General features: G+C 43.7%; 1 protein-coding gene and 1 pseudogene across 1 annotated transcript; one reads left to right on the top strand and one right to left on the bottom strand.

The window, feature by feature from the left end:
• Window positions 1-7,434: 7,434 nt before the first annotated feature.
• Window positions 7,435-17,833, top strand: LOC133959137 (cilia- and flagella-associated protein 251-like; annotated as a pseudogene).
• A 10,481-nt stretch (window positions 17,834-28,314) lies between these two features.
• On the bottom strand, window positions 28,315-63,138 carry htr4 (5-hydroxytryptamine receptor 4). Its single transcript, XM_062394543.1, has 5 exons — window positions 63,065-63,138; window positions 43,337-43,450; window positions 38,707-38,907; window positions 31,243-31,396; window positions 28,315-28,881 (listed from the first exon to the last, which is right to left on the bottom strand). The coding sequence occupies exons 1-5, from the start codon at window positions 63,118-63,120 to the stop codon at window positions 28,315-28,317; spliced, it is 1,092 nt and encodes a 363-aa protein (XP_062250527.1). The 5' UTR covers window positions 63,121-63,138.
• Between the last annotated feature and the right edge of the window lie 8,951 nt (window positions 63,139-72,089).

The raw sequence follows: 72,089 nt of genomic DNA, 5'->3' as shown, positions 1-72,089 counted from the left end.
TCCAGCCCCCTGCTGCAATGCATTCTGGTCTTTTTGACACTCCGCTAGGTGTGGGAATTGGCTCGAACATTAAAAATAAGATTCTCTCTGTAACAGCATCTAAGAGCAGAAGCGAATAAAAGCCACAAACTTCTAACAAGCTCTTCATCTGTCAGGTGAGCGGGAGTAGAGAGAGAGAGACCTCAGCTCACAAACATCAGGCTCAAACACCTCCAAAGACTTCAACCACTGGAATTAGATTTCATGAAACTAAGCGAGCTCGAGGTTGGGGAGCTTCCCAAGCAACACACACACACACACACACACACACACACACACACACACACATACTCACACAAACAGATGTCATAGAAACTGCAGCTGTGAAAGGGGGCGGCTCTGGAGCAGCGATGGGCAGGATATAGAAAAACAAATCCATACACTGAGTCCGTCTCCGTCTTTGGAAAAACAAACTGAAAAGAAAATTGTGTATTTAAAGAGGCTGAACACACGAGTGTCTCAGAGGAACTGTGCCAGTTTAGTTTCTGCTCTTTTGTTAAAATGAAAAGTTGCTGTTTTGAGATTTAAACATTTATTGACGAGGCAAATATCAAACGTAAGTAAAGCTGCAGCGATGTGTTTGTAGACTCGTTAATTAATGATTCTACTTTTCATTAACTTTGAATTAAATCAAACACCTACTGAAAAATATAATTAACGCCGGAAATAGAAAATTTGAGATTAAGACTAATTTACTTTGATAGAAGCAAATTGAAAAGACTTTCAACACCTTTTTCTTGTTTGTCTCTATTTTGCGTCGACATCATATAAACAAGTCACAGTCATCGTATATAAAATAATCATCAATTCATCAATTTTTCATCCCTTCTAAATAAATACCATGACAAGAGTTTTCTTTACGACTTTCTCTCCGAAACTGTAAAACTTGAAAGATAAAAATTCACACATCAGGATTCACGAGAGGGAAACGACTCAATTGGCAATGACATTGAAATGTAATGTTTAAAAAGGAAAATCTGTCATTTACATCTTAATAATCTTAAGAGCACTGAGCTGATCTGTGTCCTTCACTGAATACTGTGAATCAGAGTGACTCTGCTGAATTGATCCTTAACTCACAAAGTGCATGTGCTTCAATTAGAGAACAGGTTAACAGGAACAGGCAGAGAAATGGAGACTTGAGAAAACTAGAGAAGATTTGAAGCGATTCCAAAAACATCAGAAAATACTTCCTTCAATTTGCTCGAGTTGGTGGATTTAGAAGAAGAACCTAATGTTTCCTAATTGAGGAAATTCAAACTGATTCTTCAGGTTGTCTAAGATAATGTTTAAGTAGCTTTTAAATGAAAAACCAAACTTTATTTATCTCTCGTTGGGCATTAAGGTGAAGATCATCTGAACCAACAAATCAATCTATACAGAATGAAAGAGATTAGAAGGAGAAAGAAGTTGACGTCTAATAGTCAACAGTTCTTCAGTCCTATTCTTCCCTCTATGGACTCTAACCCGTCAGGATGTTGGAATAATCTCCATCCTCTCTGTCCTCCACCGAACGACTGAATCTCCATCAGCGTTAAAGAGAGACTCCGTCCCTCCATCTGTCTTCAGAGCATCAGATCCCGTAGAGGTCGGGGAAGTGACTGGAAAACGCTGCTTCACTTGTCTGGGTTTGAACCTCCATCACAGGAAAATCTGACCAATCCTCCAAACATTCATGAAACACTGACGATGGGAAACTAAAGAAACTTCTCTCAGCAGGTGAGAGATGATCAAAAGAGAAACTTTGGTTTGGAGCAACACTTAAATATTAATGCAGATATTTAGCTTCGTCTCTGTCTTTAAAGTAAAAGCCTGGTTGTGATGGTGGAGAAGTAAAGTGCTCTGGTGTGAGCTGAGCGCCTGACATGCGAGGCTCATCTTCATGGATCTGGAGTAACATGAGAGCTGCTGTCGTGTTCCCTGAAGTTTCATCGGAGGATCGGATGTTTTCTGTTTGAACTTTCCCAAACTGGGTCAATGGGCTCGTCTCAGAGAAGAACTTGTAATTACATCGTCCTCCCAGTGTTTCCAGTCAAGAGCTTTTTGACTCTGCAGCGAATCAGCTCAGCAGTGTTTCTATCTAATTAACTTTTTCAGAGTGGGCTGCGCCCCCCCCCCGTGTGAACCACTTCACTTCGGGGTCTGATACCATGTTCACTGTCGGACGACAAAATGTCCACGACAACAGTTTTGTTTCAAGCTCGTTAATAATAATAAAGGTTGAGATGATTGAACTGGTTTATTAATCGTTTTGACACCGTGAGAGGAGAAGGAGAAGTTTGTCCAATCTAACAGACACGGAGCAACTTTACTTTAGGTCCACTATTGACTCTTTTGTGCTCTAACACTGAAACACACTAAGAGTTGTTGATGATAATCCACGGTTCATAGAAAAATACTGTTTACAGATGCAGCATTCAGGGTTTGTCAGCTTCCTTCTTCTGGTTCTGTGAGTTTAGTGTTGACCACAGTCAAAGCGGGTTTATCTATTATCTAACAGCAGGGCATGATGGGAAAATGGTTCATACACGACAACATTCGCACACACACAAACACACACACAGACACACACTCCCTCGCAGCGCCTGTAGAACGTTCATGAGCCACGTCTCTGCCTCGTGGTCGTCTCACTTCTCGCCGTGTGGAGCGTGAAGAGGAAGCGATGACTGGACGGAGCCGTGATGAACCAGCAGCCTCTGTGATAAAGCACTTTGACACTTTCCCTTTCCTTTCAGCTTAGTGAGGAGCTAAGACACACAATGTTGAACATGTGATGTTTAGCAAAATGAAAAGTATTGTTCTGAACTCATGGAGGACACTTGTTTCAAACGCTCATTTGTACCAAAATCGTTTCGCTCGCTCTTCAAGGAACAAGCTCCTGAAGTCTGTTGTTCTTCGCTCGGAGTTTGACACAGAAAACCACAAAGAAGGGAACTTGTCAGAAATAGGTCCACTGTGTGATATCAGATAGCTTTGGCAACATGTTTCACTTCCCAGACGCCCCAACAGAGTCATTAACCACGTCTCCTGCTGTGAAGTTCTCCTACACGGGCCACAGCAGCCGCCGGTTCTCCACAGGACGCGCTGGACTTTACAGGGAGCAAGCGGCGGGCCGGCTGATCCCCGACCAGTCCTGGCAGTCGCTGCAGTTTGACTGGGCCACCTGAGGAACCAGCAAACAAAGAGAGAACTGGTTCTGTTCCAGTTCTTGTCCCCCGTTTTCCAGACGAGTTTCAGCTGAGCTTCAAAACCACATGCACCCCTGGCAAAGTCCTGTTCTGCTCCTGGATCCCTGAAACCCCCTGGAGGCTCGGGTCGGGAGCTCTGCCGGGGTTGTGTGTCTGTGTTGCGTCTCAGCTCCGGATGCTTGAAGGCCGGGGGTGGGGGGGGTGGTGGAGGGGGTGGTCCGTCAGAGCCGAGGTCGAGAGAGGAGATGTGACTGAGGAGGAGTCGTCGCTGGTCACAAGCAGGACTCGCTGTGCAGACACTTCTTCTTCTGCGCCGTCTGGCTCCCGTTGTGAAGCACAGAATACCTGAAGGGGGGGGGGGAGGAAGAGTTCAGACTTTACAACGTGACAAGTACGTTTGAACTTTCACTGACTGACAAGCAAACACGGTGGAAAGAAAACATTTGAATGTTCTAAACATGGTGACATTGAGGTGAAAAGTGAGATTTCAAGACCAGAAGCCTTAAACATTTAGAATTCATGCCTTTACTTTGAAATCATCAAACAGTGGGAAACAGTGATTTCTTCTTTAAATCCAGGAAATGAAAAGTGCAGCGTCTGAACTGGACGCTGATCTCAGGAGGCAGCTGGATTTCTACACAAGAGAGAATCCATCTTGACCTTTGCTTGAGAACGAACCACAGAGGGTCGCCCAGTTTCCTGTGAGGATGGAACCACGAGCAGCTGTGTGACATCACGTTCATCAGCACTGGAACCTCTCTATCCAAAGAAGATCCAAGAATCAGTGGAGTCTTAACTCGGTGACAGACGGTTCATCCAATCACCTGCCAAGTATTGTTTTTGAAAAGCCCGCCCCCCCCCCCTTCTCCAAACAGTTCCCAGATGGTTTCTTGAAACATCTGGAGCGTCACGTCACATCTGTCCTGGTCTCAGCAGAAACACACGGTGACACGTGGTCAAACTGCTGCAGCAGAAGAATGTGAAGATCTGAGCTTCATGCAAACAGTCTGACAAACCACCTGAGCTCAATCAGGCTCCCACCACGTAGAGAACCGAGGGAAAACTGCGTCAGGCTGTTCTCTACCAAACACTTTAGACTTTACAGGCTTTTGTCAAAGGGAGAAAGCACTGAATTAAAGCCCCCTGATGGAAAATGAGTCATTTCTCAACACATCCTGAACTCCGGTCTGAGTCACAACGTCTGAGGAGCAGGAGGGCGATCGAGAGAAGTCGTCAAAGCCGTCGACTCCCTGAAGAGACGTTAGTGGATGGAGTGATGGTAAAACTCCAGGGAGGAGGACGAGAGGGTTTAAAACACTCAGCTCACACCACGTTCACAACAAACCCATCGTGACTTCTCATCTGTTCATTTGTCTTTAGCTTTCTGCCTCGGAGACTCACTTTAACTTTAACTAGTTCATACACTCGCCATCTACAACGTTTTTTTATTAGGGCGACTTCCCCTCAGTGCTCGAAGAACATCATGATTTTAATGTTTTCTACATTACGGGAACATTGCTGCTGTCAAATAACACAAGCACCACGAGCAAAAGTAACTCAGACAAGGCTTGGACAGTTTCATTCTTCATCATTACACCTGGAAGTCTACTGGTTGACAAAAGCCAAGAGCAGAGGTTTGACGAAGGCACAGGAGCAGCGTGAGGAGAACAAGAAATCTGTGCAAGTGCAAGTGCAGGGTTCTGAGTGTCTGAACAGGACACCAGTAAATCCTCAAACTGAAGTGAAGACAGAAACCTCCATCAACTCTCGTCCTCTGAAAGTCCCAGATCGATAATCAGATCATTTCACAGGATGTCTAATCAGGGAAAAAGAAGCATGAAGCTGCGGAAAACATGATCATGACACACTCACTCACAAAAACAATAACACAAGCATGAACTAATCTAAATATATGAGGTGTAACTACACAGCAGCAGCAGCAAAGCTCCATCAAGACCATGAAGCACTTCTCCTTGAGTGTAAAAGAAACTCATTTGTCCCCATTGGTTCTCACTTGTGTCGTCTATGAGCTTCACTGCATCTCAATGAGGACACTTATTGCCTCTGGTGCACATGCGGGTGCTGTATACGCGGCTGCACGTGTGCACGGGGACGTGCACAGTGAACGATGGGCCACATTCCGTCCTGTGTGTACACACGTGTTTGCACCGCGGGCTGGAACCATTACGAGCCGTTTACACAAACACCCTGACCGGAGACACTTCCTGCCGCCAAACTGGCCGTGAAATTCAGCGTCCAGATCGCCCCGGACGTTCAGAGCCTTTCAAAAGGAAGCCGGCTGCAGCTTGTCGATGGAGCGGAGCTGGAAATCACTGCCACATTGAGACGTTTACAGCCTGAGCCCCGGCCTCGGTGTTGAGCCGCCGGTGGGACGGGGCAGCTGCTGCGGTGGAAACAAAGACGATGGAGGATCACGTTTGTTTTGTCAGAGGTTGATGTGTCGTGTTTTCAATCACGTACGTCTCAGTCAGATAGAAGTTCATGAAACTCACTCGTCCACTGAGATGAACTGGTTCATGTGAGCAGTGATCTGTGGTCTGTGGAGCTCACTTAATGGTTTCTATCTACATTTATTCATGCTTGAGAGATTTATGCTTCACAACATGGAACAGTGACAGCTCTCCACCGGTGTTTCACAGATAAGAGGACCTGGCAGTTATATGAGGGAACAGACCTGAAGTGAGCATCAGCAACTTGTCTGCTGTAATCAGGTTCTATAATAAACTGGAGGAGTTCATGCTTGTTTGTAGCTTCACACAGTTTCTGAAGGTGAACGCAGCTCTAAAGTCATCCATAACACACGGCTCCATGTCGACTCTCCTTCACAAGCTCTCATTCCCATCCATCATGTATGACAGAAGGAAAAGATGAACGTGTGTCATGTTACAGAAAAACGCACAAAAAGCCCAAATCCAGGATATTAAATCAAAATCACCAGCACCAGGAAACAAAGGAGTCAAATCTGCATGTTGTTCTAATAACGTGCCGCGTGTTCATTTTGAGCCTCTCTAATATTTGGATGAAGTGCGAATGCGGGACATGTGGCTGGATGCATCCTGTGTTTATTTGTGGGTTTGTTTGTACACAGCTGAGCCAACGGGACGACTGGCAGAGCAGGGGACAGGATGGGGATTTGTTTAATGAGGCCGGGGCAGAGAGACACACAGAAGGCCCGGATTACGAGCAGACTAAACAATCCACATATTTCTGGGCTTCAAAGTGGTGAACACATCATCTCCATGAGGTTCACTGCAGCACCAGGTCTGAGCAGGAGACCCTGACCTCTGATGACCCCGTGAGGGAACTTCACAGTGACGGGCGAAATGATGTTTGTCAAAAATAACAATTTCAAAGCTGGAAATGGGAAAAAGGAAGATTGAATATTACGTCTGGATATATCTGGAGAATGGCCACGGACGTGAAACTGGATCAATACAAATATCTCAGGATGAAGAAGAGGAGCCGAACACGAAGAAGAGCTGAATGTCACCGTCACTTTCCTGTTGTCATAAACGCCCTAGATCACAATGTTCCTAGAAAATGTCCAAACCAAACTTTTTATGAGTTCTCTTTTGGACTTGTCCTTCCTACAAGTTTGTAGGAAGGACAAGTCCATTGTGTCAATGTGTGCGTTAGTGTTTTGTGTAATCCTGTTTGAGGACCACGGAGGAATCAGGTATTTTTTAAGGACAAGTAATGTTTTGCATCCTCTTGAGTTTGAAGGTGTAATAAAGTGAAACGAGATAAAAGCGTCTCGTGTTCCAAACTGTATCATCACCGGCTCTCACTCAGCTGCATTAACCTGAGGATTAACCTTCTGTAATCGAGCACCGGTCTGATGCGGTGCAGCGCTCGGCTTGTTTACCGACAGTAGAAAGAGGATTCTAATAGAGCGGAAGCTTCGTGCCGATGAAGGATTTACAAAGGTCAGTTTGCAGGTTAATACAGTGGAGGCAGAATAATTCTAAATATATTTTCACCAGGCAAATATGCACCGAATATCCTCCAGTGAATATTTGACTGTGTCTTCTCTCGCTCCCGATGCTTCTTCCTGATGACCACTTCAGGTCTGTAATCACACTGTCTCCTCGTCTTCTGATGATCCCACTCAAACCCCCCCCCCCCCGTCCGTCTGAAGAGCACGGATTGATCATCACAATCAGGAAGCTGTTTCCTCTCTGTGCTCATGAGTCGGGTTCTGTCCTGGTCACCACCTGCTAAGACAACAAGTGGCCGGATTGATCCTCACACCACTCGAGGTAAAAGGCTGAGAAGGGACAAGGCCCACTGGGATGAACAGAGGAGGAGGAGGAGGAGGAGGAAGAGGAGGAGGAGGAAGAGGAGGAGGAGGAGGAGGAAGAGGAGGGGGAGGAGGAGGAGGAGGAAGAGGAGGAAGAGGAAGAGGAGGAGGAGGAGGAGGAAGAGGAGGAGAAAGAGGAGGAGGAGGAGGAGGAGGAGGAAGAGTAGGAGGAAGAGATGGAGGAGGAGGAAGAGTAGGAGGAAGAGGAGGAGGAGGAGGAGAAAGAGGAGGAGGAGGAGAAAGAGGAGGAGGAAGAGGAGGAAGAGTAGGAGGAAGAGGTGGAGGAGGAGGAAGAGTAGGAGGAAGAGGGAGAGGGAGAGGAGGAGGAGGAAGAGGAGGAGGAGGAGGAGGAGAAAGAGGAGGTGGAGGAGAAAGAGTAGGTGGAGGAGGAAGAGTAGGAGGAAGAGGAGGAGGAAGAGGAGGAGGAGGAAGAGCAAGAGGAGGTGGAGGAGAAAGAGTAGGTGGAGGAGGAAGAGGAAGAGGAGGAGGAAGAGTAGGAGGAAGAGTAGGAGGAGGAATAGGAGGAGGAGGAGGACGAGGAGGAAGAGTAGGAGGAAGAGGATGAGGAGGAAGAGTAGGAGGAAGAGGAGGAGGAGGAGGAGGAGGGTGAGGTCAGAAGAGGAGCGATGAGCAGAAAAAACTGGTGATAAATATGGCATGAACACAGCAGACTGATATTTGAATACAAAAGAGATTACGCAGCGTTGGGCCAACTAGAGGGAAATCGAGAGGAACAATTTATGCAAAACATATTCAGGTTTACTTCCACAGGGAAAGTTTGCTTGTAGCTCAACAACAAAAGGAAGAACATGCAGTTTGGTTGGAGCAGCGTGACTTTCCAGAAAAATAAGCAAGTACACCCTCAGTGCTGTCACTTCTTTAACCTTCACAGATGCTTTGTGTGCAAACCTGAAGCTCCAGGAATGTGCACAGGTAAGCACGAGCCTCCACTGTAAAACGAATTACAGCAGATAAGTGTCATCACCTCAATTACAGCAGCATCCAGGAATATTTCCTGTTCAGCAGAGGTTGGAAAGACGAAATGGAAAAAGGGCAAAAGAGGCGAAAAGGACAATAATTTATCATTACGTCCTCCATGTGCAGCGAGGAGACGCCGAGGAGAAGATGCAGTAACAGCTAACTTGAAGTTTACTGCATTGAGGTGACTGACTCCAGGTCAGATCCCTGCCGGTTAGTTTCCCTCCTCTCCGGCTGCGTGAGGCCGTTGTGACGACACGTCAGAACGTATTAGTGGAGAAGAGGAAACTCGATCGGCAGCAGCAGGCAAACAGGAGGCGTGAGAAGTGAAACGCTGGAGGAGGGATGCAGCCGCACGGATCTGTGCTGTGTCCACAGACAACTTCTCATCAGAGCATCTGAGACGAGAGGTCAATGACAATCTGGGGTGAAGGTCACAGACATGAGTTTTGGAAACTTTTTCAAAACTGCACAAGAGAGAAATCTGGCTGAGAACAGAGCCGGATCGAAAACTCACTGGTTTCTCATTTAAAAACATTTTGCACAACGTTTAAAGCTGCACAAATAAACGTTTCTTATCCTGGAACATACTTTAACGAACGACTCCTTCAGATCATAAGGATGAAAAGAGCAGAGATGAAAAACACTTCAGGGTTTAGTCGACTTCTCCCTGAACAGATATTTAAAAAGCACCTCGGCAACTGAATGTGACGTGTTTCCTGCAGGGCACTGAACATGATTTAAGAAAAACTAAAAAAAGGCCGCTGGGAATTTACAATCTCCCTTCAGAGAGGACGACTCCTCTGAGCCTGACTTGAATATCTCAGCTCCGGCTGCTCAGCGTATGAACCAGGCGTCCTTATCAACTTCCCTCGTTTGGATCTAATGACAGCTCGCTCAGCCGCCAACACGCGGTCCGATTAGATGGCTCAGCTCGCTTTGCAAAGCTTCCATCACTGCAAACAAAAACTCCCTTCTCTTCTCTGTCACTGAGATAACATCTGCAATTTCCAGCTTAGTTTCAGACATGGGGGAGGGAGGGAGGGAGGGAGGGAGTCCATCATATCGCTGGTGAGGGCTCATTCCACTGAGAGGCATCGGGGCGCAGAGGAATCAGGACGGACTCTTAGTTTCAGCTTCTTATTTCATGTTCGATTCCTCTTCTTCCCTCTCGTAGGAGTTTAAAGCCGCGGGGCTTGATCTGACTCGAGGCCTCGACTGACAGTTTAATCGGAAATGGAGCCTTTAGCTGATAACAGATAAAACACACAACCAACACGATCGACACACAGGGAACAGATGAAGACTTGGGGGGCGACTACACCCTCCTCTTCTTCAGCTCTACACTGTTGATACAATACTGCCGTCCTCCATGTTGGATCTACAGTGTCTCTGAGCGCTGAGATGTTTGTAACACAACATTAAATCAGGATTTAGATGTGAAACAACCACTGAGGCATGAGGGTGAAGTATGCAGAGAGCCCTGTGTGTGTTTGTGTGTGTGTGTGTGTGCGTACTGTAAAGTGTGTGGGCACTCAAGCCAACACAAGAAGAGAAGCTGAATCTTGACGCAAACAAGAAGATGTTGCTCTAACAATGTTTTTGTGTGTTTGTATCTTTGTGAGGAGCATTTTGTGTGTGTGTGTGATGAACACTTATTTAAATACACTAAATGGTTAAGGTCCACTGGTGTTTTGGATCTGCTTTAGAAATCGGGTTTAAAAAAAACACATAAGTTCCATAAAACAACCAAACAAACCTAATTTATTGTTTTGTGTAACTATCTGTTGCATTAGAACTCGAGCCGGACATGCAGGAGGAAATGTGCTGCAGGGGCTTTGCAGTGGTTGTTATTATTGTGTTTGTTTATAGGATGGTTCACGACAAAATACACAAAGAAACGTCAATTATTTAAACCTACAATCACAGAGTAACAAGTGAGTAGCACAACTAAATACATTAATCCTAAACCTCGACCAGAACCCACGATGGAAACAAACTGACCCGAAGTTTACTGATTAAAACCCACAACTCTAATTTCTCTTGACTCTTGTGTTTACGCAACATCATGAAACTGCTTTATGAGGTCGTATGAAATATGAACGGTCAGAGCAGATGACTGTAAATGTTATTAGAAAAATACCAAAAGTTATGATTTCAAGGATCCTTGTGTCCATAACACCACCACAGCTCGGTAACGTCTTTCCAAACTCAAATCATATGTTCCCCAAAAAACAGAGATGGAACGAAAGCGTCTTATTTTCACGTGGTTGAGCTCGAGGCTCATTTCTTTCCTGTTGGACAAACACTCCGGTCTGGTTGTCTGAACGAATGAGATTCTCCTCCGAGGACAGAAGAGTCTTTATCTGGTGGAGATCATTCCCACTGACGCTCTGGGACCAGTGGATTGCACAGAGGCTTCCACTGCAGGCGGCGAGCAGCAGCACGACTCGGTGCACAAACATCATCTCCACTGCTCGCTGGGTCGTTAATCAGCAGGAAGATGTGATGCAAACAGAAATATCACTTTGTGCAACTTACTTACACAACTTATAAAAACATATCTCACAGGTTTGTATCGTACTTTTACCTCCCCGCGTGAAAAAGTGTCTTGATCCTGATTATATGTTGAATTAACGACAAAAACCAACGTGATTTCAAATGTAAATATTTTGAAATGTTCCTTTAACGGTCCCAAGATTTAAAAACCAATGTTAGTTTGGAAAAAAAATCATCTTCTGCTTCTTCTGGTGTCAGAACAGACGCATGAAGTGACAGTTTAAATAGACAAATGCTGGTTGGACGTGATGTCCTCTGATGACATGAGAGCATCACTAATGAGACACACACACACACACATAGACACACACACTCTCAGAGGCAGCTGGTGTTTTCATGTCACCAGCCGGCGGCAGACTTACTGGACATTTCTGCCTCCACAGAGTTGCCGGAGCTGTCGCCCTCGACCAGCTGACACCGGGTGAGACCTCTCGCTCTTCAACTCTCCACTCAGGCTCCTGACACCGTTTTCCATTAACTTTAATCAAAGCGGTATTATACATTTGTTTTTATGGCGACTTAAGGGCATTGAACAAATGATACACTGAAAACTGACATATTGTCAATAGGTGAAGTTTTACTGGAGAAGATGTCAAATCTGTCCAAACATCACTTCTCCTTCAGAGGGTCGAGGGAGGAGCTGGAGCCAATCCCAGTTGACATGGAGCTGGAGGCCAGGGACAGACTGGTCGGGTTTAGACCTCATGTCCAGTCTAATATTCTCTTTATTATTGTGTTGTCTGCGTTCCTGAGGGAAATATCTGTCCACTCGCTAGTGGCTATTTTATATACGCGTAGTTTGCCTCAACAAACCATCACAGTTTCAAACTACACATATATTTACTTTTGACCACTGAAATCAAATAATTTCATCTTTAAGTCCTAATGACAACTTGTAAGGCAAGCATGACCTTGCGCTTTGACCTTTGACCACCTAATTATTTTCAGCTAATCTGTGTGACTAATTGAACAGTGGGGCCATATCTGAACAGATTCCCTCCAGGTGTTCATCAGGTAAAGCATTCACAAGGGAACAAGCGGTTTTCTGAGGTCACAATAACTTTGACCTTTCACCACCAACTTCTACACGTTCACCTTTAAGTCCACTTCAAGTCATTCTGGAGCTACGTGTTCAGAAGTGGACGGATGGACAAACTGAAAACATTCAGCCTCCCCAGCTTTAACCCTGGATTCTGCCACATTCATCAGGTCAAGGGCCGACTCAGAAAAAGACAAACCTGCCGCACGGACACAGGAAGCTGAGTGACTGTGGTTTTGTTATCAGAGCAGAGGAGTGTGATGGTGATCTCTGTGGTGAGACGAGACCTGAGTGAAGGACACTGCAGCAGCTGTTAGTTTGTGATGAACAAGCTGTTGAAGGTGTGACCTTCAGGGACATGAGCTGTGACTCTGTGACTCTGTGTCTCGGAGCTCCTGCTGTGAGACTGGATCATGTTGCAGCTCTCTTGGGGACGTCCAGAGATGTTGACCGGTCGGTGGAGACGCCTGAGGCCGGTGATGTCGGTCAGTGTCTCCGTCTGTTCAGAGACACGCTGCCGGACTCAGACTGCTGATCTACAGCTGTGAGGCCGATCGGAGGATTAATCATCACTCAGATATATTATCTATAAGATGGCACATGAAAAATTGATTTGTTAGGTTTAATTATTTTAGTTGGGGTTTATCATGTGTCTTTCTATAATAGTTTGACTAAATAAGCTCAACTGGAACATTCCCTACCAAGCAGTTTTCTACCTGGGGGAGGGAATGTGACACGTGTGCTGAGTTGAGTCTCGAGGGGCGACGCAGAATTATCTCCATATTGAGACGATGCTCAAAAAGGAATAAAACAAACAGCAGATCATGAAGTTAACCTCAGAGACACTGCACACGTCTGTGAGCTGGAGTTTTGTTCTAGAGAATAAAAGAGGGAATCCAACCTCTTCTTCATTTCTGCTTCTCCCTCGAGTCACGAAACTGCAGTGTTACCTGGCAACACGCGGCGCTCCGCTCTGCCACCGAGACGCTCGATGGAAAGTTTGAATCCTTTCTAACTTTCACCACGTTGCTGTTGACCTTTCGGAGCCGCCACCTGCTGCTCACTGGCTGGTAGGTGTCGTCGGGAGAAACTCTTGTTTGCGTTGCTGAGTCCTAAAAATAACCCCTGGACAATGTGAGAGGAAAGAGCTGCAGAGCTTCGCCCACACCACGTTGACCTGCTACAGGATCGACCTCACGAGTCTCTAATCAGCCGACCTGAGATCAGCTGCTTCCTCCAACGCCTCGACTGAACGCAAGAGAGACGAGAAGATGAGATGTAAACAATAAGCTCAACTTCTTCTGTGATCAGTGTCAGGAAGTGATTGACAGCTCCCATCGCTGTCAGTTGCTCATCTGAGTCCATTTGATCGAGCACTTTATTATTACACTTTTATTCTCCTCTCTTCTCCCCTCAGAACTGACCGTGCTCTCGTGAGGACTGTCTTCCACTTGGACGTCAGAGACACACATGTTGTGTTATTTGTCTCCGGATACATGTCGGCTGCACGGAACAGGGTAAATAACAATAAACTGTTTTTCTGTGATCTTGTTTGTGAAAACAGTTGCACGTCTGAAACAAAGTGATGTTGCGAACTTGACTTATTAATAAACTGACTGATTTACGGACACATGTAGCAGCTGGAGCAGGATCAAATTGTGTGTTTGTGTGTCTGTGTGTGAGTGTGTGTGAGTGTCTGTCTGCAGATGTGAGCCAGATGAACTACTGTGTATTGTTTATGGGTCTTTCATCTGCACAGAGCCGAGTTGTGTTGTGTGAGACGGAGAGAGGAACAAACAGGACAGAGTCACTGAGGCAGCCGCCCACACGTCCAGTCTATTCAATTAGGATGTGAAAATCCTTCCTGAGCAGTTTAACGTGGTTCCTGAGGGAGGACGACTCTACCACAGCCTGCTATCATAGACTATATTATATTTAATAGGTGCTTATTTAATTAAGTGATCTTAAATACAACTTAGTGTTATTTGTATTGTCGTCATTCCATGCTTCTGATACGTCCTATTTCTACCTAATTAAAAAGATATGCTCGGTGTTCAACGACAGTTTCAGGATTCCATAGCCACACCCCCCCCACACACACACACAAACACACACATACACACACTGGCCATTCCAACTAAATACATAAAGAAGTTTGAATATGTGTGATTCTTCTCCTTCAACCTCCGTAATGAAAAGTTATTCATCCAGGACGACAGAGACCAAGAGGTCAGATGAAGTAATGATGCTGGTTGATGCCTCCGTCCACCTCGGATCCAGAAAGAATCCTCTTCCCCCCCGCTGGAGGAGTCGCTGGACGCCAGGCGGCTGCTCAGTTGACCGCAGACAGCAGTACCATTTAAAGAGCTATGACACCTTTCACACTTATAGCTCTGAAAATGGCGCTGAGATCTGCGCCAGGCTGACGAGTCCAAGTCTCAAGTTACCAGGGTTTGTAAAGATGGCGTCCACGTGGTTCACGTCCTCAAAGTGATTATCGTGAATTTCTCTGACACACGTCTGTCGGAGAATTTAAAGTGCCTGTGAACAGTGTTCCTCAGATGAGTGGCCTGCTCTGTGTGCAGAGGTCTGGAGAGGATGAGGATGAGGATGAGGATGAGGATCAAGATGAGGATGAGGATGAGGATGAGGATGAGGATGAGGATGAGGATGAGGATGAGGATGAGGATGAGGATGAGGATGAGACCAAATGAAAATCACAATGGAAAACAACAGCAGCAGCGGAGGAGAGAGTCAGGTTTGCAAACATTAGGAAACACTGAGTTCTGCATGTCAGCTGAAAATCGGTGGAAAACAAAAGCTGCGTTTGTGCAAACATGGTAAATACTTTATATTCTACCATCTACACACACACACACACACACACACACACACACACACACACACACACACAAATTACTAGTACATACTTGTCATACCACTATGCACGGTATAAATATCCAGCATTCTTTCCTGAATCGTGTGTATGCTTTTTAATGTGCATATTTAAACCGTGTCCACAAAATATACAGAATGTGTGTGTTCACGCACGTGTGTGTGTGTGTGTGTGTGTGTACCCGGGGATCTGGAGGATTTAAAATGCCTGTGGGAGGTAAACAGTGTGGAGGAGCCATGCAATTAGACCTGAGCAGCAGAAACAAGTGAACGAGGGAGGAGTGGAGAGACTCCAGTGAACGACAGAGGACAAACACCCCACCACTCTCTTTCACACCCTTCCTATCCTCCCTCCATCCTTCCTTCCTTCCCTTTCCCGTCCTCCCTTCTTTCTACGCCTTGCAGAATGACCCCTGTAATCCAAAGCGTCCATCAGCAGGAGGTCTTTCTTCCAGTGGTTTAAGCTCCTAAGAGGTTATGGTTATAAATAAAAACAGATATGTCTGTTTGAAGAAGCTGTTTCTGTCTTCAACTGGCACTGGGAGGAGCTCGTTCCTCCACCAAGGCACTAAAGTCCCCTTATGTTCAATCCACCACCGAATGTCACATGTACATCATAGATAATCAGGATTAATGAATGACTCCAGGGAAAAGTGTGAAAATGTTAAATCAAATCTGCTCCTACAACATCTTTCTACCAAGTTCATGGAAAATCAATGAATCGCTTAACTGTTGGTTTTAGTGATATTTCAATTTGAATCAAAGCATCAAATCTGCATGTTGCTAAAGTATTCACGTATTGACTGACCACACTTCATCCCCTCTGACCTGAGAACTGACTGCACCATCCGATCCATTAGTACTGACGTGCATCTTTTGGTTGACGCATTCAAAGCTGTAATTAACAAAAGGAAACAGCAGGTGACACATCTTTGTTTCCCTTTTGATGGAATTCTCAAAATGAAACAAACAAAATCAATTCTCTAAATTGAAGAGCTTTGCCATCGTTCCCTTGTGTCTGCGAGGAAGCACTTCACTTGTAACCTTGTGCCTTGTTGGACCGGAGCTGCGTCAGTAACATTACACAGTGAGATGATCAATCCATGTTTCCATGTGTTCAGTCCATCTTGAAAACACAAGATGTTTCACTGTGTCTCAGTAAACCGACAAAACTCAAGAGCTGAAGACACACACTCAGATAACACAACAGTTAAATGTGAGAAAAAAAACCAATACAACATTTTGTGTGCACGTGAAAACACAAACACACACTTCAGTGTTTTTCCTCTGAAGACAGAAACTGTCATCATCCTCACATCACCCCCCCCCCCCCCCCCCACTGTGCTCTCTGTCCTTCTCACTGTGGAAACTGAGGTGTTCACAAGCTTCTCAGAGAAAACTCTGATCCAACAGGATTCATGAGAAGAGACCGCTGAGGATTCACAGACTCTGAGCGTCAGACTGAACGATGACAGTTGAAGACAGATGTAAAAGAACATGTTTGATCTGTGGTTTAAACATCTGGAACAAGAAACACGTTGGTCTATCATGCATCTTCAAATATTTTCATATTCGTGCAGATGCTTCGAGCAAACATCTGGATGGACGCCTCTGCTAACAGCTGTAACATCCAGACCTCAGTGTGTGTGTGTGTGTGTTTGTGTGTGTGTGTTTACCTGTGTGTGCAGAAGTGGGAATGTGAGTGTGTGAATGTGTGTGTGTGTGTGAATGTGAGTGTGTGAATGGCAGCAGACTCACTTGATAGAGCCTTGAGACGCCCTAGACATACAGCAGCTAGACAGGCACTGGCCTGGTGTTGCAGAACCAGAGCAGGAGCTTGGAGGCAGAGGAGCAGCCACTGGAGAGACCGGAGGAGGAAGAGGAGGGAGGAAGAGGAGGGAGGAACGAAGGATTACACAATAGTGAGGGGGGAAATCAGTGAGAGGAGAAAAGAACAGACGAGTGGTGGTAGGTGGCCGTGAAAGAGACGAAAGAAACGACAGACGGATGGTGAAGGTAAAGAGAATGAAATGTGGAGAGAGGAAGGAAATGAAAGAATAAACGATAGAAGACGTGAGAAGAGGAATAACGTAAAGAAAAAGTGAAAAAGGAAAACAAGGCATCAGGCAAAAAAAAAATGAAGCCAATGAAATGCACATTAAGAGAAAGGGAGAGAAGAAGAGGAAGCACAGAACGGATGAACGAGAGAACGAAGATCAAACAGAGAAAATAAAGACAAAGGAACAATAAACATAAAGAGCAATTGAGCAAATAAAAGGTGAGAAAAAGAAAAGAGGAACAAAAAAAGAAGAAAGGAGGTGTTCAAAGTGGAGGACAGGATGGCGGGATAAGATTCAAAGTGATAAATAATAAGTAGAGGAATGGATCAAGCAAAGGGGAGGAAGAGGAGGAGGGATAGAAAGGAAGGAAGGAAAGAAAGAAAGGGAGAGGGAGAGCAGGAGGGACGGAGGGAGAGAAACAGGGAAAAACAAGGTTAGTTTACACCCAGAAGGACCATCAGTGTGTGTGTGTGTGTGTGTGTGTGTGTGTGTGCGTGTGTGTGTGTGTGTGAATGTGTGTGTCTGTGTGTGTGTGATTGTGTGTCCTGTGAATTATAATTAGGGAACAAACGTGGAGCATCACCACTAATGAAAATTTGATTAAACTTCTATCATCATCAGCTGATCAAACAATGTGGGGCACACACACACACAAACAGACACACACACACACACACACACACACACACAAACACACATCTGTAATTCCTCATTGTTTGGACGTTCACACTGGTTTAAATGACACTTTATTTTCCCGGGTGTGAAGCTGGAGGACGTGCTGATCACAGGATGTGGATCCATGACTTGGTTCTTTTTGAACAAACAAAGGTCACATCAGATCCATCTGTGTAGCTGATTAAAAGATTAAATATTAAAGTGTAAAGTTTATAGTGTGAATGGTTTAAACACTCTTGTTCAGTCTCACACATCAAAATATTCAGTGAGTGTCCAAGGAAATTTCGGTCAAATCTGCCATTTAGGCTAATGAGCTCGACCCAAATCTGTCGGCTGCTGACGGGGATGATGAGCAGCCATGTGGACATAACAAGCAGTGAGACCCCCCCCCCCCCCCAGTCCCAGCTCACTTTATCAGGAACCAAGGAACTGAGGAAACTGCTGGTGGACAGACAGGAGGACAGATTACAGACGGAGAGAAGAGGAGCTGAGAAGAGCTGCTGCAGAGAAGGAAACTAAAAACCTGCATCCCTGGGAAATCCACGAATGTTACAAGAACAAAGTAAGTTCCTGCTGATCAGATAATTATCAAAGTGTCTGTAGATGACACAACTAACAAGAAGAGACGAAGCAGCTTGAAAGAGAAGTGAGGACCAGCAGGTTGTGGAGAAACAACAGGGACAAGATGAGTTCAAATCCCCCTGATCTTCTATAGGTTAGAAAGACACACATCCTCTTTGGGTCAATTCAAATATTTTAGACTCGTGTTTGACCTTGACCTTTCAGTCTGTGACAATCTGCTGTGTAAAGTTTAGAAGTCAGATAGTAAGTCCTGTTTGTCTTTGTCTATTTCATTAAGAGGATGCAGTACACACACACACATACACATGCATGTACACACACACACACACACACAGACACACACAAGCACACACTTTTGAGCACTTGTGTGTGTTGACTCTATACGGTTATCCAGCTGGCCAGTATGTTTAACATTGGAAGTGATGCATGAAGGTGTGTGTGTGTGTGTGTGTGTGTGTGTGTGTGTGTGTGTACTGGACGTATGTATCCTGGTATGTCTGCGTGTTGAAATGTGTGTGACCCTTCCAGTCTCTCCACTCAGCAGCAGGGGTCTGAGCAGCAGCTGGAGACTTTCAGCCTAAGTTGATATTCCCAGCTGGAGAGAGCTCGGTGAAAAACAAAGAGACGATCACTTCTGCCCCTACGAGAAAGAGCTGCTGACTATGTATTTGTATATATGTATTTTTTACCTCTGTGCTTTCTGTGATTTTATTATTATTATTATTATAGTAGTAGTACTAGTAGTTTTTCCTTTGATTCAACTTAAACTACAATCAGATTTAAAAGTAAAGATAGATCTAAAGATACAGAACAGAGCTGAGTTTTCATCAGGCTGTAATGTGGTGAATAATAATCATAACAACAGGACAAAATAGATCTCAGCAAACTTAAAGTCATTAGGATTTCTAATTGTTTACTTTATCATACTTACATGGATCTTTGAGCCTGTTCAATCTAAATAATGACCAGAGGGGTGGAGCCTAATTAGCTCCACTTTTCATTAACAAGGTCAAAGAGAAATAAACTGAATTATTGTAATTGGCACAAAACTGTGTTGTTGTTATAATCGGACTGGGAAATAAACTGAAAACTGTGAGAGTTGATAAAGTTTGAACATCGATACAGGAGGTTTATGTTCAGGCAGAGAGAGAGAACAGGAAACTTTCTGTGTTTCACTGCAGATGTTTAACTTTTCATTTTCATGTTGTAATGGTTCATTCCGTCATATTAATATCCTGTCGCTCTTCTCTGCGTCTCTCTCTGACTCTCGCCTCCAGCTCCACGTGTGTCTCCTCAGTTACTCAGTTTCCTGTTGGCGAGGGTTCATCAGGAAACGAGTTCCATAGAAGAAGCTCCGACAAGGAGCTGAAACACCCTCAGCTGCACCAATCAGAGCCGTTTGTCACATGGAAATAATATTGTCCTTAACGAGATGCAGAGATATAATTAAACCGACTAATGTTCCATGTCAGAAGTTTCAATCGCTGAACTGATTCCATCGGAAAGAACAATTATCTTTTAATTGAAGTACAGAGTGTTTCAGTGTTTTTACTTCTGTTCTGTTTGTGTGTCTATGTTTGTGTGTGTCTAACCCTGTGTTTGTGTGTGTGTGTGGTTCAAAAACACCACAACAGTAATTTACAGTATTTAAAAAGGAGCAGGAGCAATACATTTACATAATGATGCACCATCATTCTGCATCAGTTGAAATCACATTCATTTATGATCATGTTCAATATTCACCCGATCACAGGAGACTCTGATTCAACATGGCAGCGTTCATATCGGGGATATCTCAGCTTGATTTCTGGATAGTTTGAGGAAGTTGAGACAAGTCGTCCATTTTAATTTAAAGTCTCTATAGACTATAACCCTTCAGCTAGTATAATAGAAATGTTCCATCATGTTGCATTGACCAGGACAAGCCACACGAGGCTCTGAAGAGCCCGAGAACGTTTTCCTGATGAAGTCGTCCACCACACGAGTCAACGGGTTGCCAGGCAACGCCGCCTCTCAGCTGTCACTCATCAGTTGCCATGGGAAACACCCACTGAGACAGCGTTTCCATAGAGATCGCCAAATAGCTGTTTCATGTCTTATTAAAAAATATGATTCATGGAATATTTCAGTTCATGTTGAAAGTGATGTTTTCAAGTGAACTTTAGATTTCATCACAGCTTCTGCTTCATTTCCTTTCTCCTCTTTCCTGGTTTCATTTCCTCCTCCTCTGTCTTCCCCTCGTCATCCTTCTTCACCTCCTTCCCTCTCACCTTTCTACCTTTACTCTCTCCTCTTCTTCTTCTCTTTGTCGGCTCAGATTTAATTTCCCTTGTTTCCAGGCCAGTAACTTGTTTCTTCTTCTTGTTCATCTTCCGTACACATTCCTTTCTTCATCTTATTTCCTTTGTCTTTCCCTCTGGTCTCTTCTTTCCTTCTCTATTTCCTCCAGTCATGATTTATTTGTATTACTTCTCCTCTTCTGACTTTTCTTTCCTCATCATCACCGCTCCAGCCCGGTCTCTCCTATTCCCATTTTCTTTCCTCTTCTTCCTTTACCCCCCTCTCCTCTCCTCTCATCTCCTTCTTCCTATCCTCTCCTTCTTACTCTCGTCATTCTTACTGTCTTCTCCTTTCCTCTCCTCTCCTCTCCTTCCCTTCTTCCTCACCTTCATCTCCGCTCCTCTTCTTCTTACTCTCTACTTCTTCTCCCTTCTCCCATCACTCCACTCGTCTCCTTCTTTCTCAACTTCATCCTCCTCTCCTCTCCTTCTTACTCTCGTCATTCTTACTGTCTTCTCCTTTCCTTTCCTCTCCTCTCCTTCCCTTCTTCCTCTCCTTCATCTCCACTCCTCTTCTTCTTACTCTCTACTTCTTGTTCCTTCTCCCATCACTCCACTCGTCTCCTTCTTTCTCTCCTTCATCCTCCTTTCCTTCTTTCATTCGTCTCCTCCTCTCTTGAATAGTCTGTTCTCTCAGCAGCGACAGGCCTCGGATATACGACAGTGATGAGACTATAGACAATCAGCAGAGTGTGTGTGTGTGTGTTACTGTAATAGTCTCTGGAGGATTGAAGTATTGTGTGTGTTACTGTAATAGTCTCTGGAGGATTGAAGTATGGTGTGTGTTACTCTAATAGTCTCTGGAGGAATGAAGTATTGTGTGTGTTACTGTAATAGTCTCTGGAGGATATTGTGTGTCATGCTGTGCTCGGCCTGATGCATCATATTTAAACTGTGTATGAACCAAACATCTGCTCTTCACACTCTCCTCTGATTTACAGCTGTTTTCCTGCTTCTCACTTCAGCCAAGATGAACATTAAATACCCATAATCCTTTGTCACTGTCTCCATCTTTGTTTCACATATGTTGTTGCACTGTTCTTTACACTATACATCCCAGAAATAACTTTTGTATCTTTCATAATATACTGCTTTTATTTTCAATAGAGCATATCTGTGCATATTTTCTTTGTGTGGGTCCATGAATGTCCATGTGTGTCCTCGGGTATGAATCAAATTTGTGGTTTCTATGCTCACATTTGTGTTTGTTTGCATCAGTGTATATCATGTACCCACTCATTTTAAAGGTCAGCTGTTTCTATTGAGATTTAAACCTTCTGACGTGCAGGTCAAGGTGTGTAGAGGTGTGTTGAATATGTAGCGATGGCGTGACTGTGTTTTTATTGCCGATCCATCCTTGACCTTCTCTTACATGAAACACTTGAGAGGGTCAATGACAACAAAAGGTCGGAAGAATAAAACACAAGTGGCAGAAAACGCTGTGGAGCTGAGAACGTGAGAGTCAAACCTGACATCAAGGTTTAGTGACGTCCAACTGAAAAGATAAAGTGATTTCCTCACTCAACCTTAAATCAGAACACAGAGAAGCGTATTGCAGATTATATTTCAAAACCTTACATGTGGTTTGTTCTTAAGTGGAGTTGACGGTCACTGCTTGAGCAAAGCAAGATGCTGAATCCTTCAAAAATCAAGAAATGGACTAATTTCATGTGCAAATGTACAGAAAAGTATTTAATTACATACAGACCCAATATATTACTTGTTATTGTATAAATCTCAGTATCTGTGTATCTCTATTTGGCAGGAATCTCAGTTAAGCCACATTTAACTAAACTGCTTTTCATGCTGCGATTGAAATTCAAAAGTCACGGATGGAAACCTACAGCGGTTTGTTTTTTTAAATGAGTTTATCTGTTATCTGAGCTCAGATTCAATCAGATCCATTCACTCGTCTGACACTTTTAAAAACTCAGTCAACAAACTGTGGAAGCCGTTCTCTCTCTGAGTCGATGATCCTATCTGCCGGTTTGACTGCGGCTCCGGTTTCAAACAGGAAGCTGAGGCTCATCGTGGTAACTGCTGATGTTCACTGATAACTGACTCTGAGCATGAGGCTGTTTGACAGTGTTGTTTATTCAGGGTTCTGTTATTGGATCACTTAATTGCTAACGTTTTATGAACTCAGTGATGGACTCAGCAGCGACAGATTAGATGTAAATTTGATTCACAGCACCCTGAGAGAGGCGGTGGTCTAGTGGCAGAAACTTGGACTATGGGCAGAGAAGGTCTCTGGTTCGACTCCACGGAGAGACAACAAAAGACGAACCTGGATTGATCTGTCCAAAAATCCAACAGTCTCCCTACCCTGTCTAGTGCCCCTGAGCAAGGCACCTTACTCAAAAGCAGAGGTTACATTTCCCTACCTGCATGAGTGTGCCTTTGCATGTCTGTGCATGGGTTTGGGACTAATAAATTAATCTTAATCTTCTGGATTATAAATCTGTTATTCAATCTTCCTGTGACATGAAGGGTGGCACATCTTGATTCTTGCTTTTTTTTTAGTTGCTGCACGTTCAGCGTCACCACATCGTCTTTTAGACAAAGAAACAAACAAATCATGTGCTTCCATCTGAACGGCTTCATATTTAATTTCATGTTCTTGTTTTTCAGATAGCAGGCATCTCATGTTGCCTCCAGCCACACAGTGTTAGACACAGTCACAGCTGAACAACAACGATAGGCCTCATCAGCATCTGTGTGTGAACGCGTGGCCGAGTCATGACCTTTACCCCAGAGGACGGACAAACCAACGCGTCCTCAGCCACCGAGGACAGTGCAGGTCAAACAGGACCGTGAACCTTGGTTCTGGATTTTCCTGCTCAGCCGTTGTGTTCGTTAAATTAAGAGACGTACATGTATCTATGTGCTTGTGTTTTGATCATGTTCCTGAGGACCCTGGAGGAACGAGCTTGTACCTGGAAGAAGTTCTTCTGTTCATCTCAGCGAGAAGCTGGATTCAACACGTGTGTGTGTTTGTGTGTGTGTGTGTGTGTGTGTGTGTGTCAGGCATGAACTAGTCCCACTTCAAATCTCCCTCCTGAGCGTCTCCTGCACGAAGCAGCCTCCTGACAAGCTGACATTTTAAAAGCCATTAGAGGAGCTGTGTGTTTTCCACCAGTGCTGAAACCTTCCACTCTCTCTGTCAGAACCTTGTAATGGAGGGTAAAACTCTCCAAAGGGACAAAGAGCTGTAAGAGGAGGTGGATGGAACAGAAACAGCCCCCGACCCAGGCAGCTCAGGCTCTTACAGCCCGTTTGAACGTCTCTTAGGTCGTTTTCAGAAATGAAAAGTCACACGTGTGCTCATCGTGACATTCTCCTGAAGTCTAACCAGGGGCCTGGGGGGAGAACCCCAGACGATAGAGGAGATACAGCCCCTCCGGAGAATATCATGAGATTATACAGAGTTCCTTCAATGTCTGAAAGCGAGGGATCTATCTTCAGGGTAAATTTAACGAAGGGTAAACCCAGCTTACCCTTCGTTAAGTCAGGGAGATGCTGTTTTGGCACCTTTCCTCATTCTTATACAGATAACACACAAGATGTCATTTTTTTAGGGGACAGAAAACACACCTTCTGTGCTATGACGGGTCAATTTAACAACTGTAGCACACACACCAGATGTGTCACATAAAAGTAAGTGTCGGTCACGGCACAGTAGACAGGATGTGCCGATCTGTAGAGCAAATATAATAAAGCTATAGAAGGTCAACACCTCCAAGGTGCTACTGCATCGGCTTCTCTCGACATAGGTGTTGATCACCCTGCTGTGCTTTTCACTTTCATACCTCCAGGTTTCCAATAAAGAAGAAACTGTTTGAGATCCTGTTCTATTGATTCTTCCCCAGGAGAAGAACATGTGGGTCGGCTGAAAGCTCTGCACTGGGAGATGTCCTGGACTTACACTACTCAAACAGATATACATCTGTACATCTATATATATATATACACTTCAAAGCAAAACTGTGAGTGAAGAAAGGTGTTTGTGCAGTCAACCTTTCTCCTGGCGCACACTGACATACGCGTCAGTGAATCTCAGAAATACAAATAAATGGTGATAAAGCAGACGATAGGTGGAGGCATCTTTCTTTGTGGACATGTGTGTGAATGCAGAGAACAAACACACATACAGGCTGAGCTGCACAATGCCTCAATGGAGCTGCACCACAGTGTCTAAGAGTTGTGGTCAGGTGAGAATGACTCTTGTCCCAAAAGAGACAATTTAAAGTGAAGTAGTTGGAAGAAATGATGATGGCAACACATTGACAACAGCAACACAATAAATATGACTGAAAGAAGTGTGTCTTAGTGCTATATGAGTTTTTATATAAAGTTAAAAAGCCTTAACTAGATAAAATAATTATCTACTGCTTTCGAGGGTCGAGAGCTGAACTGGAGACAAATCTCGAAGAGGTGAGGTTCACTCCGGACACCAGAGAATCACGAGGCCGACACACAGAGATAAACAACCATTCATTCCAACTGTCACCAGTCAACCCGCCAACCCAGTTTGGTATGTCTTTGGTCACTGGGAGAACACGCCAACAGAAAGACCCAGGAACCATCTGGCTTCGAGGAAACCCTACTGTCGACCAATCAAACTGAAAGACTGGAAAGCAGCGTCTGGGGTTGTCACATGGAACGACTCTCGCTGGACAAATAAGAGTCTGACGGGCTGGAGACTGATTAGGACCTCGGGGGGGAACGCCGGGGGCTTTGTACCTTACGTGGATCAATTCAGTCATCATCAATGTCAGGATCAATTTATCCTTCTGACACGCTAATCCAGGTGCTCCGTGTCGGCATCGACCGCCGCACTGTCTTAGTGTTAATCTGAGATCACAGACGTCTGTTGAGTTCAGTCCAGAATCCAGAATCCTGGTTTATTCGGCCACTTTTGTTATTTCTGGTGTTGTAACAAAAAATTCCATATTTTCTTAACAATCTCTGGACAACATCTTTAATAATCTCCTATCCAACAGGCCCATAACTCACCAGCTGACGCAGCTCCTTCTCTTTCCATCTGCTCCAAGTCCAGCAATGATAAAATCTTATCTTTTAATTCCTGGCTTTGTTCCTCTGACTTCTTGTTCTAACACTGGACATCAGTGGAAGCCAACATGTTGATAATGACTTTTTAATCCTGCTTAAATACAGTTTTATTTCTTATTTTTGTTTTTCTACTCATGTTATCGTTTATCAATCTGTAACCAACGGCAAAAACAAAAACATAACCCCCCCCCCCCCCCCCACCACACACACACGTGAGATTTGTTCGTCTTCACACACCAACAAGCGGCGATTCGCCCGAGTCCAGGCTGGAGATGGATAACCTGTCCAGCTGATCATTAGACCAACTGGTATCGATTAAAAATCCCATCAGCCTCCCGGTGATGATCCTTTCGTTCAGTGAGAAGCTTTTACTTTGAAACAGAAGAATGCTTTATGGTCACAGAGTCTCGGGGGGGGGGCGAAGGGAAACAGAGAAGAATCATAGATCACACGTGGACACAGTAATACATCAACTTCAGTGTTGGAGTGTCAGTGCGGCTGCTGTCACGTCCATGAAATTTCTAAATATTACTTGTAGTTGAATGTGGACATTTTGAACTGAGCCCTGAACCTGTAACCTCCGTGGTGTCGAACACTGTCCCTGTGTGAGTGTGAGTCCACGGCTCGACTCTAACAATCCACCTCTGAGACGCTTCTATCAATGAAACCACCAGGAGGTGTAACGAGAGGAGAGAGACGTGGTGTGTAGTAGTTTCAAATGTTTCAACTACGTATTTCACAAACATTAATAAAAGCCAGCACGTTCAAATAAACTCTTAACGGCTTCCATTATGCAAAGGATGGATTAGTGTTGTTGGAATGCACGATAGGCACTGAGGCTGAGGTTAAATCTGTCTACAGGGATATTGATCCTCGTTGGTTCCAGATATTTTCCTTCATTGACTCTGCAGCTCCTCAGGCTGAATTCTGATTCGCTCATTTTCATTTTATTGAGCTCAAAACGCCCACAAGTAATTTTATCTTTAAAAGCTCAACTCTTGCTTCACACTGATAGAAGAGAGTAAATAATAAGTCTGATACAAATATGACTATGAAGCTGCCACATCTGTTCCTGTGCTCCGCTTGTTTCTAGCAGTTATGATTTTATAAATATAAAAATGTGTATCGAATATAATATGTACATTTTTACACAACTTAAAATGTTCCTTCCCAACTGTTACCATGATATTGTTCATTCTGTCACTCAACTTTATGTTAATATACTTAACATCTGCACCGACCACCTCTGATAATCACTGGTTTCATTTTTCTTCTGCAAATAACCATAATTTAAATAATGAGAGTATTTGACTTCCATATGTGAAAGATCACATTTAAAGGATCACATTTATATCTCAGGCTCGATCCTCGGGTAAAGACTCTCCGCAGGTGGTCCAGCATTTTCAGAGAGGGGATTAAAGTTTAGTGACTTTAATTGATCAGGTTGTTGTAAACTCATTGATCGAATAATATATCCAGACCAGTGAAAATGGAATATGACATAACGACAGATATCGACCCATATGATTTTTCTGCACCGAGTCAAATCCCTCAATAGTTTCTGTAGCTCTGAGTGAAGGAGGGTAATGTTTCATGAGGGGCAAACTAATGTAAGTTAAACTGGGCACACTGACAAAGTCCCTTTTCAAGACGTATATATGTGTAATTATTTCAGATCATTTGTTTTCTAGCCTGAAGCAGAAATATAAATATGTGTTTCAAATCCCTGATGAACCCAAATAATCCTGCATGTTGATGAGGAGTGGAAATGTACGACTGGATTAGCCAACGCCAGATGCACCGATGATTTTCAACTCTTAACCAAATATAAAAAAGGTGAGACACCACAGATATGCTGACAGAGGTCACTGATTTGTAATATTATAATCATCAGAACGTCAGCGGAGATTCCAGTAACTTTCCCAGAATCTTCATTAGAAAAACAAACATGGAGGAGGATCTACGTCACCAGCGTGAAGGCAGAACAAGGTTTTCAGTGCGTTAAGAGATATCAGGGAAATCAGAGGCATCAGGATTATTTAGTGAACCCCTCACACTTCACACTTTGCCCCTGAGACAGTTGGAAGGGGAGCATGTGGAGAAATATGCAGATTAAATATGCAACAGGCCCCTGAGGAGAACATGTTAAACGTCACGCTCTTATCGCGGTGAAACATGCGTCCTATGTTTAGAAACGCTAATAGGCAGAGAGAGTAATGAGTCAAGTCCATGCTTTGGTAAGAGCGACGCCACTGGGAGGAGATAAAGTCGTCTCTGAAGCGCCTGGAAACAAATCATGTTTTTATCATCCTGGACGGTGTGGCCACTTGCCATCCGAGCCTGAAGAACAATATTCAGGCGCTAACACACGGAGGATGAATGTTTCCTGCTGTGCTCAGTGATGTTACTGCTGCAGAGGTGATAACAAAGTGAGGACACAAACACCAACAGCAGAGGTGACTGTGAAGACGCTAGTTAGGGCGGATCAGTGTTCTTCATCGTGTGATCTCTTCTGTGTTTTTGTGTGTGTTTCATGATGAACGACTTCACGTGGGACTCGGGGAACCTACTTGAGGACGTGTGTGGAGCCGTTGATCTGCGTCGCTGTGCAGGGAGCGGCCGAGCCCATGATGGACGGCCGGCGGTACCTCTTCCTCCCGCAGCACAGGATGATGAGGAAGGCACGGCGGAAGGACTTGTTGAGGAAGGCGTAAAGGATGGGGTTCAGCATGGAGTTGATGTAGCCCAGCCAGAGGCAGGCGGTCCACAGCTTGTCGGGCACCGTGTAGTCTATAAAGGGGTCCACCACGTTGGTGATGAAGAACGGCGCCCAGCACAGGCAGAAGCAGCCCATGATGATGCACAGGGTCTTTGCCGCCTTTGTTTCTACTCGCATGCGGTGGTTCCTCTGATGGTCGGCAGAGTCCGAAGCACCCGCCCCCCCCGCCCGCTGCAGCATGCTGATCTGCAGGGCGTGTGCACGGGCCGTGATGTAGATCCTCTGGTAGGCCAGCACCATGAGGACCAGGGGGATGTAGAAGGCCACCACCGAGCAGGTGAGGGCGTACGGCTTGTTGACCATGAAGACGCAGGACGTGGAGTTGCTGGCATCGCTGTGGCGCCGCTCCTCAATCTGGCAACAGAGAATAGTGAGGTGAGGTTTAATACACACATTTCAATTGTAGTGAAAGACTTTGAGGATTCTCAGAGAGTTAAAAAGTCCTTGTGTTGAACCGCTGAACACTCAGCTGCGCTCCGCCTTCAAAACGCCTCCAGACTCCACAACAACCCACTTAGAATCCCACACTCTCCTTATCTGGGTGTGTGTAGTAGAAGGGGAGCACATCCCCCGAGGGGGGGGGGGGGGAGGCTCCGCACGTCACCATTAATCACAGTCGAGTCCCGTCCACGACTTTCCTCCACTACCATCTCCTCTCAGTGGGAAACTACAGCTCAGGGCTGCAGCATGAATAACACAGAGATCAATTCAGATCTGTGCGAGGAGGCCGCGCTGCCCTTTTGTGAAAAGACAGAGTTGTTTTCATGAATGGGCCGAAAGAGCTGGAGAGGAAAACGTTCAGTATTTACATTTTCTATCTTCCACGCTGCACACGATGATAAGAAACCAGAGAAGATACACAAGAGAGACACATATTTACCACAAAACGACCACAAAAAAAGATCTGCACAGAAAGGACAGTGTCATCACCTTCAAATAGAATATATACATCTATATATATATATTATGTTGATTATTGACTGTGATATGAGCCAAGGACAAACCTATTGCATTTTGAGGCGGCTTCTAACAAGGGGCAGATCCAGGAGAGTTGTTCGACATTTTCGTGAATTCCTCAAGAAATAGTCTGATACTAAATAATAATTTGCATGAAGTTTCATATTGATGTCCGTTGTTTATTTTTAATGGCATCAGGCATATTGAGGGGGAACTGGTACCTGAACTGAACTGATCCCATGTTATAAGTCCTGACTGGGGTCTATGGACACATTGCATTCACTGGTCCTGGGATAAAAGTCCACAGTCTGAAGTCAGAACTCTAGAAAGTAAAGTTACGCTGAACACAAACACACTTCTACACATGATTCTGGTGTAAAGCTCCAGCCTGAGCTGCCTGACGGAGCAGAGCTGTGGTCAGGAACCAGTACAAACACAGATCTGTACGTGTGGCTCCTGAATTCCTCTTCTTCAGTTTTGAATCCTCAGTTTCGTGCCAGAGTCGAGTCGCTACTCAGAATATTCAACAGCTCTAATGAGACCCACAGAGAGACGCTGCCACCAGCGCTAACTTTAGACTGCTGGTCTGCTGTGTGTGTGTGTCTGTGTGTGTGTGTCTGTGTTAGACAGAGAGGGATGATGATGATGATGATGATGATGATAATGATGATGATGATGATTTAGGTGTTTCTGCCAAAAATGAGCCGGCCTGTCGCCCCACTGACAGTCGGCCCAAAATAAACTCTTTCTCTGGCCTTCAGATAAATGCAGACGGGGGCGAGCGAGGTCAGTATTGGCAGAGGAATCTCTCTCTCTCTCTCTCTCTCTCTCTCTCTCTCTCCATCTTTGTCCGAACACCTGTTTCTCTTTCTACTTGTTCGTCTCATTCAGGAAACATCGTCTTTCTTTAGCAACTGATGTCCACAAACTTATCACAGGCTTTATTTACGAGTTCAAACCATTATTTATATATTTATGATAATTTAATTTAGCTGAAGTTATAAGTTACAATAAGAAAAGGAAATCAACAAAAGATCAAAAACCCAACAGGTTAGAAAAGTTGAATTATTAGATTTCTGCAAGATCTTTAATCTCATGTTCAATAATAAGAGAAACCTCTGATAATCTAATATGAACTCAATGTGCCCAACTTGATCTGTCGGGTTTGTTTTCAGATTCAATGATTTCCTGACTTTCCTTCTGACAGATAATCGATATCTCTCGACCCGTCGGTCTGAGTTCTGTCTTCACTGTGGATACGAGTCTCAACCAAAGAGTCTGTGCTCCTCAGAGGATCAGAAGTGAAAACTGACTCGAGCTCAGACGACGACAGGAGGAGGAAACAGTTTTCATGTTGGCTCTGTTCGTGTTCTCTGTCTCTGAGGCCTTCTCTCTTTTCTCTCTGACACTAAACACAACTTGTTGCACAACAAAGCCTCTGACTCACCTACTTTACATTTTCAGAGTGAAGAGCCGAGACAGCTTGACCCCGTGTCTGTCTGACATGTTGATATAGTTTCCACAGAAACCCCATGAAGCATTTGTTCCTTCTTGTAAACGCTGCTCCTCGGCTCCACAGCTTGTTTGTCAGTCATGTGGACACTAATTGTTGAAGATGTTTACACACAACTCGTTCTGTTCGACTTCTGTGATCCGTCTCTTTTCTTCCCTGCAGGAAACTCTATTTTTTTAAAGTCCTGTGGAGACGCAGAAATGTTTTTGGCTTTGTCTCCATTTGACTTCCCCCCCCCGACTCACCAGGTGGTCGATGCCGATGCTGTTCCAGCCCTGCATGATGGGCAGGAAAGAGATGACGCCGGGAATCACCCAGCAGCCGCCGATCATCAGAGCCACTCGCATCGGGGTCATCTTGTTCCTGTAGACCAGCGGCTGGCAGCAGATAGCGTAGTACCTGAGGAAGGAGGAGGACACAGGGTGAACACAGCAAAGGGAATGACCGTGGACCTGCTGAGTCGAGAAGTTGAAAAACATGCTTGAAAATAAAGAGTCAAGTTGAGCGGCAAAATTATTTTGGATAATGAAGGTACACAAGTCGACAAAGTACGAAAGAATAACACATCGAACACTTTTTCGATGTGTTGAAAATATTCCCAAACATTGTGGATTCTTATTTTTTCTCCTTCCCTATAATCCTGTGTTGTTTTAAAACATTAGTTCCAGTCATACGATGACTAAATATTTTATTTAAATACTTAAATCACAGATTAAAGCAGCGAGGACAGAATGACAGCCTTCTGTCACTCTTCCCTCTTCCCTCTTCTCTCTTCCCCCTTCCCTCGTCCCTCTTCCCTCTTCCCTCTGCTTCTGATTTCCATCTTTAATCAGCTCAACAGGCAGTTTCCTGAAGGAGCGTCTGCACCAAACCACCAATAATTCAGCACAGGAATGTTTTCAGGAATGTGACGGCTTCACCTCTGCTTTCTTCTCTCTCATCGTTATTATCATTCCCCCATCTCTCCATCCTTTCAGATCTCTCTCTCTCATCTATCTCCCACAGTTTCCCATTTGACCTCAACCTTTCAAACCCCACATCTTTTCTTCCCAAAACCTCCTCTGGAGTCAGAGTGGAGGATCAATTTCATCAAGACTAAACAATCGGTCGGTTGTTAATCTAGCTTCTCACGGTCATAACTGTGTCTGCATTACATCTGCATGTGCAAACATACATATATTGTATAATAAACAATGCTGCACTTACATTGTTCAACAAGTTATTTTCCTGATTCAAATTCTCAATACTTTTTATTTTATTGTTTTATTTGTGTTTTATTGGTTAAACTGTAAAATATAAAACAAACAGATATGTTTGTGATATGGATATAACCCTAACCCTGCTCCTGTTGGGCCTGATTGCTGTTTACCTCCTTTAACAGTTTTATAAAGACCCTTCACTGTTTGGACAATCATTGTCCCTGCACCCGACGGGTCTGCACAGAGCGTCGACCTTTGGCATTAACTGAAATGTCAGATCCTGTCACCTGACGTCGCTGTCGACCTCATCGATGCTTGTCTGGTTAAATGGGAACAAATCTCTTCAGCCAGGGAACAGGAAACTGTTTTTGGGACGAGAACCATGTGTGAGTGTCCACATACTTGTGGCCATGTGTCTTCCTCTGGCCTGGAACCAGATCTGTCTACTTCATCCTATCTTTCCTTCACTTTACACTCCTCCATTATAGATTCTGATATTATATTATATTCCTCCCTTTTATACAGAAACAGTTTGTCTGCCTTCTCAATCAAGTGAGTTAAACTAATGTTTGCTTGTTATGATCCTGAACCAGAGAATTATCTGACAACCTTCATCTCTGTCTGTGAAACTACACACACACATACACACACAATCACACTCTGACTCTGCCACCAGTGTGTGTGTGTGTGTTTGTGTGTGTGCGTGCACAATATCAGCCACTACAGCAGGAATCCCCAGCATGCTGCCACACAGTGATATCGCTAAGACGGCGCTGGCACTAAACTGAATGAATGGAATTGCACGGATGACAGAGGAAAACTGTGAATGAGCAGGAAGAGAGGGAAGAGGTGAAAGAGGGGGAGAGAGAGAGAGAGAGAGAGAGAGAGCGAGAGAGCGAGAGAGAGAGAAGGGACAGATGGAGAGAATGGACTATTAAAAGGAAGCGATGAAAATAGAGGAAGGACAAAATGAGGAAACGCAGGAGGAGGATATAGAGAAGAGGGGGGAGAGGGGGGGGGGGTGAGGGGGGCAACTAATCCCTTTATGGAAAAATTCTAATAAATCACCTACTGCAGCAAATACTCTGCATGTGCAGTTTGTGCGGACTGGTCACTGACTGTGTGTGTGCTGTGTGTGTACTTGTACTGAACACACACTGGCGAGGACCATGCTGAGCATAGACCTGGTTTGAGGGTTGGAAATAGGTTAAGGTAAGGGAAAGGCATTAAGTTGTGTTGGTTGAGGTCGGTTTAAGGGGTTAGGGAATGCATTGGGTGAGTGTCCTCTCTCTAGCGGCTGTCAGACACACACTGGACTGTAGTTCCACCGGATGGTGCACGTGTGAACCCAAATGTCCAAGTGAGATGCTCTTTATCCGCCCGACCACCTCATGGTGATGTGGTGATGGAAACCCGATCATGTGACCTCTGCAGCGGAGTTGATATGTCACTTCCTGTCTCTGTCTGCTGCACCCGGCTGCTCCACCTCTCACCTGAACTATGTGGAGGATTTGATGCTCTATTGAAAGAGTCAGTGCAGAAACCTCCTGCTGTGTTTGGTTTGAATTAGTTCCTGATTGACAGCTGAGGCTGACTCTGGATTGGTCGAGCGTTGGTATCAGCAGGAAATGGACATTGTGGCTCCACCCCCTGATCACTACGCACAATCTGAACCCGTTAATGACGTCATCGCCACTAGAGGTCAGTGTTCGATCCTGGGATATTTGGGCTTAATTTCTGGAAGGTGGCAGGAGGTGGACACTTCTGAGCTACGTTTAGAGTCCCCCCCCCCCCCCCCCCCCCCCCTCCGACGTCTTCTACTCGATGAGTCCAGCACCCAAACTCCTCCTCTCCCCAGCAGCTGGATTTACACCCCCCCTCTCAGAGTTGACTGAACACTGCGCTCGGCCCCAGCAGCTCTAAACCTAATCCAGCTCAGCCACTGAGGGTGTTCTGCTGCCTCCTCTGCTATGATCCCAGCTCATTGCCTACATGTGCTGTGTGGCATTTCATCGCCATCAGTAATTTGGAGTGGGTGTGTGTACCGTGTGTGTGTACCATGTGTGTACTGTCTGTGTGTGTACCATGTGTGTACTGTGTGTGTACCGTGTGTGGCCTGCATGTGCCGTGGCATTAAAAAAAAAGGTCAAGAGACTCTTTCTCTATTTGAATTCCCGAAATAGATTGTGTTGAAAGGTTGCAGACGGATTCTTTAAGTGTGAGTATGCTCCTCACCCCCCCCCCCTTTGGATTCCTGCACCGTGTGAATAGAGACGGCCAGACACACACAAAGACACATGCGATACATGAAAGAACAAGCAGTGTACACAAACACGACACACACACACACTTGCACACACGTTAACCTGCGGCAGATTAGAAGCAGACGTGGCTCCGAGCACTTTAAATGGTCCCTGCTTCCTTTAGATCTACAGAAACCTCTGTCTCTGTTTATCTCTGACAGTTTCACTCGGACAGTATTCATACGGGAGCTGGTTTCTGAGAGCGGACGAAACCTCAAACATGCTGTCGCGTTCCTCGGGACGGAGAGCATGACGTCAGACCGAGAGGGGGGGTTTCTGAGTGAGCTTCCACTCGGCCGATCAATCGTCAAACCTAAAGGTTTCTGAACGTACACAGAACCATGGACTGTAGTTAAAGATGGACGACATGACAGGAAACCAAAGGGTCTGGATCGCCCCCTGGTGGTCGGCACATAACAGACACGATTAAAGACTGGTTCTCAAAGTCATTCTTCTTATCTCACTGATCCTCGTTGAAGTGTTAATTTCTCTGTGAAGTTTGGTTTTAATTCGCTTTCATATAATGATGTATAACGCACGTTGGTAGCCGTTATGTCCTGCATTATTTGGCTATTAGTGGATAGGAGGAGGAAACAGGGAATGTGTCGTGCACATCTGGAGATACGTTTCTTAAGTGTTTTTCTAATTTGCAGCCAATCGAAGGAGAATCTCTTATATTTTGGTCCTAACCTGAAATGGAAATGAAAATTCAAAATAGTACAATTTCACCACAACAACGACTGGCCCGGTGGGATCATCTAATTTTGACACACGACAGGGAAACAATATTATAACACAACACTTCCACATTAACTGATGTTGTTCGTCATTGGTGCAAATCCCTGAAGTCATTTCTAATTAAAATGAAATTTCCAAAAACCAATTGACATGTAATGAGCACGAGAGCTTTGAAGCCTTGATGCAGCTCCTCACTTTATGAAAACAGCAGATGATTCTCAATGAATATTTTTGTTTTTGTGTATTATTAATTATTTATTTAGATGGAATAAGTATACAGACATTGGTATCAACAGCTGTTGATCATTTGATGAGTTAAGACGAGTGTTTCTGAATCTAATATGTACGTTTAGTTTAAGTGTTTTGATACTTTAATAAGTTCTATGAATCTCAAAAAGTATCTGGTCTAAAACCCGTACTCACATTTTGGCGATTTACACTAACAGCTGTAATTATGTGGAATGATGCTAAAAACAAGACGATGCAATTATGGATATGTCCGTTCATATTCTCTTTATCTATTCAAGCTCATTTAAATGTCTCTGTAACTTCTGTTGTTCCGTCTCTGTGCACGTCTCTGTGCACGTCCTCTTTGTGTCGGAGCATCCTCCTTGTGGCAGTTCTGGTATTTTTAGTTTGAATTCATTTCCATTCAGCTCTTTTCAGCATCTTCCAGCTCAGGCTGGATGAATGAGGAGCTGCATCCCGCAGCTGTTCACTTACTTTCTATACGCTCTCTTTTCTCCCTGTCCTTCTTCACCATTTCCTCTTCTTTTCTCTCAGCATCCCTCGCTTGTATTCCTCTTTCTCTGTCACATACACAAGCTCTTCAGGCAGGAAAACATCAGAGGCAACAGATGTCTCTTTTTTCTGGTTTTTGTCCCTGAACTCAACACACAACATCGTTTTTTTCCCCAGTGTTTCAGGTTTGGTTCGTGACCTCTGACCTGCATCGAGCTGAAGAATCAGGATTTAAACAGAAAGCTGCGAGGAGCAAACGGTGACAGGTCTTTCTCACAGAAGTCGTTTTGTCTCCGTAGAAAAAGAACAGTTGTAAAAAATCAGATTAAAAACTTAGATTATTTTTTGTTTTACTTTTACTAATCCTCCATCTCTCTTTGTCCTCGTGTTTGTTTCTCTCTTCCTTCTTTTTCACACTTTCCTGATCCCTTCCTCTTTTCTGTTTCCTCCTCTCAGCCCTGTTGTTCTGATGCGTCTGGATGCTGCTGAGGAATGTTGTGACTTATCTGTAACTCGTGTTAATGGCATGCAACGCCAGTGAAGAAGAATGTCCTCTTGATTGAAATAAACTAGACGAGTATTGCTCTCTCTCCCCCCCTCTCTCTCTCTTATTTAAAGAGCACCTTCAAATGGAAGCTGTTGTCCTCTGTTTGCAAACTGGCCTGTTTCCCTCGATGCTGCAGAGGCACCTTCACTTAACCTGAGGTGTAACTGGAATCAGCGAGACTGAAACAAAAGTGTGGCTCAAACACACCAACTGAACAGAGGGAGGTTCTGCCGTCACATGCATATACCAACTAAAACCAATGATATATACAACTGGAGCTTTTTCCATTGAATAATTCATCAGTGTGATTATAAGCAATGATCAGTTAGAAGATACTGAAATGGACAACGGACAAAACCCCTAAGGAAACAGGTCGTTTAAGTAAGAGAGGAGGACGATGCTGTCTGATGAAGATATGGGAGTATCATGATTCACAGAGACAGCAGTGGCTTGTGGGTAATAAAGGGTGATTGTCTGAGTCTGAACTGGTAATGGAAGTTGTGTAGTTGCATTCGAACCCATTTCAAACTGTCAGGATGACGATTAATCCAGTCGTCTGCCTGATAAGATTTATAATGTCTGGTCTGATAAATCCACATCCCCCTCGACACACAGCAGATCATAACAGAGTGGAACAGAAATATGATCATAGAAGTGTCAGCCTGTTTGTTCACAGACGTCTTCACAACCACAACACCTCTGCTTTGAGCTCCGAGCTTCACAAACTCTGACACCTGACTCCGACATCTGATCCCGGCTGGAAACGGGCTTTTGATAATTTCAGGTCCTGGAACACCGAACATCACAGATCCACAGGAAACAGGATCTCCTTTCAAGTTCTCAACTTTCCACCATCGTTGTAAGATGAAAACCTGAGTGCTACGACCTCCAGGTTCTTCTCCTCTGCGTCAATCACTGAACCTAAAACTCTGACATCTTCTAACGTGAAGCACAGAACGCTGCTGCATCACTAATATGTTATAAATATATTCATATATATGGTTATGATCTATAATCCTGAGATGCTGATGCACACAGAGGCTCCGATTCTCTTCCTCATTCTCTTCCTACACCTCATCAAGTTTCACTGTTTTTATAAAACCAAATACTACTTGTTTTCATATAATTTCTATATTTGTGAGCTTTTATGTATGAACTTTTATATGATTTATAGACATATATAGTTTATATTCACCTATGAGAATATCTTTTATATATGCATTGTACCTTGATAATTCATTTCAACAGAAAATGTCTATTTATACAGTGTATAAACTCTGGTTTGTAATCTTTCCCTCTGAGTCGTCTGACATGTTAATGCCGTCGGGCTGAAACTTCTCAGCTTCTGTAAACGTCTTTCTTCTTCTCCTGCAGCTGCAGAAGCAATAAGAAGAACTCATCCCGTCTATATCCTCTCTCAATCCGCGCTTTCAGTCCGTAAATCCTCTCATGGGAGTTAATATCGAAGCTGTCGAGATGAAGACATATTAAATTCTCTCCACTCACCTCACAATAGACTCTCAGACTCATGTCTCTGCCCTCCACCAACTTTCTGTGACGAGGGAAAGTTGAGGAACTAATTTCGTCTTTTACAGGAGTGTGATAGCTAAATATTAAAAGTAAAATAGTTAGTTTTAACATAATAAAACAACTAAATACAAGATTTGAAAGTGGAAAAAGACACCCATGGTATGTCTTTATTTGATTTCTTGATAAATGGGCGAACTGACACTATGATCCTTGATCTTCTTTATGTTCTGACCTTAAACCTGAAATTACTCATCAACCAATCTGCCAAGTAGTTCTTATTAAATCCCCATTTCACATCCTACACCCATTAAAGGACTGACGTCTGTGTCACTTAGAGGATGAGGCTTGTCTCTGTGTCAACTCATATATTTAGATCAACTACATCAGCAGCAGAGGCAACCACGACACATCTGGAACACCACATCCAAACCTCGGACCTGTTCAGTGCAGTGAGAGACACCTGCAATAATCCATACCGGGTGTGAGTTTCCCCAAACAGGTGATTTCACACAATATCAGTCATTTTGCAGTCGAGACAAAATGTCACACTCACACAAACCAGCACACAAAAGCTGAGAGACGACAAAAACATCCCCTCATTAAAATAGTCTGAGGGATGAACGTATGAAACACCAGGGAGAAGGGCTCTACCTGTCCAGGGCGATGCAGCACAGGTGCAGGATGGACGCCGTGGTCAGCAGGACGTCCAGCGACGTCCTCACCAGACAGAACGTCTCTCCGTAGATCCAGTGCTGGTGGACGAGCTCGATGGCGCCGAACGGCATCACCAGCACCGACACCAGCAGGTCAGCGAACGCCAGAGACACGATGAAGTAATTGGTCTTGATTTTCCTGGAGAGGAGAAGATAAAAAACATTTAATTACAGAAATAACATTTGGACAAAAAGATTATTCCTTTAAAGGGCTTTTATATAATGCAGCTTTTCTCTATCGCAAACCATTTATTCAATTGATAAGTAAGAGGGCGAATTCTAAAGCAGTTAATTCCTTCATTATGGCCTCAAGCTTTGAGGATTTTAATCCAGTTTGGTGAAGAAGAACTTGAACGTCAAACACCTCCGGTTCTAACAGGGAAGAGAACTGCACCTCAGACCTGACCGCCCAACATCTGTTGTACCTCACGAGAACTGCTCTGACTGAATGAGAGTAAATCCTTGAAGTCGGGTTCATAGATCTTGTGAAAAGCTTTTCCAGGTCCCTACACTTCTGGAGGCATCTCTGCCAAACTGGCTAGGACTTAAAAAACAACCTAAAGGGGAAAGTCAGAGCGTTGAAGTTCAATCATCCCAGACAAACAGAGGCAGAGGGGGAAAAAGTTCAAGAAGGAAAATCCATTTGAAATCAAATAATGGTTCCATAATGCAGAGAACAATTGATTTGTCGAGAAGAGCAAAAACAAGGATGAAATGGAAAATGGAATAAAGAAGAAAAACCTCCGTCTTTCACTGGAGGCAAAAGACAGGGAGAAATTTAGAGAAGTGAATTAAAAGTCATCAAACGCTCGACTCCTCACGAACCTGAGCGGAGGTGAAAGCACAGAGAGAGAGAGAGATCAAGCTTTTCATTCTGCAAACAGGTAAAACATCAGAGTGTGAAAGAGACTCGAGTCCAGAGTCTCTGTGACAGAAGGTGATCGTCTTTATCTGGACGGAACAGACGAGGGTCACAATGGATTCAATTTGCTCTTTCATCTCCTGCACAGTTTCTTGCAGCAGGAAAGTTGCTCGGTCCATACGTCAAATAAAAAACCTGCAGTTATTACATTTCCTTTGTATTCTTTATGTGTTGCAGACTGTCTGAGGCTAATTGCATCACATTATTTATGTTATTTCACGAAGTCTCATCATTTATCACTCCAAAAAGGAGGTTATGTTTTCACCCCCGTCGCTCTGTTAGTTTGTTTCTTGGTTGGATTGAGTTAAAAGAAGTTTACACAAAAAAAGCTGGATGGATTTCACAGATTTCCCCGGGAATATTTCATGAATTCAGATGTTTTTCTTTAAATAAGGAACATTTAGGGAACTAAATTTATGAAGGTGTGTAATTTAAAGGTCTAGTGTGTAACATTTAGTTGAAAGGGAGAGATTGTGTAGTTGTGCTGTGGTATCGAAAGTCTTACCGATAAACACGTTTAACCAAATACATGCAAGTCAAATTCTTTTAAGTCTACTTTTACTTTTTCAAAGTTGATGAGCTACACTGCCGCCAGCCACAAGAGGGCGATCCAGATGTTTGGGCTTCACGTTCTGAAATCTGCAAATATACAATTTAAAGAAGCTGTTGTCTATAATTCAAATACATTTCATAGGATTTTTTGAGAAAACTTTACTGATAAGTTCATGAACAACAAATGTGCATCTTGATAAACACGTAAATAATAATCCTCATCAAGTTAACAGTGTTATTTATTATTGAAAATAATAATCCAGTTCTTAATTACATTTGTAAGAGAATTAAATCAGTTGTGTAGATGGATGTGATTTCTGGGAAGTGGTTTGTGTTAGTGAGAGTGAGTGAGTGTGATATTAGTGCAGTGAGTCAGCTGAGCAGTGACTTCATCAGTCAGGACGTCAAATTAAAAACGAAGCACTGACAGGTCAGTGCTGCATCAGGGAGAGAAGTGGTTTCACTCATTTGCGTTGACAGACGAAGAAGAACCCCCCCCCACACAAACACACCAGCCGACCTGGTCGCCGGTGAGCGAGCCGGGCGGTCAGCCGGACCGTTCTCCACGCTTGCAGCTATAAATAACCTCAGAGAGAGAGAGAGGGGGCGGCCAAGAGCGTTTTCCATCGGCCTGTCACTAACCCAAACAGCCCCTTCAAAACAGAATGGAACCACCAGCTGTCATGAGGGGCACACGAGAATCACACTGAACACACACACATAGGTATGTTCTCAACAAAACACATAGTTTACACATTATTCTACACACACACACAGAGAAAGTTGCCAGAAGCAACAGTGTCGTGTTAAGTTAGAATGACATAGTATGTTTGGCTTAAAGTGCTGTGAATACATTTGCTTTATTAAAAAGGATTTTGTTGCTGTGTGAGGTCGGTGAACAAACACAGACACACAGAGACACACACACATACACACACACACACACACACACGTTTCTATCGCATGAAGGAAAGTGTGTCTGTAGCTTCACCAGTTGCTGCCGTGGCACCATCGATTTATATCAGTGGTTCTGCTTATAGAGCTGCAGCGTCCAGTATAAACAGCACAGACTGTGTGGTAGCGTGTGTGTGTGTCTGTGTGTGTGCGTGTGTCTGTGTGTGTGAGTGTGTGTTCATGTTCACACAGCATGTCACATTGAGGGAAGCAAGGTTGGTATCAGTGGTGGTGTTTGTGTGGTGGTAGTCGATGAGTGGTTTAGCACCTTCTGAATCAGCTTCTGCTGTCGTCAACTCCCCAAGGACCACTTTGTGTGTGTGTGTGTGTGTGTGAGTGTGTGTGTGTGTGTGTGTGTGTAAAGTTTGAGTTCCACAGACCACAGCAAATCAATAACATTAACAGGTACACAGCTGCAGTTAACGAGCAACACACACACTAATCCAACTCAATGTGTGTCTGAGTCTTTTCTGCTCAACGTTCGATACGGAAACAGACAAAGCTTCTCTCTGTACTCTACTTTCATTTTGTGAACATCTTCAGAAGTATTACTCTCCTTACTTATCGTTTAGCTTTACGATAAAGTTTTGACTCCTGTCAAACGTTTTCAGCTCGTGCAGCTTCCCTCTTGAATGAAAACATCCTTCTCAACAGGGGTTCCCCAAGGTCTGGTACTCGGTCCACTTCTTTTGCAATTAACTATAAACGTCTTTCCCAGCAGATGACCCCATGGTCTCAGCTTGTCACTCAGACGTATAATCATGCATGAAGAAACATCACCTTCATATGAACCTCTGCCAATCAATCACTAATACTTCAATATCAGCCTCCACATCCCCTCGAGTCGGTGTTGAAGTAAACAGTTTGTCTCCACTGGATGGTTTCAGTGGTTGATGATGACGTGCTCAGTGTTCCACATTATCACCCTGAGGGACACGGCCACTGAGCAGGTGAGTGTCTGTCTCACTTTCTGGATGACAGTTTGTGTGTCTTTGGCATTTGAATTGTGGATTTATGCATCCGGAAAATAAAGACAATGGACATCCATGTGTGTGTGTTTGTGTGCGTGTGTGTGTGTGTGTGTGTTTTCCCAGCGGACATTCAGACAATGATGAAGGGAGGAACAAAGATGGCGTGTCATTGTTTTCTCCTGAGGGAGGTGAGATTTCACAGCCTTGACTTTGTCACTCATCAGTCTCTTTAAACACACACATGCATGCACACACACTCTGCTCGCACAAAAATAGACACAATGAAGTCTCACTTCCGTAACTGTAATTCTCACGTAAACACACACCTTCCTACCTAACTTTCTCTCAGGTGTCAAGAGACAGAAAAGACACAAAGACAGAGAGAGAGAGGAAGAAGAGAAGGAAAAGGGCAGGAGGTGGAGGAGGAGAAGAATGAATCATTGCTGTCACAGTGACTCCCACATGAGCAGCCGTCCTCAGGATGACCCACGGGCTCTGCGTTGCTCATGAATCTCTCAGATCAAGGATAATGGACCTTTCCTTTCTTAAGATGATATAAGTTTTATGAGATTTTTTCCTTTTCAGCATCATTCTCAAATGTGGTTGTGTGTTCGGTGACGTGAGAATCTACGTTTAGAAGAAGTTTGTGTGTTTCTTAACTCCGACTCTCTCGCTCTTCTTCTCTGACACTTTAAGTCGGACCAGAAGAGGAGTTCTGGATCTGGATCAATATGAACCATGGTTCTGTTGGTTTGCAGAGTGAAAACACTTAGTTGGATAGTTTGGACCAATCACAGGAAGTAGAGACAGCCTTTTACAGAAGAAGAAGAAGAAGAATAAGAATAAGAATAAGAATAAGAATAAGAAGAAGAAGAAGAAGAAGAACAACAAGAACAAGAAGAAGAAGAAGTCTTCACCTTCGACAATATAATGTTTGAGGGACAATTTGCTGCATTTGAGTCCACTTGGGTCATGAGGACAGGATGTTTGTATGTCAGACAAAATTCCTTGTCTTGCTTCAGACTCTGAGGTTTGAAAAAACTTAATATCAGTTTTTATCAGTCTTATTATCCAACAATGAATAAAGTCAGGTAACCTTCAGGGACATTTGAAGTGAACGAGACAGAGGGAAACATTCAAAGCTGAAAGGAAAGACGGCTCGGTCTCACCTGAGTTGTCTGTCCTTGCAGACGGCCACCATGACCAGCAGGTTTCCCAGGATGCTCATCACCATGACCAGAGACAGGAAGCAGATCAGAGCCAGCTGCTTCAGCATGCTGTCGCTGTGGAGAAGAGCCACATGAGCACATCAGATCAGATCAGAGTTCAGTTACAGAGTTTTACGAGCGGTTAAGAAAGAGAAGAGGTAGATCTGCTGCACTGAGACGAGTTTATCACATTAAATTATAATCTCTCTTTCTCACTTTGTCAGCGAAAATTAATCCATTCCCTGCTGATTGCTTGAACACACTTTTCCACATTAAGGGATCGGTGGAGTCATTGGCAGTAAAACTTTTAACGAGGGAGAACTCCGCCCGAGGAAAAGTGAGTTTGAACACGTGAGCTTCTGTTGATCCTCAAAGTGTCACGTCTGAAATCTGATATTTCATCTCATTATCAAACCACAGATCTGCTATAAATTACATGTCAGACAGTTTTCTGAACATTTGCAAACCTTCAGGTGCCAGTGGAATATTATTTATCACCTTCATATCCAAGGAAAGCGCTGCTTCATCAGAGAACTCAGCCAAGCAGGAAAAACTCAATTTAAAATCAGCAAGATGAACCCGATAGAGGCTGAAGAGAGAGGAAGACGCAGAAGCTGCGACATAAGACTTTGCGTAGGAAGATGTTTATCTAAGTAAGAACGATATTCCACTGACTTCTCAAAGACAAAAGTTTTCAGTCTAACTACAGCAATTTAAAATGTCAAATCTGAATATATTAATATAAATGTTTCTCTTCTGAAGTTCTGAAAACAAAAGGTTTTAAAACATTTGAGATTCTTTCTGAAATCCAGGTTTAGTGTGGACTAATGTCGGGAGAGCTTTTGTTTCTTGCCAACTGCCATCACGCCGGAAATAAGAAGATGATTGTCTGTAAAGGAATCTGGAATAATTTCCATCAGGAGGTTTTTACAGAACCTTCTGCAGTGGTCTGTGAAGTCTGAAAATGTAAATGAATAAATCTTAACGTTACTAATCCTCAACCTCCTTATTATTCAGCATCACATTTCACGTTTCCACAGAGCAGATTATTTTCCGAGGACTCTTTGTCCGATGTGAAGAAAAGAGCAGAAAGAAGAAAGTCTCCTCTCTCGTGCTGCTGTGATTTAAAAGGGCTGAATGTAAGGTGCCTACTCAGGATCCTAATGCGCTGGGAAGGAAGGATAATATATTTCATGGTAGTAAACTGCAAACTTGCATTTTCAACCCCCCTGATACATTTAACCTTGGCGTGAGTTCAGCGTCTCGAAGCTGGAGGAACGTGAATCAAAGTCCCGGGAGTGAACCCTGTGAAAAAGACTTGTTTAATCTCAGACTTGTTTGACATTGGCAGAGCAGCTCAGTCCTTCTCCTGAGGTTCAAGGTCACTCACACTCGAAGGCTTCACAGGGAGGAAGGAGACGCGAGAGAGAGACGCACCATCACCTCCTCCTTCTTAAAACAAGCAATTTATTCCAGTTTCCTTGTGTTCAGTCCACATGATCAGAGCTGTGCTAATCCCGGCTCCTGCAGGAGTCAGGAGTCACGTCTCGTCCCTCGTCTGCCAAATGATTCTCCTCTCACCATCCCCAGGTTCAAAGGAGGAGTGATAGTGTGCAAATGAGGCTTGTTCTTTGATCATCTGTGCCAACACCCTAATCAGATCAAATGGGAACGCTGACAGCTTCTCGACAGAAACATAATTTCAAAAACACAAGATGGAGGGGAGCCTCTTTCATCTGGAATTTGTCGACTGCGCAGTCTGACCTTTCCCCTGAATGAGGCATTAATATGCATGTTTCAGTTATTTAACACAGCTGCAGCGAACAACGAGAGCCAGAGCCTCATTCTGGATTCGACAATGAATCAGCCCCTGGAGACTTTCTCTCTCTAAGCTTTCAAAACGCACAATTACCGATCATTACTCGCCCGTCAACCTCGGATTCTCAAGCTGCCGCCATCTGCCTCCTAATTCCTGAGGAACAGTCGACTTTGTTCATGTAAGATTCACGAGGCTCCGAGCTCTTGTTCCACAGCTGAATTGTTACCTGAGAGTCTCAGAGAAGAATCTTCTGATGCTCACCTGCATTATTGAGTTCTCTCACTTGACCCTGAGATCCCACAGCCACACATCTTCCTTTTCTTTGAACGTATTTATTACCTACATTTTGAAATGGTGTCATTGAAATGCTGTTGAAATGGTTAAATATGAAGGTATGAGTGTGAAAATGATAAATGTGTTAACTTTGACTTTAATTTCCTCGGATATTCTGCAGTAAAATCTCCTGAAACTTGACATCAGCAGGTTAAATCTGCAGAGACGAGGCACTTTATTTTAACATGGATGTCTACAGACATGTCTGTACTGCGACACATCACTGGGCTTCCATGATTTATATTCAAAGGTAAAATGTTGAGTCTTTTCTTTTCAGTACAGCAGCAGCTCCAGGCCATTTATTGACTTCTTTCATTTGAGTAATAAAACTGTAATCAAGCTCAGTAACTATCTTTTGATAAAACTGACATTTTATTTATTTTTTAGATGAATGTTGTATCTGCACTGTGCCTATATTTAACTTTAGAGATTAAAACTCCCACGATTCACCCTGGAAAGGTTTAATTTGTCTTTGTATCAACAACATTCCAAATACACAACGTGTGCAACAGGATAACAGAGCTTTTGGATTATTCTGCAAAATACACCAACATGTAATGTGAGGCATTTGTGGTAATTTTTCTAAATTTTCTATTTTTCATTCCTCATGTTTTTGCCTCATGTGTTTTTCACATAGATTTTCCAGGTGTAAGCTGAACTCTTTCTGCACAGTATCACTTGCTCTTATATCTTTATATATCTGTGCACATCTGGAAGACATAGTTAAAGGAAATAACTCAGAGAGACAGAGAAACCTCGAACTCTGCTGAGACCTGATACACGTGAACTTTGACCTGCGGCTAAGCTGAACCTCTGGTCGGCAATCAGCGAGCAGCCGCCTCAATTAGGCCACTCAGGGTTGGATGAGGGGCGACTGGGAAAATACCTTCACCAGCTGAGAAGGTTTAATGCTGCGATCCGTCACTGGACGACTGGGTTCTGTTTTTGTCTCCCATGCAGACACAATGTTTTTCATATATTCTTGGCTTCACTCCGACCTTTTACCTGAATCGACCGTGACGCAGAGGATGATGAGGCTCAGTCTTCTAACAATATATGTGAAAGTGAAAATACAGATCCCAATCACCTCAGATTACCCTCTGCGGGTGGCTGTTGAAAGTAGCACTGATTGGATCTAAAGAGCTGTGATGACTTGCAGTCACAGGCCTCAGAGCTCCGGGCAGAGTTGATGCAGCGTCTCCCTGTGCGAGGAGTCAAATGTGCGACACTCGGTCGATTGCACAGAAGCCGTCTCTTCGGAGGCCTCTGCAAACACACAGCAGAGTCTTCTGCAAAGTTTGAAGCTGTAAAAATTTTAAACTTTTGTCCCCGAGTTTGAGAAGAAGTGTTTTAGGTTCACCTCGACCCAGAACTGGCTTCAGGCCCAACCCCATTTCATCCTTTACCCTTCATGTGAAGGGGTACGCTGTCCTAGAGTGAGAATCCTCTTTTACTTCTTTGCTGCTGGGCTATTAATGGTGTTTGGAAAATTGACAGTGAATCTACAGTGACAGTGTGATGTGGAGGCCGGAACAGTTTGCACCAGAGGCGCAGTGTAAAAGTGAGTCGTTGTTTGAGCCCCACTGAAGCTTGAGGATCTGGATTCTGTTTTATTTTGCTCTGAGGGACGTTCCTGGAGTTCCATCCGGTTGAATGCATTCATTTCCTCTTCTTCTTCTTCGTTTTGGGAGTCCAGACCCTGATGCTGCACCTCCTCTGCACAATGTTACGATGCAAATAACTTAAGGGCAACAGGTTAAAGATCGAGAGACACTGGGAGACGGCAAAGAGAGATTCAGACTTTCAACATAAATCAGCGGAGGAGAAGAGATCGAACGCTTCTACTGTTAATGGGAAAGGAGTCAATCCTGTTTTTATGGGTCAACCCTGTTTAAAGAAAACTAATAAAACTGATCTAATTTTAGAGTATAAGACGTAAAACACTCAGAGAAAGTTACTTTAGACTAATCTGTGTCTATTTTTATATTTTAAAGGAAAATAGAAACCTGACTTAAGCCTGAGAGGCTGATGATGTGGATTCAGACTCGTCATGAAGACAGATAAAGGATATTATAGGTGAACGTCTACAGATCAGTTGTTTAAACCACATTTCTGAAGGTCATGAACTCCCTGAATGACCAGATCTCACCCCCACACCCCCTCTTGTCCAATCCTCCCTCGTAAACCTCTTATTAACAGGGAGACCCATCCAACCTCACATTGTGTCTGATAAAAATAGATAAAAACATTGATGCTGGGACTGAACGCCTCGCTTGGAATCCTTAATTGCCAACAACAGCTATCCTGACGCTGGCGTTCCCTCTCGACGGGCAAAGACAAGCCTGCAATTATGCAGACTGGTGAAAGAGGGGAGGGCACCGTCCAAACTGGTATCATATCAGCGTCTTTAACTGGGGGAAATGTGTCGCAGAGGAGGACTGGGTCACGACAGGTTCATCCCACTGGGACCAAGAGGGAGCAATTATTCTTGAAAGCCTGGTAGTAAAACTAAATTAGGGAGCCAGACAGTCCATTCAGCTGGTGGAATGTTGACAAAGGACAATAAATCAGTGCTTTATAAAAGGCGGCGCTGTTGATTAAATGTTTTCAGTGGGAACATGAAGAAAAATGAGCTTCCTCCGACTCCCAGCTCGTTCTCTCTTCACCGTTTGCAGATTTCAACTCTAAGATTTGATCTCCCTCGTGTCACATAGTGGTTTCTGACAATTCAATAAACGTTTTATCACATCTGCATCCAAGTGAAACCTCTGCATTTAATTTTCCTCCTGAACCGGACAGAAAAATAAACTTCCACAAACCACCATTCAACACAACACCTGCTCGTAATCTTTTTAAATAAACCTGAAACCAAGAATACCTCCCAGACTCCAGGATCAATAAATCAAACATCACTTCATAACCCTGTTACAGTTCAGATCCAAACCCACACACCTGTGTCCCTGTCACTCAGGGTTTGACAGGTTGTTTTGGTCTCGCTGACGGAGTCCGCCTCTAAACTGTTGCTCTGGGACTTGCTTGTTTAAGTGAGCCGTGTTTTTTCAGGCCAAGCAGATTATTTTCTTTGCTGTGACAAGCGCTCTTTAAGCAAACGGCCACGGCTGCTCCTGGCCTCCGGACGGCAGGTTTTCTGTTTCTGCACCGAGCTCACGGGTCAAACCGGAGTTTAGTTCCAATTAGACTCTGTTATCTTTACCTCACCTCCCAAATGGAGGGTTACCTGCAGAAGAGAAGCAAGAAGGTATGAAACCCAATCTGGTTTTCAAAGTGTTGGCAGTCAAAGACCTCAGGAGGAGTTTTAAGTGTTTGTGACGGACGGTTGCAGCAACTGGAACTGGTTGCTGCCTCCATGGCTCGTAGTGTGATGGACACTGGAAGTGACAGCAGTGTAAAAAGAAAAGAACTGGCTTTGTTACCATTCGATTTGTCTGAGCAAAACAATCTTTTCATGCATAATTTCTATTTGAGATGAGAACAATGAACTTATCAGACATGTTGCTGTGATGAGGCAAAACTAAAAAGTTGTACAATTAGAGAAGGAGACGTGAAAACTATCAAACCTCAAGAGATATGAACCGAAACAGGATAAATAACTTCTAGAATAATGTCTAACTAAATCATAAACAACTTTTGCACATAAAAACTTTCCACAAAAGGTACAAATGTTATAACATATGGCTGCTTCTACTAAATTCAATTTGGACAGAACCCAAAATAAATATAAGTTCATTGCAGCAAAGGAATGAAACTAAAACTTGAAAGTTGAAAGCAACGCAACTTCCCATAGTTAAATATTCAGACTTTAATCTACAAAAATGCTCAAATGCATCAAGCAAAACAGAGTTGAGGCTGTTGCTGTAAACCTGAAGCTGTGATTGGACTGAATTCTGCAGGTTAAGGGAACGATGATGATAAACAAAAGGAGATTAAACATGAAACAGACAAAATTTGATAAATTACAGAGATCTCTTTAAAAAGAAGAAAACACCACCTGCACAAGACGAGCAGCAATCAGGATAATCAGCAGAGCTCAGTTACAATCATTCTCCCACTTCCACATGAATCTATCCAGACTCACACAAACAAGCAGAGATTCATTTAAACATCAATCAAAACCCATTCACTATTTAGTATATTTTGCCCTTTTCTCATCGTTCCTTCTGAAATAATGACAGCGCCTCCATCGCTCTGACTTTAAATCTCTACCTCCGGAACTAAAACACTGATTTAATCTGTCAGTAAAATAATAACGCCTCAATTTGAACATCATTTTTAAAACCCAGACAGATTTTTATGAAAGACTCAAATCTTTCATGTTAATTTAGAAACGGCTGCACGTGAAAAAAGTGTCTGAGTAGATTCATTTATGAATTCAAAAGTCAGGTGAAGCAAGTGCCAGGAAAAAGTGCTTCATGCACCTGCACTGAGCTCTGGATAAGCTCCTGGAATTATCTGTAATCAGGTGCATTGATGACGATTCTCACAAATCTGAAAAGAACAAAAAGAATAACAAATATCTCAGGATGAAAAAGAGGAGCCAGACACGAAGAAGACAAGACGTCTGATCGGGGAATCTCCTGCTGTGTTCTTCTTCTTATGTTTAATATAAACTCATGCAAACATTTCCCAGAGTTCATTGCACCTGAGCAGTTTACTGATGTCGTGCTGCAGGATTGTTGGTTAACAAACGTGAATGTTCAATCAGCTGCTTCTGACTGCAGAGCAGACGCCCGTCAGCCCCTCTCTCACGAGGCTGTGGAGGAGGAAGCGTCTGGGTCAAGCTGTCAGATCTCCGACCTCCAAGTTACGTTTCAGGTCATTCTTAATGACAGATGATTGACAGGAGCTGAAAACATCAACTCTCCTCTGGAACTCATACCGATGAGCCACGGGTAACATGTCCTGGAATAATAATTCAGGTTCTGAAGAAGGACAAGTCATAAAAGCAGCTTGGAGAGAATCCATTTAGGTTCTGAATCAATCGAATGTTTTGACTCATGCTCGCCTGGAGTAAATGTAATGAATTGAGAAAAGACAAGTTGTTGTTCTTCTGCCAAGGCCAGAATAAAGTCTCCACTAAATCTGTCAAAGTTCTAAAACTAGCAAACATATTGAGAAACTATTGTTTTCTCTACTAGTCCACATCATCTCAGCTACACATCAGTGGTAGTTACACATTAGCAGCTCTATTTGTCACTGAATAAATCTCTGCACAATTAAGAAACCACATTAAAATCTGCTAGATCGTGATTTGTATTTGGATAAACACCAAATTGCTTCTTGCAAAGTGAGGAAATGATAAAAATTAATTATTGTTAAAATACACTTTGTCCAAATACACTTCAAAATGTAATGAATTCTTTCTCGGCTCTTGACTCATCTGTTTCACAGAGTTTCATGGAAATCAGTTTGGTCTTTTCTGTGTCATCCACAAACAAAGAGGCGGACGGGGGTGAGAGCCTCCTTGACGAAGGTAAATATCATCCCTCAGTGGTTTAACTACATCAATCCTTCTGAAGTGTAAAGTACTGATGGACTAAGAATAGATGAGATTCATTTCGGGTCAGAAACTCGTCTGGACCCCGGAGACGAGAGCTGAACGTGATGTGACGACCCTGAACCGGACGGTTAATGATGTGAGACCGATGGTGGAGGCAGGGCGGGTAGAGGACCTCAGAGTCGTGTGAGTGTGTGTGTGTGTGTGTGTGTGTGTGTGTGTTATCCTCAGGATATAGAGTTTGGTGCAGCAGGGGATTCGAACACATGTGAGCTTCTTTTCCAGATCTGGTGCAGTGAAGTTTAAAAATGACCCAGATAGGAGAGAAGCCTCGAGCTCATTGAGAAAAGTTTCTGTGCTGTGGTTTCACATGTTGGTGAATGATTCTCCTTGTTTGACCTTTTGCACCTGAGGAGCCCGGGGACGTTCAGACGTCCTCGTTCCTCGTTGTCCTTGTGGAAGACACTGAATCCAAAATGTTCTCAATGGTCAGGTCACACTATGCATGGTGGCAATGTGAGTGTGAGCGAGCATGTGTACTCGTGCATGAACATGGGGGGAATTGTATAATATGAAGGCAGCCATTTGTAATGCAAGGTTTACTGGTACAGTGCCTGCTCCATCGCTGCTGCAGCCCAGAGTCTACTGTCTAAGTACCTCATGGGAATTTTTGATATTACTATAAAATAAATAGGTTTGATAATATCCCCAGACACAAGTTCATTCATCTGAATCAAAACAAACTGGGTCTGAGGTTTAAGATTAATACTCTGCACACAATTAATGCAACTGTGTTTCTCTACACGCGTAAAAAACAATGTTGTTAATAAGTGAAATATTAATTTAAATGGTATGTGTTCGTTTTCTCTTTGATCTGAGCTGAGTAAACCTTCTTCCCTCCAGTTACAGGTTGTGTTATCAGAGGAGGAGATTCTGTGGATTCTCTACATGCAGATGCAGATTTTCTCCTCTCACGTCAAAACCTCCGTCTCCTGAGATGCAGAGCGGGCGACAACAAGCACCGGTGAGTCACAGTTCTGAATTCAGAAATAATATTTCCCCCACAATCACTGACTAATTTCTCCTGTGATTCAAACTCAAATTAGAGACGGAACAACGAGAGGCGGTGCTACTGTTCAAAAAGAGGAAGGGCAGCGAGTCATTTGAATGTAATTGTCTCCAGAACAGTTTCCCTCGAGGCGAACAAGGAAGGATTCACACACACACACACGCACACACGCACACACACACACAAACACACACACACACATCCTGACATGGAAGAATGCAACATGCCACTCAATATGAAAACAATTTCATTCAGTTAGTTTCCATCCGTTTCTCTGCTGCTGCTTCAATCATCGATCTTTTCTTGGCCTCATCCTGGTGGAAGCTTCCCTGTGATGCAACAGGGGAAACGTGGAAATGGTTTTCACCTCCTCATCCCACCTCCACCCACCTCCACCCTCAAACCCCCTTAGACAATGACATGCTTCAGAAGTGCCAACTCTGACAGAGGGGACTGAAAAATATAAATGATTCAGTGATTATAAAGTCTAAAGGGGTTTTCAGCGACCGCCTGGCAGCACATCTCACAATCTTAATGCACCACAGGATCATAATTTAGACAACACTGTGTTAGAGGGAATCTGGAGAAACAGTTTCAACGTGGACACGTCCCTGAACACAAAGCCTGACGTCAGAGCTGGAACTCACTAATGTCTGTGTGCTGCAGCGAGAGAAAAGGGCATTCATTGTTTTCTAATATAACTCACACAGTCAAAATACTAAAAGATAGGAATAAATTGTTTGTCTCTCTGGGAAGGACCTGCATATAATTTCAATTTGACATGTTTTAAATCAAGCTGAGATTTATCCCCACACGAAGTGACAGTAAATTAAACGAGCAGAATCCAGAACCTTCGACCAATCACAGGTCCAGAGCCTTGTTTGGAGGAAACAACGTCTCATTTGCATATTGATAACCTGACTGGGTTTGATTTGGTTTGAATGAAACAACACTTCCATCTCCTGAAGATCTCAAGCTTCTCACAGCAAACACACACACCAAGAAGAAGAAGTTTGTTTTTCACACAAAGTTTTGAACATTCACAATCGCGTGGAGAATTTGAACCTTTTACTGAGTGAATGCTGAAAATAATAATAGTTACAAATATGTTTTGAATGAGGGTCCACTCCCCTTTTATTACTCTTGTGAAAAATAATCCTCCATTGTTTCGATTGACTGTTCAGTGGCCTCTAGTGGCCGTAGTCAGTATGACAGGTGCAAAGTAGGACGTCAGGGGACTACAGCCTGTGGAGCGTTAGGCCTTATTTATGGCTCAACAAAAAATACCACTTTCACATGGATGACGGCTGTTTGCTGTCACCAGATTGTTTTTGTGCCTCAATATGCCCAAATGAAGATTAGCTTAATTCTATCTATACTATTGTAACCATGGGCCAACGTCTGGTATTTCCTGAAGCGCTCCTTATGAGTCGTAGAGGGAGACGACTGTCCCATCATCTGATTTTACTAAAAATTTCTGCTATACACAATTACAGGATTAAATTGTTTTGATCATACATCTAGAAAATAATTTAGATTTTATACAATGTTTGCTCAACTGGTTAGGTTGTGTTTTACATGAAGCTTTTTAAAACTTCAGATAGAGTAAGAATATAAAAGGACATCAGCAGAAAGTGGAGTAATTGATGCTGATCTCTCTCCTCCTGGACTCGGTGTACTCTGGGACATTGGGAGGTTCCTGTGTGCGTCTCCAGCCTGAAGGCGGATGACCACTAAACCTCTAAGACCTGGCATGAGAGTGATATTGAGTGCATATATAGCTAAAGGGCCTTGAACTGGATTCACTGAGCGTACGACAAAGAGTCAGAGACAAGGAAAAGGTCAATAATAAATACCCCCCCCCCCCCACGGAGGGACGGACACGGGACAGAACCACAGTCTGACGGTGAAGAGAAACAACAACAAATGGAGAAGTGATGGAGAAAAGATGAGATGACGTCTGTCACATTCCACCTCGGTTCAACCTTCAGGCATGAATCCGTCCCTCTGTGAGCTCACAGGCCAAAGCTTCCCTTTGTGATGGAAGAGTCAAGGTCAAACAAAGGTCAACACTGTGCCTTCTGCACTTATTGGCTCTCGTTGCCCTTTTGACCTCGAACGACAAACCTGATCATTCATTTTATATTTTTCCTGTATGGTCTGTTTTTCCCATTCATTCGTTACCAGACACTGACCCCAGAATCTGAAATGTACTAATCCCACGTGTCTTGCATCGACCTTGACAAACTTTTGTGTAGTAGTAATAATGTTAGTGCGCATGTTGAAGCCTCCCAGTCTCACGCGTTGTGTTACGACCACACAGCGTCGGGGAAGTTGACGGATGAGGAGGAGAAGGGGATTTTTTGCGGAGCTACACGGTACGTTTTTAAAAACACATCTGCTCTCAGCGTGCAGCAGTAGAGATTTACCAGAGTCATCAAGCCGCGGCGCCCCCTGCAGGGCGGACGCAGGCTCTGCTGCTGAGCCGCGCAGCTGAAGTGTGAACTCCTCTCACTGGGAAACTCTGCAAAAAGACAAACCTGCAAAATATAATGCTGCAAATCTGCGGTTGTTCACTTTGTAATCGTTTATCTCTGTTGGCTGTGCAGAGTCAGGCAGGTTTTCAAGGTCGGCTTTTTTTGTAATAGGCTGCAGAACCTGGGTGGAGGTTAGAATCTGTTTTTAAGACCTGAATATAATATGAATCAACAAATCTGACAAAGAAGCAAAACACACACGTAGCAAAACTTCACCTCATCACTTCCAATCGTGGGAGCTGATAAAACATTCTCTTCCTGTGGCAAAGCAAATCTATAACAGCAAGTTGTGTTGTCTGAACTTGGTGTAAGATATTACGTTTTCAAGGTCAAACCGAACGGGACAAGGTCAAGTTGTGATGGAGTTGAAGGTCATTAAATAAATCCAGTGATTTGATTTGATGGCCGACACTTTAGGAGGCAAATATCACATAGAAGTAACATTATCCAGACACTCTAAATAGGATAAAATGACCCTTTAACGCTAACGAGCACCAGACAAAGTTGATCCTTCGATTGAATTCAAGCACTAAGATCTAAGTGGGCGAGCACTTCTGTTTTGGATTCCTCAGATGAGAAATGTTCTTCCTCTGCACGTCTCCAGCGTGAATTCAGATTTATAGTTATCGTTAACTTTGTCCAAACACTGAACGGTTTGTGACTCATTCAGTGCAGCTGCTCCTCCTTCCCCGCTGGCTTCGCTCAAGTGTGAAATTTACTGTGTTAATGGGACACATTAACATTCACATAAACACACACACGTGCACACACCTCCCCACACCCCCCCCCCCCCCACAAGCACGTGTCAACATGAAACATTTTCCATCTGCAGTGAAATCAAACCGCGGTTTTAATTACTTTGCCTCAAAGTCGTCCGGCAGGTCGGTGAACAGCTGGACACCTGGGATCAACGGATTCTGAATGAGTTCACAAACACACACACACACACAACCCCCCCCCCCCACACACACACACACACACCACCACCCCCCGAAATGATGAGTGATAATGTCAGAGGCTTCAGACAATGACTGCACCTTGTAAGAAAGGTTGTTTAACATCAGCATCACTGTATGAGATCTGCTCTTCAGCTTCCACCAAGCTAAAGGATCCAACACACACGACCTGGGAGCATAAGGTCAAAGAGATGGAAACGTTTCATTCTTCTTTCAGATTCTTACATTTACAGTAAAACTTCAGGGTTCAGGAAAAGTTTCTGACACAACTTCTAATAATAATAATATATTTAAAAACTCAGAGGACTGAAAAGTCACCACTGATTCTACTGATGCAGAAAATAATCCAAACATAATCCCTGTGCATCAATTAATTAACCCAACTGTTGTGAGGTGACTGCTCAGTTCAGAAACACCTCAAGACAGCAGGAGCTCAGCGTCTTGCTCAAGGACACTTCAGCAGACGCTTCAGAGACGGTTCCCCAGCTGAGGGACAGCCAGTCGACTCCATGTGCCGCCCTGCAGCCAATGTTTAAGAGATCAGAAAAAAACTCCCTTCATTTAGGGTCAATCAGCCGCCGGCTCCTTCCTCCATAGAACAGATGAAATTTGACTTTCATATTTTTCACTTTGAAAACCTGACACGTCCGGCTGCAGAGCGACTTGAGGCAAAGAGCAACGAGATGTGACACAAACAAAGAATACTGCTCGTCCACTTTCAGACCTCTGGTCCCAACGTGGATCTTTAAACATTGATCTGGAATCAGATATATCAACCTTAGTCACAGAACTTTGATAACGTGACTTTATTCAGCTTCAGGAACATAAAGTGGTGCAAACAAACTTTAAAGTCACTTTCACTGTGACATTGTGGGTTCCCTCCTCCTCCTCCTCCTCCTCCTCAGATCCCCATCGACAGCTGCTGACCCTGTGTCACCTTGTGCAGATATAATCAGTCACAGCAGAGGAATCACTGGTTTGGATGAATCCTGGCTGTGGTGCATGTTCCAGTTCCAGTGGCCTGATGGTGTGAGTGCTCGCCCAGTGACAAGGTGAACTGGGACACTCAGCCGTGATAATACTTTTTGCTTACACCTGTGATTCCTCCAGCTGGGTGAGATGAGGACGTTTGACAGTTTGGTGACTGATGACATGAAACTGTTTCCTATTTCCACAACACATCTGTCCAAACACATCTGTGAATCTAGTTTTCTTATGAGGTCTTAAAGGAAGATGAAGAAATCATAAAAAGCAGTGAATGTTCGAGTCTGACGCCGCCTGAAGTCAGCTGGTCGAACATGATACGTCCATGTCATGTGATGAGAGGACGTGGTTTTAAATAAACGATGGCGCCTGACTTCAGTTTCATTTCAGTTCATGTACAGTATGAAAGAACACGTTTCATTTTTCCTGAACAGGAGGAAACACAATGCCTTTTTCAAAAAGTCAATAAACATAAATCTGACTTGATGCTGCAGGAAAAACACATTTCAGATAAAAGCTCTCGTTGTTTTGACTCATGCACGAATCAGAGCTGAGTTCCATCAAACTGTCGACTTCTACATCTGAATTATAAACTATAAGATATATTATGAAGATTTAGTTGATAATGACAAAATATCTGCAAATAAAGAACTAAAGCACAACGAGCAAGAAATCAAGGAATGCATCTTATTACTACTTTTTATTTTGTATAAATGTTTTTTTACAAATACCCCCCCTGCTTTTCAGCTTCCTCATAGGTTGAATGTATTCAAGGGCCATCGTTAATATTCCTCTCACAGAGTCATTTGTGTTTATGGGTTTTTCACGACTTTCTAAAATGTTCTATATTTCATCTTTAAATGATCATTTTACAGACCTCTCTGCAGCACAGATTAATATAACTTTACATATTTAGCAGCAGTGAGTCCTCGCTCCGGTTCCTCTCCACTCTTCAAGCTGCTGAAAGTTTAATCACCACAAAACCACAACTCAGAGACCAAAAGTAAACAGCAGCGATTCCACTTCCTCCTTCACTTCGTTAAGACCCACTCCCAATGGCTACTGTGTGTGTGTGTGTCTGTGTGTGTGTGTGTGTGTGTGTGTCTGTGTGTGTGTGTGTGTGTGTGTCAATAGGATCACAAACACTCTGCAGCAGCTCTTCAGATGTGTGTATCAAAGGAAAACGACTCTGTGGGAAAACACTGGACAGACTTTAGCTCGGAGCCACTTGTCAGCACAAATTAGTTAATTGTTCTGCACTTCATTTTGAAACATAGCATTTTTGTTTCTGCGGAGACGCTGCCAAAGAAATGCCGACACAACTTAGGCTGAGAGCTTTTGCTCTGCATCAAAAGAAGGGATTTGACATTTTAAACAGGCAGCTGTTGTTTAAAGGCTGGTTTCTGCAGGGGTGTGAAATCATCTAATGCACCTTCAGTTTAATATTCTGCAACCTCCGAATAAAAGTTTGAATGTGCAGCCAGCAAAACTGATTAAAACAGCACAGGTCTGCTGCACCGTGTTTTTGATAATTGCCCACATGTCGTCACACAGATATTTCGAGGCCGAAGCAGAAAACCAGCAGCATCAAACCCCCGGTGCAGATCGGACCACAGAGACGTCAGTAACGCTACCAGCGGCAAAGTCGTCCTGTCCCACGTGACTTCGGTGAAAAAGAGCCGGTGCAGGGGTTTAAAACCTTTACCTGCCTTGCTCCAGAACAACCTGCTCATCAGGGACCAGGTCCCAGACCAGCAGCATCCTCCATTAGTGCTGGTGTGTTCTACAGGTAATCAATCAGGCTATTCACAGTTGTTTCTAAATACAAGCTAAATTAACAAGGACATAAAACAGATTAATAGTTCTATATAATTGACTAATACAAAAAAAAAATGACATGCTGTGACCTCGATATAGGAATTTGTTTGACTTTGCACATTATAACATGAAGGTAAAAGCAGCAGCGGGTCGTCCACTAACCAGAAGGTCAGTTGTTCGATCCCCTGGCGCCTCCAGTCGGGCACGTATGAATTAAAAGCTTTATTTAAATGCGCTCACTGTTAATCAGTCTTTTAAAAAGTACAGTGCTCTTCTGTGTTTCATTAATCTTCACCAAATAAAACCCGGTAAATAAAAATAGCACGACCTCGTTCACAGCGGCGGCCTCGCCCGCGGTGAGAGAGGAGAGAGGAGAGAGGGCGAGTGAATGAGCCGGATGATGGAGGATGTTTCTGAATGAAACAGATCCGAGAGCAGGAGGTTGAACCTCTACCAGCCTGAAAGTTGGGGTCAGTGACGGGTGGAGAAATCACCTTGTCAGAGAAGCACACACACACAAACACACTCCTCCTCCTCCTCCTCCTCCTCCTCCTCCTCCTCCTCCTCCTCCTCCTCTTTTTTGACAGCATCGTCAGCGTGTTTCGATTCAGAGATACGATCCTGTCGGAGCTGAATGGAAGCCAAGACGTCCTTCTTTCTTTTCCAAGTGTCTTACTGTGTGTATGTGTGTGTGTGTGTGTGTGTGTGTGTGTGTGTGTTTGTTTGTGTGTGTGTGTTTATGCATGTGTTTGTGTGTGTGCGTGCGTGTCCTCAGCCTCATACATCAGCAAATGCTTTTTTGTATGAATGGAGGATTTTTTATTGAGATCACATAAGTGGCTGCTGAATGAATTATTCAGAGTGTGAAAGAAAGAGAGTGTGTTCTCTGCCAACTTTGCACTCTGCCGCTCAGCCGCCGAGCGAAGAGGAAACAGAGTCACACAGAATCAGACCGTGTAGAAAGGATCTTCAGGTGGCTCGAGGTGCCGGATGATGGATGCGTCCCCGAGAGCGAAGGAGAGACGCAGGCGGCTGGAAGGTGAACCCTGCCACGCCCTGCATGCACACAAGAAGTGTTGTTTAAAAATACTCTCACACAACGTGCCGTGACAGATCGGTGCAGGAAACAGACCAACACCTCTGAACAAGTCCCACATTTGGTCCTGATTGGTCCAAAAAAACTTTACGTGGATCTGATGCACAGAAAATGTTTTAATAAACACAAAAGTATCCATCTATCTAAAAACTAAAACAATCTAAATTACATTTTAGTAAGAGTTTGAATCCTGATCATGACCTGGAAGCCGGTTTACAGCCGTTATCCGAAAAGGAATAAACTGAATGAATGAGCCGACAACTAGCGTAACAACAGGATCCAGCAGAGGAGACCTTCTCGTGTTTGGAATCAAACCGTGTGAGGCCGAACGCTCCCGGTGAAAACAACCATCCAGAAAAGATTCATCCAGGAAACAGGATCTGTCAGCCGAGGTGGTGAGGAGGGGGAAAGTGAGAAGGCCGAGGAGAGGAAAGTGAAACTCGCGGCCATCTGATGACTCTGAGAGCGTCGGACTATCGACTTCTGGCTGGAACACGTCGGCCTCTTCCAGGAGACGGCTCCATTAAAGGCCTGAGATGAGATATTGCGTTGCAGGATGTGTTTGACATGTGGATTTTCAGGTGTTGGTTGAAGACGGCATCATGTGACACTGCAAGAGACGTTCAGGCAGCTTCAGCCGAGAGACTTTCAGGGTCGTGTTCAGGGTCACATGATGCTCTCAGTGAGTTCAGGGGGGGGGGGAAACGTTTGCAATCTCAGTTTTATTTATCTACTTATTAATTTTTGTCCTTCCCACCAGTTAGAGGAGGAGCTGACACTTTACATTTAGGAAACAGTTATTACCTCTGCCACGGTCCTGATTACATTTAAATTGCATCTGCAGTAGTCTGCATGTTTGTTGGCAGAATTATGCAAACACTACAAAACTTATTAGAAGGATTTTCGTAATAAAAATAAGAATAAGAATGAATGAAGCAAACCAAAGACCCTGAGAGTTGCCGGACAGACACACCAAAGCAAAACACACACAAGATTCTCTACCAATGAAACAATTTACTGCACTGAAAAGATGCAGATTTAGATACAGGATGGAAACTGTTTTTTGAAATATGAATATGAAACTAAAGGACTAAAGAAAGATCGATTGTACATTAAGGTTTTGCAGCAGACGTGTCCTCTGCCTTCAGTCACAGATCTGCAAATGTCTCGCCACCAGCACGATGCATTTAATTGAGTGAAAACTGGAGCAGCAGACAAAGTATGACACATATTTACACATGACACCTCCAGCAGGCGATGTGTGCAGAATAACCAGATGGACAGATTGTGAATACAACTGTGTGAAGAGGAGGATCTTTGTTCCAGCTCTCTGATCTGCATATGCCGGGATGGAGCTGCCAAACAAAGGTGATAAATGTTTGTGGCAGAAAAACAAGGTCGTAAGATGAAATGACTCAGAACCATCTGCACATCCCCCCCCCCCCCCGACAGGATTACATAAAAAACTACGTGACAGGATGAATCTGTCATCTCTCGACGAGGAGACAGGAAGTGGTGCAAAATCATCTGCATCAATCAAACGCTGTCAGAGGCTGGTGAAGATGTGGGTCGTGCTTTAGGAAGTCAGTTCACTAAAGCCTCAGAATCAATCAGTAGATATATTTTATATAAAGTATAACAACTTAATATTATGTCTTATTCTGAACTAAAGAAACAGATTTTAAAATCACTGAAAGCTTGAAAATCTACTAGAAAGGTTTTATGAGACAAACTTGTGAAGCCGGATTACAATAAACATAGAAGAACATTTAGGGAATATCACCTTGTAGAAAATATATAATCTGGATCTGGAAAATATAAAAATATATGAAATTCCATCTTGCAGCCCAAGTGATATTAAAATGAAAAAACTAAAACAATGTTAATATGAGGGCGGTCCCGCTGTGCAGTGAAAGCAGCTTGCTGACGAGACGCTGCTGTTACACTGAGTGACCCACTTTCACACTGGGATGTTATGAATGGGTTTCATATCTGGTTAATGTTAGACTGCAGCGGCCGTGAGATGAGACCTAGCGGCTTCAACCGGTGAGAGAGATTCAGGACATCAGGTCCCACCTGCCCACACGCTGCCCTACATACGTGCTGCTGTCATGTATGTGAGGGGGGGGGGGGGGTGACACGCCGTATGTTCTCGTACCATGTCCGTTTGGTCGATGACAGAAATGCATGAATTTGTAAATATCTGGCAGCATCGTTACAAGTGGGTTGAATATTTTATGATATAGCATATCATCATTAAAACATTATTTCAACCTGAATGTGTTGGAGTTGGAATCTGCTGAAGTTGCCTGATATACCTCTTTATTCAAAAACTATTCAAACTTTATCGTGAACGTTCTGCATCATCACAACCAGCCAGTTCCAAACAGGCAGGTTTCAAAGGAGAGCTTCCGTGTTTAGTGGAAAAACGTCTAAATAAAGAAATATATATACATCAACAGGAACATACAACATGCCTTTAACATGTCTGTAATCTCTTCTTCCGTCTCCATCTTTGGTTCTATTGTCTCTTTTCTTAAAAGTCTGAGTCAGAGCAAGAAACCAGAATAAATTATTCCCACTGTTCCTCCACAACCTGATGATTTAAGCTCAAATCTGTCTAATCCTCCAGGCTGAAGAATATTAGCCGAGCGGAGGAAGCTATGAAATGACTCTTTACATTCCCGAGCAGCAGAATAAAGACCCCCCCGACAGTTCCCTCAGGATCCCTGGTTTAATCAAACCAACAAGCCCGAGGTGCAAGAGGACTACAGAGGCAGCGCGCGGAGCAGGAGGGAATCCCACACTGTCTATTGTTTCCTCAGCTCAGCCCGATATCTGAAGATCAGAACAGCCTTGAAGAAGGAGCCAAGGCACACTCAGATCTTTGAGGCGGGTTCATTACACAATGCAGACGAACGAGGAGTCAGAGCCGTCTGCTCAGAAAGAGAAAAGAACGTCTGTGTGCAAAGCTCACACGTCCAGAAAGGATCAATGAAGCAGCACCGCAGTCCACACACTCATAGACATCAGGTCCCTAAATAACAACTCATTGAGATCCATCAATTGTTCCCTGGGAAATCGATGACGAATTTAGAATGATAAAAAGCTGCCATATCTAAAACATCATCACAGCCATGTCCCCAAACCTTTCACCAAGTTTCCTCCTGAAATCAGTTCCGTAGTATTTGCGTAATGAAGACAAGAAGACTGAAGAACGGATTCCGATATCGTCCACAAGTCTCAAATTGTAACTTTGGACGTATCTGGATTGAGACACAGCATCTATCTTCATTTGACCTTGTATTTGTAATTTGTCGGTCTCCAATAACACAAATGTTTTCTTGTCTATACACAACAATAGATGCTTCTAATTGAAGGACCCTGTGAGTTTAGATGAAATCTGAACAACAAAATCAAACTTTGCCACTTGAGGTGTAAATATTGAATTAAGTGAGTGAGCAGGCGTGTCCCTGGTGGTTAATCAAGAAAGAAACCAGTAGAGTTCTGGGTGTAGAAGCAGTGATTCTTCTACAAACAGCAGGAGTTGATTCATTCTTACCTCTCACTGACTAGTTCCTCCATCACCGGCATCTGGCCTGCAGCGCTGACATTCATGTGACCATAGGTGCAGAGAGTCCCTGCAGACACGGAGATCGACATTAATCATTCACATCGTCATCGGCTCGACTCTTAATTAAAACATTTAAAACAATTCATGGCATTAGCAGACGAGCAGATCACATTAACATAAACACATTAAAACCAATTAGAAATATGCAAATGCAGCACTTTTCTCTGACATTTGAAGTCTGGTGCTATTTGACCAGGGGATAATAATGTGTGCACTGATTTTTGGGGGGGAAATATTTTGGGGTTTTGTTGAGTTTAAAGTTTAGTTATTATATAAACACCAAAAACCAGCAAAAACCCAGAACCCGCTGTGAGGTCGTAAAGAGAGCGACAAAGGCTTCATTGGAGGAGCTTGTGGAAGAAGATGAACGAGTGAAGTTGTTATGATCTGTCTTCAATTTGTATTATTCTAGTTCTAAGTGAAAGCAAGAATAAGACGCCCTGCATCTGGATGAATGGATGGATGGACTAACTGACAGATGGACAGACAGGTGGACGGACAGACGGAGGGAGGGATGGACAGACTGACAAATGGATCAAATCCGCCTGTTTAGTGAGAACAACTTAAGATGTGGCACAAACACATCAAATAGTCTGGTCCAGTCATTGTAGTGATATGAGGTCACATGAAGAATAAAATGCACTTAATCTTCTTACACAATATTCTGTCTGTATCACACACACACACACACACACACACACACACACACACGCAGAAGACACAAACAGTCTATTGTGTAAACACTGACTCATGTTGCATCATGTTAATCTCTGGATTACTCTCAGCAGATTGCATATGTTCCACATGCTTCACATTCATCTACTGGACGAAAACAAACTACTAGATGAATTATTCTGGAGCCATGAAGACTTGAACGTTTGATAAACATACATATTAAAACTTTTCTCCTGAGATATGAAACCAATACAACGACCGTTGTCTAATGATCTTGAAATAACAAAAGGGGGCTGATATTCCCAAAAAACATTTCCATTGAAAAGTTTTCACTTTTGATGAAAGAGAAAAACAATCGTTTCCAGAAAAGCACCTTTATGATGCTTTTCCTGAATTCTGCCTTTTCATCACTTACACTCTGCCAGACTCTTGCAAGCAGTAAAAATATGGGACCAAAAAGATTTTCCATTTATTTGTCATCTTCACCATCTGCTAATGTGGCATTTGGCAAACGCATCTCTTTCTTTGGATGATGACAGATTATGGTGATGGGACTTACGTCTGTTTGAAGGGAGACAGATCTTATGGCTGAGTTCCTTTCGGAGAACGACTCATCGCTCTTTGTTCGGGGGATGAAGGTTTGACACTAAGTCAGAGAACAAGCTCCTTCCCAGTCGGAGTTTATTGAGGCCAGGAAGTAAAAATGTGCACAATCATTAAAAGTAAAAAGCTTAATTCCTCTTATTTACACACGTTCTGTCTGTCCTGGTGCAAAAGAGAACATGAGTGAGCACAAAACATGTGAAAGTGAAAGTGTCCTGAGGCATCATCACGTTTCTTTATGTGCAACTTCCCAGATTTGTTTCTATCTTGAAAGTTCATGAGCTGAGACCTGTGGAAGCCAACGCGTGCAAGGTTTGAAATGTTCCAGAAGTTTGTGATGCAAACCAAAGATTCACCTTCACAAGGTGCATCTCAACTTGTAATCATGGTTTTGGCTGGTTTTACAACTCAGGGTTAAAGTGTGGTTGCACTTTAGAAAGTTGACGGAGACAGTGTTGTCCTATAATTTGAGAATCTATTCATGATTACTGACATAAAACAATATTTTAGCACAAGAGAAATATCATCAAACCCACAGAGTCTTGGGTCAATGCTGGAAAAGTCACATTTTCATGGTTCAGCTTGCAGCCACGACAAGATGAGACCCAGAGGTCAAAGGTTATAGGTTGGCTGTATAAAGAACAAGCATCTATAAACAAGTCCATATATACAGTGCATGTGCCTATCAGAAGGATTTATCCTCAAGGACACATGAAGTGAACTCAGAATAAAGGACTTGGCCTTAATCAGGTGTCACATGAATCTGGCGTGTACACGTCTGTGCTGGTGCACGCCATCTCAAATTACACACAGACCTTATAGATCTGGATTCATAAGGTATTAAGCACCCTCCAAATATCACATGTTCTATAAACACATCAAGCTTACACATGCACATCTTTCACACACACACACACACACACACACACAAGTTGCGTACATGCTGTGATCATGGAGGCTTACACTTTAATATGTACATATTTGGCATTACAAGTTGACACTCGACTTAAAAGTGAAACCACGGCAAAGCGTTTTTAATCCACTGCATCCTATGTAGAATGTATAAATTAAATTCTTGGTATTAAAACCTTTGCAGGAGGAAGAGAGAACATCGTGTACAGTAGGATGTTTATATTAAAAACTTTCCTTAAAGCAGGGAATCGGCTTAAGTGAACAACTGACGGTGAAATGAAAAGTGGTTGAATCAAAGAATCAACAGTGTTGATGCATCAATAGATTCATAATGTATTGTGGTGTTTCTATTGTCTCTGAATAATTATTATAATTGGCCTTTAGACTTTGAGTCACCATTAGAGTTAATGACCCGGTCGTTAATGACTCAACGGTGCGCCGGGTCTTTCCTGAATGAGTCCTGATCTGAAGACGTGTTTATTGATCTGAGAAAAGATAAAACCACAACCAGCAGTTATCAAGGGAACTGGGATGGATCTGATGGACGTTACAAATATTCAGATTGTGGTTTTTGACAACCAGTTGTTCTTTAAAGCGAATGAGGAAGCCACCACCAGGATGGTTCAACCCTACCTGACTTCTTAGGTAAAGAGAATTCTCAAAACCTAAATCTGACGCACAAGAATAAGGCTGTGGCAGACAAAGCTATAAGGAACCACAGACCTGCTCCTGACCCCTGAGTGTTGGGAGAATTAACAATCTGAGCCCGTGTGAGAAGAATACAGCCGGATCCTGTCCGTGACAATCTCAAACCTGCTTATGTGAAAGTCCAGAAAATGTCTGGACCTGAGATTTTCCAGAGTTCATGTCTAAAATCTGCGTATGACCACAATGTGTATACACTATAAAATTCAAACTATCTATTGACTGTGCAGCAGCTGAACTTACACAAATGATGCCACTATTGCACTTTTTCTAGCAACTGGACTTTGTCACCTTGTGTAATAATCCTTTATTGTGTTGGACTGTGTACTTCCTCCCTGTCTGGTTTGTGTTGTTAAAGTTGTATTTGTGGTGGTTTGTGTTTTTTTAGCGCCCTGGCTGCAGCCTAATCTCCTCGGATGGGAAAATAAAATATATTTGATACATAGATACATTATGGTCCATTACTCAGAGTCGGCACATCTCCATCACTGGAACCTTTTAACCACTGCAGCCCTCACAAATCAAATCTTCTCCAGAGACACAGAGCTGAGACGCTGAGGTTTGACGAGCAGCCAGGCCACAGTTCAGAGGAATTCACCGTCCTCAGCAGCGAGCTGAGCCCCAGGTGACAGAGAGCCGCTCTGCAGACGTCCCTCTACGTTCAGACTCCAACTCGGAACAAATCCAGAACATTTCCAGCGCCACAGATTTACCAGTGACGAAGGAGCCGGCGAAATCCACAGACAGCAAGAAATATGTCACTTAAACCTTTTCATACACAATTAAAAGAAACTTGTGGAGCGACAGAGCAGCCGACTGGATTCTGATGCAGATTTTTCCACCAGCTCCTCGTGTGCAGGTCACGGCACCGGCGCCACCGAGCATTCATCAATCCAGATCATCATATCATCATAGGGCTGATTCACCAGGAGCCTGCAGCCTCCCTGTCTTCAGGTTGCATCAGGCCCTCAGACTCCGGTCTGTAAGAGACACGGTCGGGGGGGACGGGAGGCCAGCTGAACGCATGACGGAGCTAATGGGCCCGAGCGCTGAGAGGTTTCACTGGAGTCTGTCAGCTCCCATCCAGTCAGCGGGACAAGGGACGGAGGAGCAAGGGGAGTTACGACAGAGTGAGAAAGTGATGGAGCCAACTGAAGGAAAGAGGAGGAAGAGGAGGAAGAGGAGGAAGAGGAGGAAGAGGAGGAACCAGATGAGGTTTCAGCAAACTGGATCATTTCATGCAGTGACAGTTTCCTCATCCCGTCACTCAGACAAACAGATTTTTGGGTCAATGCATGAAAACAGAACAGCAAAGTGAGAAGGCTCAGGTTGAGCTCATGATCCAATAATGAGACACAAAGCTCAGAGGCAGAGCTCCTCTGGAAACAGCTAAAAGTTTGTTCCTGCACAGCATTATGGGTAAACCGTCTTATCGAGAGAAGCCGGCAGGCTGCTCAGGCTGTGGGCGGGACATCACAAAGAGACAGAAATATTCTGTTATGAGGTTTATTCACGGCAGCGAGGAGCGATTCAGCTGCAGGGGATCAAACCTGCGTGTACAGTGCAGAGTCGGGCTGGTGGTCCAGTTACTACATGAAACACACATTCAGCGCTGATATAAGAGAGTGTCAATGGTAATGAGGGTGGAAGGACTAATGGTCCCGATGGAGCTGGTGTGTTTACTCTATGTCCCCTGCAGTTATTAGAACATTGCTGCTTCCACAGACTGAAGCTCATCAAATATTTAAAGTCCAGCCAGCAGCTTCCCTGCGGTGCGGGGGGGGGCGGGGGGGGGGGGTGTTCGTGTCAGAGTGATGTTGATATAACATCGTCCTCCTGGATTTACCTCAGTCCCACACGGCTCGTCCTGTTCACCGAGGCGTTCATTGATTTTTCTTTAACTTCAGATTCTGTGTTTGAAGGTTGTGTTACATCCCAACATGCTCACACGCTTCATAGAGCGACAACCGTCCTCAGTGAGACATCGGACCTGAACTACACAACTTTAGACTGAGGACAAACGGTAGGGCAGTGTCCACGTTAGTATTTTATTCTACTGTGGTATTTCTTCTCTGCAAAAAGGAAACTAGAAGTGAATAAACTCCTGGATGTTATAAATACAAGTCATCTAAATCAGTTCTCTAGGTTTAAGTACTGTCGGGTAGTATCACAGGTAATATGACTTTATATAAATCATGAACAAATATATATTAATAAAAAACACATTTAGAACTTGAAAGAAACACAAAATGTCTGAGAGAGATGAAGGAAGCAGAGAGGGTAATTAAAGAGGAGTTTTCAGTAATGGTAGAATGTGTAAGGAGGTTAAATTGTTCATATATATATAATATATATTTCATACATGAACAATATATCGAATTGCTGCGACATTTATAGTCTGTGATGTTTGTTCATATGCCTTCTCTTGTACTAAACCCCTGAAAGTTGCTTTACCATAAACATATGCTGTAAGCAGTTTATTTACAGTAATTATGATCTACTGTATGCACACTTATAATAAAAGTATCTGTAAGTATTTAAGAACTTCCTGTGCCTTTGGTGTAAATCACCTACAGAGAAAAGCACAGAGCAGCATGACCATTACAGAGACGTGAAGGAAGATGGAGACGCTCTGGACGCCGGTGGGAAAATATAAAAAGTACAGCGTGATGAAAAGTTATGATCCTTTAGGAGAGGAGAGGTTTTTAATGCAGCAAATGTTTCATCAGTTCATCAATAATCAGAACATAAGGATGAGCAGTGAGGTGAGAGCTGCTGTGTCATGTTCCCTGTGATAAACTCCACAGAGACGCCGGTCGACCTTTCAGCCGTGGAGGCTAATGCTCGACCACATGGGAACCACGCTGGACGTGTCCACCGGCTTCAACACCAACACTGAACTAATGGTTTGACCGCAGGGAGCAGGTGGCGTCACGGCAGCGAGCAGCTGGAGCCGACCACGGACGTCTGTGCCTCGTGTGTGTACTTCTGTTTGTGTGAGGATGAAACACAACTGCAGCTGAATCAATGAGAGGAAAAACCATTCAGCAGAAAAGACCGGGAATGATTTCAGCAACTGAAGATTCTCTCCGATTTATTAATAAACTGAAAATCTTCTTTAAAAAAATAACATTCAAAGACACCAAGGACCAGTTGGGATTATAGATGATTAAATAATGCATTCATCTGAATAATTGTTTAATAATAACAACATAAGCAGCTCTATGTGACAGGTCCCAGCTCCACTGACGTCCACTCTTTAGATAAAACCAGGATTTGTGTTTGTGGCAGTTTGGACGTGGAGGTGATGTTTCCCTCGTCAGTTTGAGATCTTCACTGAGCCACAGATATCAAATGATCATGTGATCTATAACAGCTGATCTGTAGGTCTGAAGGTCACTTCACCCCCGCCCCCCCCCCCCCCCGCTTCACAGTCACACGTTACTAATCAATCAACACAATGTCAATTACATTCCAATTAATTAGCTCAGTGTGAATCGACAATATTATTCAATTAATCAATTATTCTATAAAGTGTCCGTGTGAATATTGGTGAGGCAGATGAGGCACATCAACTTTTCTACTTGAGTAAAAGTTAATTAATTACTTAAATGCAAGTACATAAAAGTATTTGACGATCTACTGCATCGTTGCGGCAGAGTCACTGCAGCGCCTCCTCGATAGTCATCCCCTTTTTGTTATTGACTAATTTAAAATACATTTTAAAACAATATGAACATGTGAGTTAATACTTTGTAAGAGTTTTGTGAAGTAGAAAGTACAGATAATTGGGTAAAGTACAGATATATTTTCTTTAATCAAATATTTCTTTAATCTCGTTTTTCTGAGGATATAATTTAAGATTCTAGAAATAAGGACTTCCTCATCCAACCTCTTCATCATCTCTAGATCCACTTCCTCGGGTTGTTTTTCATCTTTCCTCCAGCGACCTGCTGACCCGCCCGGGTACTTTGAACGTCTCCCCCCCACCAGCTGTGTTGCTCTAGCACTTCAGAGTAGAGCAGCATGAGGAGACGCAGCACCGCTCGGCTTCTTCTGTGCACGACGAGCGTCTGAACCACATTAATGAGACGAGTCACTCAGGTCACGGAAACGCTTCCCTGCCGCCAACCGGCCCGATGACGAGTGAGAGAGCTGCACATCACCAGCAGCTTCTCATATCACGACTCTGATCGGACATGAAGTCAAAGGTTCAGTCCATCAAATGTCCTGGTGTCTGAAAGACTTTACTTTATTCTCTCTTTTTATCATTTTATCTTTTTCTCATCTTCTTAGGGTCTTTATTATTTTATCTTCAGCGTTTAATCTCCATTTTTTCTCCTCTCTTTCAGTATCGTTATCTTTCCATCTTTACGCTTCTGTCTTTGATTACCTGCCTCGGGTGTTTCCTCATTTCAGATTTATGAGATTTAGAAGTGAGATCTCACTTCCTGTTAATGTTTTTATTGGTTTTGTTTTGTTTGTAGGACGAGTTCTATACAAATACAATCTAAACATTATCATATTCACAGGTCCTGACATGAGGAGCGAAGGTGTGAAGTTACATTCAAGGCATTTTAAGAGGGGATCTTTTTTTCTTTCATGAAAAACCTTTTGAATATTTAATTTTGATGAAGAAAGATGAGTTAAAATGTGCATAATACGCTCCTGGAGTCTGACGTTAATATATCAACAGCCTCCACAGTGAGCACAGCCTCTGTTGTGGTGGTTTAACCTGCATTATGAATATTTATGCTGAATTTCTTGACCATAATCAAACTACCTTCCCCGACGCAGGTTTTGTTCTTGTCATTTACATAAATCACTTTCTGCTGCGTCGTGATGCATCTTCCACGACACCAGAGAGAACGCAGCCAGGCCCTTGTGCAAGCACTTTGTAAATGTGCTGATGTGTTTGTGTCACTGCTTTTCCTCCAGAGCCTCTATCGTGCAAATGATGATGAAATACACACTGCACTACTCTGCATCACACAGCCAACACTTTGATTCAGGAAGTGCAGCTCAGCAGGAGGGGTAGACGCCCGTGAGGGTCCTTTTCTACTATGAACCTGGACTCTGAAGTGAAACGCTCATTTATCACAAAACGAAATAGTTCAACTGATTAAAAACGTATTTGGTGAAAGTGAAATAAGTCAGATTTCCCTCTTTCTGCTTTATATCTAGGTCGACTACTTCTTTATTCCCACGGAGTCTAAATCACTTTCATTCTGATGCAGCGTATGAAGCTGAGGATCATCTGAATGAAATCTGGTAGACAGATTACACCAACCCTCCTCTTCCTCCTCCTCCTCCTCCTCCTCCTCAGATTTAGTAAAATAACAGTTTTCAAGGGGTTAACTACATTCAGTCAAATAATATTCCTTTCAACTACATCAGAGAAGAAATATTTAACCTGTGTTTGATATTAAGTGTGTCCAGAAAACATCTGTGTACACGGTTTGTGTATCAGATGCACTACGTTGATGCGAGCGTCCTTGTGGTTTAGTGACACATGGATCCAGAGGCACAGTTCCCTAACCCAGGGCGGAGACTATGAATTGTAGAGCATGTAGTTTATAATCCGCTCACGCTGATTCCTAAACCCCCGAAACCTACACATCCCATTTACAGGAGAATCATGGAGAATCCTCCACCAGCCCCAGGGAGCCTGCGCTCCGCCGTATGTTCAGTTCCCTTCTGGAGGAGTAATTTGTGTAAAGGTGTTTGGATGATGCTCTCGAGAAATCGGCATGATGGATTAACGGAGGCAGAGAAATCCGGCTCATTTTAAAACCTGCGTGTGGAAACCCTGAAGGAGCACGAGACCTCTCCTGCCTCCTCACACCCGAGAGCTCAGAGCTGCACTCTGCTAATCGTCATTCAGGGTCGGGCAGTTGCGTGTGTGCTCCTGGTTCACGACACGCTGATTTGAATCTTTACCTCGCTGGGTCTGCTTCAGGGGAGCAACAGCTTTGTCCTTGTCAGCTCCTCACACCCGCTGTCCCCCCCGCCCCCCCCCCCCCCCCCCCTCCTCCTCCTCTTCTTTCTTTTTAATTCA

This window comes from Platichthys flesus, chromosome 8, assembly GCF_949316205.1.
Source record: "Platichthys flesus chromosome 8, fPlaFle2.1, whole genome shotgun sequence".
NCBI classification, from domain to species: Eukaryota; Metazoa; Chordata; class Actinopteri; order Pleuronectiformes; family Pleuronectidae; genus Platichthys; species Platichthys flesus.
This window is presented reverse-complemented; position numbering and strand designations above follow the sequence as displayed.

Bases quoted from the DNA above. Each gene is read 5' to 3' on its own strand.
- htr4 (XM_062394543.1), bottom strand. From the start codon at position 63,120: ATGAATGTCAGCGCTGCAGGCCAGATGCCGGTGATGGAGGAACTAGTC. The intron at 31,397-38,706 runs GTAGAGCCCTTC...CTCCTTCCTCAG, and splicing joins TGCTGCATCGCCCTGGACAG to GTACTACGCTATCTGCTGCC. The intron at 28,882-31,242 runs GTGAGTCGGGGG...CTCTGTTGCCAG, and splicing joins GCATCGGCATCGACCACCTG to ATTGAGGAGCGGCGCCACAG.